This window comes from Periplaneta americana, chromosome 9 (assembly GCF_040183065.1).
Source record: "Periplaneta americana isolate PAMFEO1 chromosome 9, P.americana_PAMFEO1_priV1, whole genome shotgun sequence".
Lineage (NCBI taxonomy): Eukaryota > Metazoa > Arthropoda > Insecta > Blattodea > Blattidae > Periplaneta > Periplaneta americana.
The window spans coordinates 122,398,990-122,471,078 of record NC_091125.1 but is presented as its reverse complement, the minus strand read 5'-3'; the positions used below and the strand labels follow the sequence as shown (position 1 = coordinate 122,471,078).

The window sequence follows — 72,089 nt, the reverse complement described above, 5'->3', positions numbered from 1 at the left end:
AAAGTAGCAGCCAATTGTGTTAGGTGGTCCGAACTTTGTATTGAAAAGTTCACGCCATTCACTATAATTGGCCACAGCTGCGTGACGTAGGGGAGAGTCGGGTAGTATCGGACAGTGCGTTTCTTTCATCTACCACCATATGATAGTACCTGAATGACATGGTTACGTTTCTCTATGCGACACCACAGAAACGTAACCATGTCAATCAGGTACTATCATCGTGTGGTAGATGAAAGAAACTCACTGTCCGATATTACCCGATGTCCGATACTACCCGACTCTCCCCTACACTTAAGGGGTGGTTTTAATGGGTGGTGCTCCCTTTTCAAACTCAAGTTCAATAGATCGGTCTGAACCATTATTTACAAATTAGCAAGCGCGCTTCACTAAATGCATTTTCCTGTCTTTCTTACTCAGCTTTCTTCTGTTAGATTCCAGAATGTTGTGACCAAGGCCTGAAAACGGTTTCACCTTATGTTACATCCACTTAGGTGCAATCGGTGTCAATTTTAACTTCTAGTACGCCTATATAAAAATCCGGTCTCTAATAATAACACGTCTAGCATAAATTCTTCCGGAAAGAAAATTAAGTTGGGAGGCCCGTGATTAGGTATACATTATAACATGCTGTTTTTTTTAATTTAAATATTTTTATATTATGTGTTGATTTAAAATTCCAATAGAGTCAGCAATAATGTTCTCAGCAAATAAAATTTGGTGTTGTTTGTTGAGGCCAAAGTTATTAAATAAATTTACTGTAATGTGATAGATAGTCTCCATCGCACCAAAAAGTAAACCTTGTACAATGTATTTAAAATTAAGCAACTTGTCTCTATACTTCTCCTGAAAGAAAGAAATAGAAAGGCTCATAAATATTTTTATTTTCTTGGTCCACATCTTGTACTTGATCCTGTTCATTCTTCTCATATCCGATAGTCGGATCAATTATGTAAGCTGTTTTCGCTTTTTTTTTATGAAATGCCACAATGTTCACAAAAGTGTGCATGCCATTGGTATCAACTGCATGAACTTATTCATAACATTCGAGTCCTCTTTGTTGCAACAAGTTGGTTGGTGAGTGCATGTTTAATCTTGTGGTGCTTTTCGTTAATTATGAAAGAATTAAATGGACAAGAACCAAGCACATGACTTGGAGTTTCAATCTCTTTCGCACACCTTCTGCAAAGGGAAGTGCCATTTCTTCCTCCATTATTACCTGGAACTACTCCATTCAGGTTAGCATAGTTTACATTCAACTTAAGTAAGAAAAACCACTCTGAAGAAGTTAACGTGATTTTTTCAGACATAAAATTATAAGCCTGCGTAACATCAATGAAAGTTTAATGTCCACTTGTGAGTAATAGTGAATTGATTAACACAAAAAATCTTCATTTTATAGTATATCGACGGTTAATAATTTATTATGAATTATTATTAGATAGATAGACAGACAGACAGACAGACAGACAGAAAGACAGACAGACAGATTTATTCGTTCCATAATATTCTTATATTTGCTTTTTAGCATAGAATAAAGAACATGTCCAATTCTTACGTTTAACATATAAAATGCAAATATGACATATGTACAGAATTAATACCTTAACGAAAATAATATTTTATACAAAGCAATATGTTTACCATTTAATTGTATTAAAATATTTACACAGTACTGCGAAATGTCAAGAATTCATGTACAGAATAGAAAGTGTGAGATATTAAGTCACTTTTTAGTTTTACCTTAAATAATGCAGGGTTTTGGCTATGATTCTTAATGTCTTCAGGAACATTTTTATCGCCATGTAAGGTACTCCCCTTTGATAGCATGATAAATTTGATGATGACGTAAGAAAATAATTTTTCTGTGGGTATTTATACTATGTATGGCTGAATTAGTTGGAAAATGTTCTTTATTACATAAGAGAAAATTTATTAAAGAGTATATGTACTGATTTGTTAAGGTCATAATCTTTAATTTTTTAAAACATAATCTACATGATTCTCTAGCCTTTGCTTCAACTATTATTCTAATGGCTCTTTTTTCTAATAAGAATATATTTTTACTATCTGCAGAATTTCCCCAAAATATTATTCCGTAGGACATAATGGAATGAAAATAGACGAAATACATTGTTTTTAAGATATGTTTGTCTTTATTTTTGCATTGAATAAAACTAAAAATGAATCAATATTTAAAAGTTTGGTATTGGGTTAGTTATGAAAAACGTTTCAAATAGTTAAGATCATTCTTGAAAAATTTCCTTTCACACCTTAGTGGGTTTGACTTCCTTATCAACAAAATGTTTTAATTGGTTAGAAGTTATCATAGAGAATGTAACTTCCTTTTATAATACCGCATTTGCTCACACCCAATTATGGCTGACAAAAACAAAATGGTGGATACAAAGAGTCTACATCAGCCATCGGCAAATTTCTACTTAAGATGACAACACTGGTTGCAAAACCGCAATACATATGACTTAATATCAATCGAGGAGTATAGAGCACTCCGTTCGAATCCCAGTGGCTGACTCTCAACACAAGCACCCGACGTAGACTACACTTTAATAATTGATATATGGACAAATTATATATTCAATTTTGTCTTAATTTTTACTGTGCCACAACAACCTAGGAAAATACGTCACAATTTGCCACTCTTAATGCAACTCGTAAATTTTTATCTGTTAGTCACAGTCTTTATTTTCGTTCAGAAAACAATTGTTCGGAAATATAGGACTACTGAATGTACTGTTCTCCAACCACGAGAAAGTCTCTGCGGAATGAAACGCAGCGGGGTAATGCTGTGAATGAATGTTGATGTCATAAGATGTCATAAGGTCACGCACGTGGGTACTCGTATCTCTATTGGCTATCTCTCACAGCACAAACAATAACACTGGTACACACATTTTTATACTACCCTAGTTACAAAATTAGATCACTGTTAATCTCCTGGTCTTTTAATCCCTCCATACAGGAAATAACATATGCAGCAGAGCGCATGATTTTTAAACTGACGTTATAACGGTAATATTATCTATCTACTTCGCTCCAATAGATGACGGAATAGTAAGCACATTCCTTTCACGGTTGATCTCCTGGTTGGAGAACAGTAGAGCCAAACATAACAGTTATGTAGGGTAACGGGAAACGACCTAAGATTGGCCTATAAATATTTTTGTATGAAGAGCATTTTAAATAAATCTAAATCAGTTTGGTGTGTTATACGATGGAAACATTTTATATCCTCACTTATTTCCAGCTCTTTTAAATAACATGTTAGTTCACGAAGTAGTTAATCATATTTCGAGCACCGCCTGTCACTACAGATACAAGTTGCTTTTTAGATTCTTTTCTTCTATACATTTTCTTCATTCTTGGAATAACTCTTCTCCTGTTATATTTCCTTTAAGTGGAATGACATCGAGCAAATATTCTTATATGGAGAGATCCTTCATAACTCCGCAGATGAAAATTACCAATTCTACTGTATCAATGTCTGTGTTTCACCTAAAGCGAGAGCGTAAACCACAAATTGATACATTTTTTTATTTTATTTCTTGTTCAGCTAATGTTTCAATGTCCATTATATCCTATTTTGTGCTGTCCGTGTGGATTTTATACTATTAAAACATACTAAGATTATTCGGAACAAATAATGTTAGAAACTTCATTCAAACATGTTTTAATGAACTCTCCTCCAGTATTGTACTTAAATGATTTTGCGATTTCCAAAGAAATAGCATAACTGGCATGGAGTTTCCTTTCACTAATATCTTATTTTATCATATTATAGAACCAGAACTATTATAACAAATTAGGTTTTATGAAGGGTGACGTCATGCCCCTATTTTTATCTACTTGTATGCGACGTGTATAAGAACTTTGTCCATGTTAGAGGACTCCAGGAAATTTTTTTCTGCCTTTTTTGTCCCTTCCACGTTTAATTTTTACGATTAATAAATTCTGCAGTTGAAAATGTTAAATAAACTACTAGGCCTACTACTACTACTACTACTACTACTACTACTACTACTACTACTACCACCATCACCATCATCGCCACAACTAAATAGGTAAGACAATCGTGTGGAATAGATCTATTCTTGCAAAATTATCTGTCTCAAATACTTTTCATATACACTTACCTAGCCCATTTTTGGGAAAACCTTTCTCCCCTTGCAATACTTGCCGCCCTCAGTAATGTAGTGGATATATAAGGATCCACAGTATAGGTATTCGAGCTTGGTATCGTTGTGTTGATGCAAAAATACCCAAGTGCGGATTACACCAATGAGGAAGTAAAATTCTTTGGCCATATGTAGGTAGGTTCATTAAGCACAAAAATTAATAATTGTTTTCTTCATAAATAAAGATTAATTCTATCTCTGATCACATACAACAGATTGATCTGCCTAATGAACTTCCAAGACAACCGCTTTCATTAATTTCACTATGCTGCCATCTAGCGACTGCAAAAGAAGTTACGTTATAACCCTTTTGGAATTGCATGGAGCAACTGTACTTTCATCTAGCGATTATTACCAAAAAATGCCTTTTCGACGGTGGAGGCTCTGGTGGTTGTTCCCATTTAATGTTGCCATTTGGTAACAAAAGAATGGTCAATCTGATATATATGTGATCAGAGATTCTATGTGTAGGCATCCATTATTCCGTTCTTAATAACAATTGACAGATGTCACTCCGGTACAAGATCTTTAGATGTCGTTGTCGAACAACTGTTATCGACAGATCTTGACTCCGATAATGATTGGAGAGACCTCTGTTTGAGAGAGGTGGAACGATGTCGATTAATTATTTCCCTGGTCGCAGATACCTCTCTAAAATGATCCCGCCCAGCGCCGTTGTGTAATCTCTATATACTAGCTTTGATGTGCACAAATTGAAATGTGTACAAATTCATTCGAGATCAGGTAGGAAGAGCCATTCAGTTAGTTTTCAATTCTGTGATTTTTGGTGTGAAATATACAATATCCAGCGAGACGACGATACCATCCATTATGACCGTCGCATGCTCTCCATCGGTAATGTGATGGCCGTTATTGATAAATTGGGCTACTCTTTGTGCACCCTGAGTACCAAAAAATGTTGACCGACCAGAATAAAGAGGCAAGAAAAACTATAGCCTCCGATCTGTTGCAGCGCTTCAGTGTGGAGGGGGAGGGGTTCTTGGGGAAAATTGTGGCTGGAAATGAGACTTGGGTTCATTTTTTTGAACCTGAGTCCAAGAGACAGTCGTTGGAATGGCATCACACAACGTCGCGGAAGAAGAAAAAACTAAAACTGAAAACTGTGCGATTGCAGGGAAAGATATTGTCGTTTGAGATGAGGAGGGTGTGATTCTGGTTGATTTTTTGGAGCGGGGTGAGCACAATAAATTCTGCCAAATACGTCAAACCCTCAAGAAGCTTAAAGCACGTCTTCGGCGATATTATTATTTTGCAAGACAATGCAAGAGTACTCACCAGTCAATAAACCACTGACGGAACTACGAAAATTAGCTGCGAAGTCTTGCCTCATCCACCATACAGCCCTGGCCTAGCACCATCTGACTTTCATCTGTTCGGTCCACTAAAAGAAGCTCAATGTGGGCATCAATTTGAAGATGAGGAGACCCTGAAAAATTCAGTGCGCTAATGGCTGAGGAAGGACTGTGATTTTTACCGCACTGGCATACATGATCTTGTTTCATAGTGACAGAACCTGTGGAAAAAGACGGAGATTGTATAGAAAAGTGACAAATAATTAATCGTGAATGTTGTGGCTGTTAGACTATGTAAATTTCATTTAATTTTCTTGTAAATTACCAGAGAAAAACACTAGCAAACATTACATTCTGGCTGTCCCTCGTAATAATTATTTACTCTTTACAGTACTTTTCTCTTGGATACCTCAACATCTTGCAGCGAACGAAGGTCATTTCCCATCCAGCGAAAGCATGTGACTTGCCATCAAGCGAAAGTAGGTCACTGCAAATCGAGCGAAACCAGATCATTTGCCATTCCTCAAAAGTAGGTCACTTGCCATCGAGGGAATGTAGGTCACTACCATACACCGAAAGTAGGTCACTTGCTATCCAACGAAATTAGGTCACTTGCCATCGAAGAAAAGTAGGTCACTTGCCAACCAGCGAAAGTAGGTCACTTGCCATCCAGCGACAGTAGGTCATTTGAAATCCAGCGAAAGTACGTCACTTGCCATCCAACGAAAGTAGGTTACTTGGCATCCAGCGAAATTAGGTCACTGGGCACCCAGCGAAATTAGGTCACTTACCATCCAGCGAAAGTAGGTCACTTGCAATCCAGCGAAAGTAGGTCACTTGCAATCCAGCGAAAGTACGTCACTTGCCATCCAGCGAAAGTAGGTCACATTACATCCTGCGAAAGTGGGGTACTTACCATACAGCGAAAGTAGGTCACTTGCCATCCAACGTAAGTATGTCACATGCCATCGAGGGAAAGTAGGTCACTTGCCAACCAACGAAAGTACCTTGCTTGCCATCCAGCGAAAGTACGTTACTTGGCATCCAGGCATCTAGCGAAAGTAGGTCATTTGGCACGCAACGAAAGTAGATCACTTGCAATCCAGCGAAAGTAAGTCACATGGAATCCACCGAAAGTAGGTCACTTGCCATCCAGCGAAAGTAGATCACTTGCCATCAAGCGGAAGAAGGTCTCTTTCCTTCTAGGGAAAGTAGGTCATTTGCCATTCTGCGATAGTAGTTCACTTGCCATCGAGGGAAAGTAGGTCACTTGCTATCGAGGGAAAGTAGGTCACTTGCCATACAGCGAAAAAAGGCCGCTAGCCTTACAGCGAAAGTAGATCACTTGCCATCCAGCGAAATTAAGTCACTTGCCATCGAGAGAAAGTAGGTCACTTGCCATCCAGTGAAATTAGGGGACTTGCAATCCAGCGAAATTAGGTCACATGCCATCTAGGGAAAGTAGGATACTTGTCATCCAGCGAAAGTAGATCACTTGCCACCCAGCGAAAGGTCACTTGCCATCCAGCAAAAGTAGATCACTTGGCATCCAGCAAAAGTAGGTCACCTGCCATCCAACAAAAGTAGATCACTTGGCATCCAGCGAAAGTAGGTCATTTTCCATTCTGCGAAAGAAGGTCACTTACCATCCAGGGAAAGTAGGCCACTTGTCATCCAGCGAAAGTAGGGTACTTGCCAAACAGCGAAAGTAGGTCACTTGCCATCCTGCGAAATTAGGCGCTTGCCATCCAGAGAAAATAGGTAACTTGCCATCCAGCGAAAATAGGTTACTTGGCACCCAGCGAAATTAGGTCACTTTTCGTCCAGCGAAAGTAGGTCAGTTGAAATCCATCGAAAGTAGGTTATTTGCCATCCAGAGAAAGTAGGTCACTTATACAACGAAATTAGGTCAATTGCCATCGAGGAAAAGTAGTTCACTTGTCATCCAGCAAAAGAATGTTACTTGCCGCCGAGCGAAATTAGGCCACTTGCCTTTGAGGCAAAGTAGGTCAATTGCTATAGCGGGAAAGTAGGTCACTTGCCATTCCGTGAAAGTAGGTCACTTGTTTAAAGCGAAAGTAGGTAACTTGATATCCAGCGAAAATAGGTCACTTGCCTTCGAGAGATAGTAGGTGACTACTTGCCATCCAGCGAAAGTAGGTCACTTGCCATCTGGATAAAGTAGTTTACTTGTCATCCAGCGAAAGTAGGTCAATTACTATCAAGCCAAAGAAGGTCACTTGGCATCCAGCGAAAGTAGATCAATTGGAATCGAGAGAAAGTAGGTCACTTGCCATGCAGCGAAATTAGATCACTTGCCGCCCAGCGAAAGTAGATCACTTTCTATCCTGCGAAAGTAGGGTACCTGCGATACAGCGAAAGTAGTTCACTTGCTGTCAAACGAAATTAGGTCACTTGCCATCCAGGTAAAGTAGGTCACTAGCCAACCAGTGAAAGTAGGTTACTTGCCTTCCAGCGAAAGTAAGTCACTTGCCATCCAGCGAAAGTAGGTCACTTGTCTTACTTGTCTTGTTTGATAGATGTAAGCCCTATAAGAAGGTATGAATATACGTCACATGGCCTGCATCTGAATGGTAGAGGCAAGGAGCACCTTTCGGTTCTTATTGCTAATAGCATCGGAGGCAGCCATGTTAAAAAGCAGAGTTGTAATATTCCTGTGTTAGTTAATGCTAGGGCTTCTCCTTTTTTAGGTTAAACCTCCCACCAGTAAGGTGTTTGAAACAAGTTCAACTAAATTGTAAATGCTCTGATGTTTCTAGTAATGAACACAGTAACTTAACTATTTTTCATCAAAATATTAGGGGATTAAAACAAAAAACTGATGAATTGATCACTTCTTTAGCAACTCAAAAGCATAAACCTCAGATATTATGTATAACTGAACATCATATGAAGCAACAGGAAATACTACAACTGTCTTTACATGGATATGTATTAGGTTCTCATTTCTGTAGAGATGTCTTCCAAAAAGGGGGTGCCTGTATTTTTATCAGAGAGGATCTATTATTTAGTAAAATTGATATATCTGATTTTTGCCTTGAACAAGATATTGAAATCTGTGGAATACAAATTGGTTATGAGATATCAAATTTAATTATCTTATGTGTTTATAGGGCGCCAATGGGAGATTATAAGAAATTTACAACTAACTTAGATTCATTATTGAAAAGACTTTATAAACCACATACCGAATTTGTAATCTGTGGTGACATAAACATAGATTATCTATCAGAAAGCTCACGTAAAAGAAAATTAAACTCACTTCTTGAAACTTATAATCTTAGTCACACAGTAAGTTTTCCAACCAGAACACAAGCTGGAAGTAGTACTGCCATTGATAATATATTTATAGATAAAAGTAGATTGAATTCCTATTCAACAGTACCATTAGTCAATGGCCTGTCTGATCACGATGCACAAATTCTAAGTGTTTTCAATATGAGTGAAAAATTCCAAAGTGTTAATCTAAAAATAAAAAAAAGGATTATAAATGCTGAATCTCTTCATCATTTAAATACATGTCTACAAAATGAATCTTGGGAAAATGTATATAGTACCGATACCATTGATATTAATACTAAATTTAATGCATTTTTCACTACATTTACGAATTATTTCAATGAATGTTTTCCAGTCAAGGTGGTGAAAAAATGTAAAAGTAAAAACATGTGGATAACTCAAGGAATTAAAATATCATGTGCTAGAAAAAGAAATCTACATTTAATGAGTAGGAATAGTGATGATCCTCATGTTCTTAATTACTACAAGAATTACTGTAAAACTTTGACAAAAGTTATAAAAGATGCAAAGAAAATGTATCTGAATGAAAAAATACAAAATTCAGATAATAAGATTAAAACTATTTGGGATATTATTAAAAATGAAACTAATCGATATTCAAAGAGTGAAAATATTACTTGCATTAAAATCAATGATAGTAAAATAGATAATCCAAAATCAATTGCAAATCATTTTAATGACTTCTATATAAATATTATTCAGAACTTAAACATTCAAGATTGTCCAGAAGATGCTGCACTTGGTTGCCTAACTGATGCATTTAACACTGAGTTTTTAGGTCTCAAATTTATTCCCACTACCGCAGCAGAAATCATGCATGTGATAAAACAACTAAAAACAAAATATTCCTCTGGATATGATGAAATTCCAAGTAAAGTTCTGAAAGCTTGTTCTGAAATATTATCCCATCCGTTAAGCTATCTATGCAATTTGTCAATGCAATGTGGTATTTTTCCAGAAAGACTCAAATATTCAATAGTAAAACCAATATACAAAAAGGGAGATAAATGTACTATTGCTAATTACAGACCCATATCATTATTAACAACATTTTCAAAAGTGTTTGAGAAAGTTATGTATAATAGATTATATCATTACCTGGAGTCCAACAATATATTAGTTTTAGAACAGTTTGGATTTAGAAAACAAAAATCGACAGAGAATGCTGCTTTTAGTTTGGTGGATGAAATACTAAATTCATTAAATTCGAAACTACATGTAGGTGGGATTTTTTGTGACTTGGCTAAAGCATTTGATTGTGTAGACCATAGTATATTAGTAAAAAAATTGAAGTTTTATGGTATTAAAGATGAGATGTTGGGTTGGTTTACATCGTACTTATCAAATAGAAAACAAAAAGTAGAAATAAATGTACCAAATAGTCATAAAGTTACTTATTCAGAATTTAGAAATATTAAACATGGTGTTCCACAGGGGTCAATTTTAGGTCCATTGTTGTTTCTAGTTTATATTAATGATTTAGCCTTGACCATAAACAATTCATCCCATGTAATTTTATTTGCAGATGATACAAGTGTAATTATTTCAAGCAAACAATACGATCATTTTATAAACACTTCTAATACAGTGCTGAATCTAATGAATGAATGGTTCCATGCAAATAAACTAGCACTTAATGTTGATAAAACCAGTGCAGTCAAATTTAGTACACACAATAGTGCTCAGGTTTCCTACAGTATTCGATTAAATGGAACTCATCTCAAAGAATCTATAAGCACAAAGTTTCTTGGTTTAGAATTGGATAATCACTTGAACTGGAAAACGCATATAGAATGTATTACTCGTAAATTGAGCTCTGCCTGTTATGCATTAAGATCCTTATCTACTATTGGTGATATAAACTTACTTAAAATGTCATACTTTGCATATTTTCACTCTGTAATGAAATATGGATTAATATTCTGGGGTAACTCGTCTGAAGCTAAACACGTTTTTGTTTTACAAAAGAAAGCTATAAGAATAATGGCCGGTGTGCACAAAAGGACCTCATGTAAAAATATTTTCCGAAACTTAGAAATCTTGACTTTACCTTGTGAATACATTCTTTCCCTAATGATGCTGTATATTAAGAACCAAGATAAATTCAGTACTAATCAAGACATTCATCATTTTAATACAAGACATAAATCAGATCTTCATCTACCCTCTGTTAGTCTAAGCTGTTTTAAAAAAGGAGTTCGCTATTCATGTATAACAGTCTTCAATGCACTGCCTAATAATCTTAAAGATTTGAAGAACAACGAGAAAAGGTTCAGAAAAGAATTAACCAAATTTCTACATACTCATACCTTCTACACAATTGATGAATTGTTTATGCTTGTGAATTGAATTATTCTACTTAAATGACATGTACAATTTTACATAGCTCAACTAAAATATGTTTTTATATTGACTTAATCTGTTTACTATGTATTGTATTTTTTGTTTAGCATAACTGATGAATTGTATGTACTGTATACGTCAACTGATGAATTGTTTAAGCTTATAAATTGAATTAATCTACTTCATATGAATTGTATAGCTTAACGAAAATAAGTTTGTAAATTGAACTAATTTGATTGTATATGTTTGTATAGTTTGGCTGATGAATTGTATATGTTCTTAAAATGATTACTAGTCTGTGTAGCTCTACTGATGAATTGTATATAGACCTACTGTAAATTGAATGGTAATATGTATAGCTCAACTGATGAATTGTTTATGATTATAAATTGAATTAATCTACTTGATATTAATTGCACAAATTTGTATAGCTTAATGAAAGTATGCTACTTTGTATTGTATATATTTGTATAGTTTTGGCCGATGAATTGTATATGCTTTAAATTGAATAGTAATCTATATAGCTCTACTGATAAATTGTTTGTGTTTGTAATTTGAAGTAGTTTGCATGATATGTATTATCAATTTCTGTATATCACAACTGGTTGAATTGTTTATACCTTAAATTTAATTAAATTGTTTTGTATTATAATATAGCTCAACTTATGAATGATCGTTTGCGTTTGTAAATTTAATAATCTGATTGGCTATGTATTGTATACTTTTAGTAGAGCCATCGATGTAGCTCAGTCGGCAGACTCGCTGGGCTGCTGTTCCGGAGCTGCGTTCGGGCTTGGGTTGGATCCCCCTTTGGACTTTGGTTTCTTCCGAGGTTTTCCACAGCCGTGGGACTGAAGCCGGATGGTCTATGGCGAGTCCTTGGCATCAACACCTTTGATTGATTACCCCCTTTGATTTGATTACCTGGTTGGGTTTTTCCGAGGTTTCCCCCACCGAAAAGGCAAATGCCGGGTAATATTTTGGCGAATCCTCGGACCTCATTTCATCTCACTACATCTCGCCAAAAAAAAAAAAAAAAAAAAAAAAAAATTGTACAACATTGTAAAAATTTTAGAAAATTACTAAATTGTAAAACTATAAAACTTTGTAAAAATTGTAATTGTAATATTGTAAAATGTTGACATGTTCCACATCTTAAAGCTTCATTGCTCATGTAAGATCTATGGAATAAAATAAATGAATGAATGAATGAATGAACAGCGAAAGTAGGTCACTTGCCATCCAGCGAAAGTAGGTCACTTTCTATCCTGCGAGAGTAGGGAACTTGCGATACAGCGAAAGTAGGTCACTTTCTATCCAAAGAAATTAGGTTTCTTGCCATCCAGGTAAAGTAGGTCACTTGCCATCCAGCGAAAACAGGTCACTTGCCATCCAGCGAAATTAGGTCACTTGCCATCCAGCGAAAGTAGGTTAATTGAAATACAGCAATTTAGATCACTTGCATTCCTACGAAATAGGACACTTGCCATCGAGGGAAAGGAGGTTACTTGCCATCCAGCGAAAGTAGGTCACTTGCTATCGAGGGAAAGTAGGTCACTTGCCATCCAGCGAAAGTAGGTCACTTGCTTTACAGTGAAAGTAGGTCACTTTCAATCGAGATAAATCAGGTCACTTGCCATCCAGCGTAAGTAGGTCACTTGCCATCTAAGGAAATTAGGTCACTTGCCATCCAGCAAAATTTGGTCATTTGTCATCGAGGGAAGGTAGGTCACTTGCTATCCAGCAAAATTAGGTCACTTGCTTTCGAGTGAAAGTAGGTCACTTGCCATGCAATCTACATCAGTAGATATATTAAAGCAGTTCATATTGTTGTAGAAGGAAACTGAGGAGAATATTCAACACCTTTGTTTTTGTCTCCATTCTTGACTGTGATGTAGGCTGCACTTAAAGCATCAGAAATAATTTTGTTCAGGATCTTTTGATAGAATTATATTCTTAATAGCTACAGTATATTTATTGTAAGAGATCAGAAATTTTATTTGCTCAGTTGTTTTATCTTCACAGCGAAATCTACGTTATAATCGATATCTCGTGACAATATAAATTGGTACTTTAGGCAAGATTATTTCATTAACAACATACAGTAGGTACTCCTAAAGAGGTCTTATCTCAATTATTGCAGTCATAATAATGGATATGTTTAAAATGTATTTGATTATGCGACACTTGTCAAAAACATCCCGTGTCTTATCTTTTGTCTTGTTATCGCATGTCGAAACACTTCTTTTTTAATCTCATTTTATTGTTTGTTTCAATTTAATTGCAATTTAATCCTTAATGAAAATTTTGATCATTTCCATTAAAGAAAGTGTCAGACAATTAAAGTGTTCATTTATTTCGCATATTCTTTGCTTCGAGACAGAATGACAATCAAGGTAAAATCAATACAGACTTCATCCCACAAGTCACGCTTTAAATTTAGATTCCCGAAATTGATTATTACTTGTGACATGCAAAATATAAAATTTCAAATTCTAAACCATTCCTCCCATTGGAATGGCAACAGGATTTTTACAGTTCACGACGTGTCGAATGCAACAAATTGACGCCGAAAATTTCACATTTCATAATGTTGTGTCAAAAGTGTCTTATTTCACAAAAATATTCAATCCTTTTTATATTTTGCACTACTTTTTCTCCTCTGTTAATATTATATAACTGCCATTGTACCGAGTTTCCAGGTATTATAAATAGACAGTAAACGCAAAAGAAGACAACTTTTGACTAAAATGTAACAATGTACGCATTGTACAGAGGAAAGAAAAACAAACGCAAAGAAAAATAGGAGGAAGGGAAACACAGAGGAAATAAAAGAAACACAAGGAAATGTAGAAAGAGAAGAAGTACAGAGGAAAGAAGAAGAAACACACATAGAATGGGAGGAAGAAAATAACAGAAAATAAAGGAACCACAAAGAGAAATAGAAAGAGGAGTAGTACAGAGGAAAGAATAAACGCAAGGAGAATGGGAGGAAGGGTAACACAGAGAAAATAAAAGAAACACAAGGAAATGTAGAAAGAGAAGAAGTACAGAGGAAAGAAGAAGAAACACACATAGAATGGGAGGAAGAAAAGAACAGAAAATAAAGGAACCACAAGGAGAAATAGAAAGAGGAGAAGTACAGAGGAAAGAATAAACGCAAGGAGAATGGGAGAAAGGGAAACATAGAGAAAATAAAACCATAAGGAGAAATAAAAAGAGGAGAAGTACAGAGGAAAGAAGAAGAAACACAAGGAGAATAGGAGGAAGGGAAACACACAGAAAATAAAGGAACCACAAGGAGAAATAGAAAGAGGAGAAGTACAGAGGAAAGAGGAAACGCAAGGAGAATGGGAGGAAGGGAAACACACAGAAAATAAAGGTACCACAAGGAGAAATAGAAAGAGGAGAAGTATAGAGGAAAGAGGAAATGCAAGGAGAATGGGAGGAAGGGAAACACACAGAAAATAAAGGAACCACAAAGAGAAATAGAAAGAGGAGAAGTACAGAGGAAAGAAGAAACGCAAGGAGAATGGGAGGAAGGGAAACACACAGAAAATGAAGGAAACACAAAGAGAAATAGAAAGAGGAGAAGTATAGAGGAAAGAAGAAGAAACACAAGGAGAATAGGAGGAAGGGAAACACACAGAAAATAAAGGAAACACAAAGAGAAATAGAAAGAGGAGAAGTATAGAGGAAAGAAGAAGAAAACAAGGAGAATAGGAGGAAGGGAAACACACAGAAAAGAAAAGAAACGCAAGGAGAAATAGAAAGAGGGGAAGTACAGTGGAAAGAAAAAGAATTCAAGGAGAATAGGAGGAAGGGAAACACACAGAAAATAAAGAAACGCAAGGAGAAATAGAAAGAGAAGAAGTACAGAGGAGAGAAGGAGAAACACGAGGAGAATAGGAGGAAGGGGAACACACAGAAAATAAAGAAACACAAGGAGAAATAGGAAGAGGATAAGTACAGAGGAGAGAAGGAGAAACACGAGGAGAATAGGAGGAAGGGGAACTGACAGAAAATAAAAGAAACATAAGGAGAAATGGAAAGAGGAAAAGTACAGAGGAAAGAAGGAGAAACACGAGGAAAATAGGAGGAAGGAGAACTGACAGAAAATAAAGGAAACACAAAGAGAAATAGAAAGAGAAGTACAGAGGAAAGAAGAAGAAGAAACACAAGGAGAATAGGAGGAAGAGAAACACACAGAAAATAAAAGAAACACAAAGAGAAATAGAAAGAGGAGAAGTACAGAGGAAAGAAGAAGAAACACAAGGAGAATAGGAGGAAGAGAAGCACACAGAAAATAAAAGAAACGCAAGGAGAAATAGAAAGAGGAGAAGTACAGAGGAGAGAAGGAGAAATACGAGGAGAATAGGAGGAAGGGGAACTGAGAGAAAATAAAAGAAATATAAGGAGAAATAGAAAGAGGAGAAGTACAGAGGAAAGAAGGAGAAACACGAGGAGAATAGGAGGAAGGGGAACTGACAGAAAATAAAAGAAACATAAGGAGAAATAGAAAGAGGAGAAGTATAGAGGAAAGGAGAAACACGAGGAGAATAGGAGGAAGGGGAACTGACAGAAAATAAAGGAACACAAAGAGAAATAGAAAGAGGAGAAGTACAGAGGAAAGAAAAAGAAACACAAGGAGAATAGGAGGAAGGGAAACACGCTGAAAGTAAAATAAACATAAGAAGAAATAGAAAGAGAAGAAATACAGAGGAAAGAAGAAGAAACACGAGTAGAGTAGGAGGAAGGGAAACACACAAAGGAAAAGAAACATAAGAAGAAATAGAAAGAGGAGAAGTACAGAGGAAAAAAGAAGAAACACAAGGAGAAATGGGAAGAAGATAAATACACAGAAAAGAAAAGAAGCAAGGAGAAATACGAAGAGGAGAAATATAAAGAAAATAAATTAAATCGAGGAGGATATTGGAAGACGAGAATTACTGTACACTGAGAATATGGGAAGAGGAAGGGGAGGAATATAGCATAATAGACAGAGACTGAGTTAAAATGTTTTTTTATTGTAAACGTTTTCCGTACACTTCTAATTGAGATATTAACCGTATATGCTGTAATTTGACATTACAAGATACGTTCACATAAGTTGTTTGTGTCAAAATGTCTTATCATTGGAATTGCCATCTGCGTAATCGCCTTCGTAAGTGATCTGACATTCATTTAAGTGGTTTGAGTTTTTTTTAAAGATCATTATCTCCAAAATTAGCTCTATATATAGCACGAGTGTCAACGTTTGAATTCACCTGACGATCAAGATGAAGCTTCTTCTTGCAGTTCTGTCCACTCTTCTGCTGAGTTGCCACGGTAAGACATTTAGGAGGATCTTGTTAAAGTCCCACAATTAACACTAACGATGGAAGATAAAAATTCCAAACCAAGAAGAAACTTTTTGCTAATGGATGCGTTGAGATAAGTTCAGTTTGTTGTAATATTTTAGGAAAACTGAGCCCTGCTATTAATATGTACTAAATTTGGTTTCACTGAGTTTTAAATGCTGATTTATTTGCTCTAAATCAACCTTTTTCCTCCGCGTACCCCTAGAGACACATTTCCACTCAAGCTTGTACTGGTTATGTCTCAATTACGGAGAAACGGGGGAAGTCACGTGACAGTTACTTGCTTTACGGAACCCTTTTCTTTAAATTATTTAAATCAGGCTAATACGTAGACTTTCAATTCCGAAAAGCAAATATTTAAAAAAAAAAAAGCCTAACTCGCCAGTCACTAGCCTTTACAGAGAGACCAGCAGAAACGGGTAGGGGAAATCGAGATGCGACATAACCACTCGGTCGGACAGTACCACCCGAAGTTGTTATGGTTAAACCAAATTGTTCATAAATATATCTGAACTAAATTAAACTCAACAACTTATCAATTATTAAATCACCCAGTTTTAAACTTTGAAAAAGAGAATTACACTCTTAAATAAATAACTAAAGCAATAACGTTACAGTTATCGTAGAAAAGAGAAATTATCTGATTATATTAACTTAAGTGGTTATGATCTATTAATGAGATGTCTGAAGTTGTTTTCTGCATGCTAGCTCCTCGATTCTTGACCGAATCTTCATGAGTGCTAGTGTCAGAAGTTGTTCTGGATTCAATCGATTTTTATCTTTCTTTTTGATTGATATGAATGCATGTTTACACATGAGTCCTATAGTTCCAAAACGTGTCTTATCCGAAAAAATTGAAAATTCAGATAAGTACACTGGTGATGTGAAATATAGGATTGCTTGCTTCACAGTGCCTACTAAAAAGGACACTATGGCGTGTATAATTTATTTTGTTGGGATGATGGGAAGAATTAATTAATTCTTCTTTATATTTATACGTTTATTTTTGGGAAGATGATCCATTTTTGTTCATTATAAGATTAAATTATGTTAGGAATTTCAGTGTAATCATGAAGACTATTAATTTGCACTCAAATCGTACTACTAGTTCTAGAATAAGCAGTAGTTGTTATTCAATCTTAGCATGAAGATTGGCTATTTAAGCTTTCATGCCGCAATCACGATGGAGAGACACGATGTATAATGTGTAAAAGAATGCATTATCTGTGAGAAATTTAATTTACAGCGACGTTACTAATGTATATAATAAGAACGTCGCAGAAGATGATAGGATGAAAATAATTGATTATATCACTTCAAATTATATTAGTCCAAAATTTTACTAAATCTAACCAGAATTATATCGCTGTGTTTTTAAGAATTTTAAAACCCTTACTGTGGTTATTGTTTATTTGTTTAAATTTCATTCCGCTCGTTAGTTTGTAGCAGAAGTAATGTCAATATTTGGAAGCACTTATACGTGCGTACAGTTTTTTCACAAATGAATCTCACTAAAACTAGGCGAAGGCCACGTTTGACAGATTCTCATATAGAATCCAGCAAAACTGAGCTAAGAAGAATTATTTTTAGAGAACGTCACAAAAATATAGAAGATTGGAAATTTCACGAATAATGACATACCCAGATGTTTGTATGTGTGTATAAAAAGAAAAGAGATTTGAATTATTTTAGTTTTATTTTGAAAAAAATTCGTCAATATTATGAACATTTTGAAAAAAATGTCAGCATATAGCCTACTTCGCATTTATTCATGGATGGGGTAGTGTCATTCACAATATAGTAATATTTTTTTTATTGTATGTGCTGTACTAATGTGAAGTAATATGTATCAAGAATTATTGTCAAGTATAGCTCCAAAGAAACATTATTTAATATGATTGTCGGAACATAAATTTCCTAAATAAATAATCCTAGTAGGGCTATGTATAGCGTAGTATTAACTTCATACCCCTGACTCTGGACTTCTCTTAATCTTACTCAAACCATATTATTAGCGTCTGAATGAAAGGAAGGTAATAATGCCGGTGAAATGAATAACTTATTCCCTGTACAATATACACCCCTGACTCTGGACTTCTCTTAATCCTACTCAAACCAGATTATTACCGTCTGAATGGAATGAAGATAATAATGCCGGTGAAATGAATAACTTATTCCCTGTACAATATACACCCCTGACTCTGGACTTCTCTTAATCTTACTCAAACCCCAGATCACATATAGATTACTCATCTCTATGTTAAAATCGGTTGCACTTTGAAGAGAACAACCGCCAGGATCGCCAACCGACCGCCGTAAACGAACACGAGATGGCAGTACAGTCGCTAATGCAATTCAAATAGGAGTTATGGCGTGACTTCTTATGTAACAACTAGATGGCAGCATACTAAAACCTGACAAAAGTTGTTACCGTCAAAACCTATAACGTCGAGCAATCTGGGTATATAAATGATCTAGGCTCAAACCAGATTATTAGCGTCTGAATGGAATGAAGATAATAATGCCGGTGAAATGAGTCCGAGGCAGCACCGATAGTTATCCAGCATTTGCTCATATTGGGTTGAGGGAAAACCCTGGATTAAATCTCAACCAGGTAACTTGCCCCGACCGGGATTCGAAATCGGGTCACCTGGTTTTCGTGGTCAGACGCACTAATTGTTACTCTATATGTGTGGGTTATGTAGTACCTATGTAAATGCACACTTAATTGCAAGAAGAGAAGGAAATGGTTTGAAAATAGCTAATAATGCCTTCATTTGTTGTCGTCACGCTATAGATGCGTTAGTTCGAATTACTTATCGGATTTCTTGAATGCCATACAGTACCATTTCGTCCAAGTAACTGAAGTCATTCTACGTAAAGCAATGGTGTCAGTATAATGAGAAAATATGTGGCATTTACTTGTCATCGATGTTTAGGTGAAGTGGATGTAAATAATTATGTAATGAAGAACATAATTATAATAAGGTAGAGAACTAACTTATTTGTACTCTTACAGGGGCAAAAACTAATATTCAAGGAGTACTTGTTGATCTTGCACGAAATGTAAGGATTGTAAATGGTCAGCCTGCTTCTGATGGGGAGTATCCATTCCAGGTGAGTTAATGAAACAACACATGAAACATCAGTCAAATGTGAAACATATCTTGTCTATTAATTCTATCATAAAGATAGATAATACATATATGTATGAATGTATACAGGCTGCAGATTGAAAGGTGCGATAGGGTACACTTAAAGGAATAGAAAACCTATATTATGTTTTGTTATTAAATGCATTGTTAATTATAAAATAAAGTTGGAAGTTTCAGCAGTCTGGCAACAACGCCGCTAACACAGTGCTGTTCTCCAACCAGGAGATTAACCGTGAAAGGAATGTGGTTACTATTGCGTCATCTATTGCAGCGAAGTAAATAGATAATATACCGTTATAATGTCAGTTTAAAAAACATGCGCTCTCCTGCATATGTTATTTCCTGTATTGAGGGATTAAAAGACCAGGAGATTAACCGTGATCTAATTTTGTAACTAGGGTAGTATAAGTATGTGTGTATCAGTGTTATCGTTTGTGCTTTGAGAGTTAGCGAATGGAGATACGTGTACCCACGTGTGTGACCTTATGACATCTTATGACATCAACATTCATTCACAGCATTACCCTACTGCGTCTCATTCCCCTGAGACTTCATCCTGGTTAGAGTACAGTAATCTTTCTTATCGTAATAAAGATGTAAGAGGTCAAAGAACTCAGGTCTGTCTCTGTAAGCCAGGCGTCTCAAGGCCAACGTATAAAAGTTGTCACAGGGAGCAAGTCTAGATAACATAGTCAGCTGAAGAGATAAGTGCAGTACCCGAAGATAGCCGATCGCCGATTAATGTTACACGCATGAGCGAGCTAAGTTGTAACTGTCGCGGGAGAAATGCCACAAAGCTGCACTTTTGAGTTGTACTGTCACTATAGACGGTTGTTTTCGGAAGGAATTTCTTAAGTAGTTTGCAGTAACAATAATAATAATAATAATAATAATAATAATAATAATAATAATACATTTATTTTCTAATTATATACTATCAATGAGTAAAAAGAAGACATCTGAAGCATAAAGAACCATACATGTTACGTAATTATTTAAGCACAAGGAACTGGCCACCTTACTCCATTATCTCCTGGCCTAGTTGACTTATAAGTGGTGCCTTGTTGGTATCACTTGTGAGGTTCAGACCTGTCTTCGGACAGTTGACCAAACAATAACGATATTTCGTTTCTAGTAAAGGTTTTTGGTATCGCTCTTTTTTTAAGTTTATACTATATTTAATAAAATATAAATCAATTAAATAATAATAATAAAATTACAATTAAACTTGTTGGTTGTTTAAGTATTCTTACTTTACGCTAATATTAATATATTAATTACAATAATGGTTAAATAATATATTTCGTAATGTTTTCAATAATTAAAAATAACCTAAACATCTTAGAAATCCACAAGCAATTATTTTAAATTAGAACTATTCAAAACTTAAATCTGGCCTGAAATTCTTTTCTCAAGTCCTTCAGTATTTCATTATATTTGTTACACTGGTCTTGATTCAAATCAGGTAACAATTTTAGATTAATAAAGTGGTAACAGTTACCCACTGAAACTTGCGTCTCCCACAATTTCGCTTTCCCTATGAAAGCTTTTATTTCTTCATACATTTGCGGTTATAAGAACATTCTTTCCTCGGAGATGGACACAATGACTGACTGTTACATCGTAGCGGTTGCAGATGTCTATTCAAACGTCGCGGTCAATGACGTCATCCGGAGATACACGAACTGCTCCTGCATCTTGTTCCACTCTTACATTAAAAAAGAGAAAGAGGAGGAAGTGCTCTGAGAAGGCCCTATTGAGACGTCTGCTGTAAGCTAAACACCCTCTCTCGCTACGACGCGACGTTTCAATCTGTTCGTAACGTTCAGTGACTTGAAATTAATGGTTTTTAAATTAAATTTACACGAAAACCGTCCACGCTATTGAATTACGCCAGAGGGGTAAATGATTCTTTATTAGATTATCTATGGATATGGACAAAAGTCACGATCCTACTCGAAATAGTTACCGAATAAGAGGGTGTTAAACGTTTCTTAGAAAGAAAGTTTTTTTTTTTTTTTTTTTTTCAAAACTATGAACTTCCACCAATATGATATTGCACTTTTTGGTACATACAACATGAGCTATTCGCTCTGAAAATCTGCAGTATTATTTCGCTTCCACCCAAAATCCGCCTTATTTATTTTTGGATGAAATCATGTTATCAGTAGTTTCAGAGTCCACTCCCTTTTTTCTGTCATTCTATTGACACATGATGTTCCAAGCTACGTTTTACCCTTTTTATTTGTAATGTTAAAACTGTACAAGTCCCGTGCCGTGGCGTCGTGGTCTAAGGCATCCTGCGTAAGACTCGCGTTACGGAATGCGCGCTGGTTCGAGTCCTCATGGGGGAAGAAATTTTGGCCAGTGTATGGTACCGGTGCCCACCCAGCATCGTGATGCACTTGGGGAGCTACGATAGGTAGCGAAATCCGGTTACGCAAACCAGCTATAACGGCTGGGGGACTCATCGTGCTAACCACACGATACCTCCATTCTTGTTGGATGATCGTCCACCTCTGCTTTGGCATGTGGCCGTGAGGCCAGCAGCCGGCTGGTCGGTCTTGGCTGTAGCGCCACAGATTATTATTATTAGTATTATTATTATTATTATTATTATTATTATTATTATTATTATTATTATTAAAACTGTACAATGTCCCAAAAGACTTCTCACCCATTAGTGTGTAGAGTCCAAAACCCAACTTATTCACGTTGTTTCCATTAATCACCTCATCCTCATATTGGATTTAGATGATGATGGTTCCATAATGCTCTTTTTCCATTCATATCGTGTTTAAGAGAAGAATTTGATTAATATTTAAAAGTTTATGAACGTAATTCGATATTTAAATAAAACTATATGGAATGTATTTTAATTTATAGCTAGTCAGTTACATCATAGAGCTTGGGTTACTAGTTATACAAGGTTATATCTGTCTGGCTTACTTGCTTGATTGCAGTTGAATAATATGAATTTTGAAAACCAGCACCATCAATGTCCTATTTTCTATTCATATCCTACACCTTACATTCAAGAGACATTCTTTTCGTTTAATTAATTTTTTTTTTTTCATTTTTCATCATCAGACTAATGACTTATGATAGTATATTATATGGTTTATGATTTCGAAATAATGAAGTTACTTTCGGCCCGAGATTGTATAATAACTTCATTAAAAACATTCAAAATTAGCATCTTCCAATAATAAATTATTTAAAAAGCAAGCACTTCAACTGATTTTATATAGGTACTGATTAGTATTCTAGTAATTATATATATATATATATATATATATATATATATATTTGATATTTTTCATTTTTTCTCATTTTTTTATATTTCTCTCTTACATGAAATATTTGAAGAAAAAAAATATATATATAATATTTTATGTTATGAATCTTTCAAAATTCAATAAATCGAGTAGAACTAAAGTATTATCTATGTATATAATATATTACTTCATTATATTACTGCATAGTATTTAATACTTATTATTATTTAATACTTTTTCATTTTATTTATTATTGTTTAAAGAGGCCATCGCCCCTTATACTTTCTAGTTAACCAACTCTTTTGTGTTTTACCTGATAGAATTTAACTGTATTTATTATATTATTATTTCTTGTATTATTATTTTGGTATTCATCACTTTACTTTGCTTACATATATTTGATTACTTAAATTAAACAATTAAATAATTATTTTAGTGTAGTCTTAAACTTTTAATATTACTTTTTAATTATTTAATGTAAACTCCACTCCCGGCCACAAGCTTTTGCTTCATCGGGAGTGCCAATCAAAAGTGTACTTATTGTCTTTCAAATAAAGTAATAGTAATAATAATAATAATAATAATAATACTTTTTTTAGTAATGTAACTAATAATTTTTCGTTTGATATTTTATAAGTTTTAGAAAGAAACGGGCTTGTAAATAACTTCTTTTGTTTTGGTTCCAAGTACCCTCAAATTTCTGAATTGCAGTAAAACCCGTATTAATCGATGTACGGTTCCAATCAACGTCTTATCCGAAATATTATGCCTTGTTTTGTTATCATTCTTAAATTTTGAAAGATGAAATTCTGCAGACTGATTTTATTACTTTTGTTGATTTTTTAACTCGTCAGGTTAAGTGATTATGAAAAAATAACTTACAAAAATGTTTTTGTGGTTTATGGAAAACTGTAGGAACTGGATAAGAAGAATTTTGGAATCTGACATCTCTGTAAAATTCAGTTTACTAATATTAACTCCCTTCTGTTGATTCGTTGTCTGATTATATTATTATGTAATTGATTAGCATCTTAGCAAACGAGATTTAGCAAGAGCATTGCTACAAGCCATCATAAACAACACAAATAAACCCTTCCTTTTGCATGAATGATGTTGTACAGTAGTGGCAAAAAAACCGGACCGACCCTTGTAGCTGATTTTAGAGCCTTGTTCACTCCAGAGCAAGGTGGACTGGTAACTAAGACTTTCGTGGTTCGAATCCTGCCTGGGAAGGAAACTTTTTTTTTTTTCCTTATTCAAATTTATTTCCAATACTTTTCGATTGCTGGTAAAATTCATGTTCTAGGAAAAATAAGTTAATTAAGTAGTAAAATATCGCTGTAATCGAAAAGAATTTGGAATAAATTTGAATAAGGAACAAAAAAAAGTTTCCTTCCCAGACAGGATTCGAACCACGAAAGTCTTAGTTACCTGTCTATCGTGCTCTGGAGTGAACAAGGCTCTGAAATCAGCTACAAGGGTCGGTCCGGTTTTTTTTTTTTGCCACTATTGTACCACATTGTTATCTCTTCCGTGTGATTTTAGGAAACGTTCTACTTTTTTAATTACAGGTGTCGTTGCAAAAGAATGGTCGGCATTATTGTGGAGCCACAGTTCTGAATAACGAGTTCATTCTCACAGCAGCTCACTGCATTTATGGGTAAGTTATGAATTAGGATATAGTGGGGTTAAAATCAGAAACTGTTCCTGTTTTCTTACTTAAGTACTGTCTGAGATTATGCAGTGTATACGGAGAGAGGCAGCGAAAAGTTACCGCACTATGCAGGGAACGTGTTTGTTGAGCGTATGTTATTACATAGTGTTGTAGTATTACACTTGTTATTGAACATTATTTGTGTTATTTGTGACTCCATTTGTCAACTAAACACTCCGTACGCTTTCCGCTGTCCGCGCACTCCGTTCCCATCACTCGGGAATTTTAGGCCTACCGTAACGAAATTGAACGCCCGCCAGCACTGCTACAGCTTACCGGTGAGTCGAGCAACGGATTGCGGGCAATCTGTTAATAATAATAATAATAATAATAATAATAATAATAATAATAATAATAATAATAATAATAATCTATACTAATAATAAATCTGTAGCCAAAATTTTTCTGGTAATTTTCGATTTTCCAAAAATAATTGATGTTAACATGTATAATTAACCATCCTGAAACCGAAACTCGCTTTTTTTAATTTTTGTTTGTATGTCTGTCTGTCTGTCTGGATGTTTGTTACCTTTTCACGCGATAATGGCTGAACCGATTTATATGAAAATTGGAATATAAATTAAGTTCGTTGTAACTTAGATTTTAGGCTATATGACATTCAAAATGCTTTATTTAAAAGGGGGGCTATAAGGGGGCCTGAATTAAATAAATAGAAATATCTCGCTTATTATTGCTTTTAGTGAAAAATATTACATAACAAAAGATTCTTTAAAAATAATTTCCGATAAGTTTTATTCTATACAAAATTTTGATAGGACTGATATTTAATGAGATAAATGAGTTTTAAAATTACAATAACAACGCCATCTAAGGTGCTGTACTGAAATAAAAACAAATTACTTCGTCTATAAGGGGCCTTGGACAATAACAATCGAAAGCTATTAAACATAGCCTAAGAGAATGTTTCTGTGTTTGTGTGAAGTATTATCGGAAGCTAATTAATTGTTTAATTATTATTTCACCATTGGAAAGTGTAGTTTCTCTAGATGGACATAATTCTACAATGTTATTACAGTAACTTCTGAAACATATAGGCCTAGCAAGTAATATAAAATATACACATTAAAACTAAATGATATGTCAATTTTCATTAAACTATGGTTACATGTAATAACAATTATTAAGAAACATGTCAAAGGAATTGTCATTGCACCAAATGGTTGTTCTCTGGACCAAAATGACCGCATTTTAATTATTTAAATATAATTTAAATTAAGTAACATATTAAACGATTTATCCTTCTATCAAACACGAATGTTCCCTGGATCAAAAGTCCTATTTTAATTATGTAATTACTTTATATTTATTTCTAACAGGTGCAGAGGAGCGCACGGGTACGGCTAGTAATAATAATAATAATAATAATAACAACAACAACAACAATAATAATAATAATAATAATAAAGAAGAATCTATTTTACACTCAATAAATTCATTAATACTATAGAAAGGTCTTACAATTAGCCATTCATGTATAACCTGTTTAAAAATTCCGTCTGGCAGATTTCTAACTGTTCCCCGATGTCCCCTGCATTGTGAAGTAATTTTTCGCTGTAGAATGAGACATCTGAAGCAGAGCTTTCATTCTGTATCTACTGTCTGAGGTGGAATAATCCACGCCAATCATTAAAAATACACTAGAAATCTATACATACTCCAAAACTTTAATACCTTTTCACCAAAAATCAAGTATTTTTATTCAGCTGAACGACCTTAAAAAATTAAGCCTCGCCTTGAAAATAGTCATATTTCCCACGGAACCTTTTAACCTTGAAATGCCCTTGACTAATTTTGGCTCCAATTTGAGTTTAACTTTTTTTCCATCAAAATGTCGGCGTTCCGGTAGCAATTTCATTCCGCAATTGTTCCAATTTAAGATATAAGGGATGAAAAGAAATAATGAAGGTGAGGAAATATCAACGCATGGTATTCAATGTCATTAATTATTGGTTTTTAAATATTTAATATTACCTCTTCTGCCTAAGGGTAGGTCTTTCACTGCAAACCCAGCATTCTCCAATCTCTCCTATTTTCTGCCTTCCTCTTAGTCTCCGCATATGATCCATATATCATGACATCGTCTATCATCTGATCTTATGCCCTGAACTCTTCTCCCGTTCACCATTCTTTCCAGTGGATTCTTCAGCATGCAGTTTCTTCTCAGCCAGTGACCTAACAATTCCTTTTTTCTTCTGCCCATTTCACACGCTCCATTATTCTCCATATCCACATTTCAAATGCTTCTAGTCGCTTCTCTTCACTTCGTCGTAATATCCATGTTTCTTCCGCGTATAATGATACACTCCACACAAAATACTTCATTAGTCTCTTCCTCAGTTCTTTTTCCAGAGGTCCGCAGATGATGTTCCTTTTTCTATTAAAAGCGTTCTTTGCCATTGCTATCCTCTTTTAGCTGTTATTGCGTTGACAATTCCATCTTCTAGCGCTTCGTGTGAACGTTCATTTTTGTGTATGCGGAATATAAGAAAATTCCTCCGTAACCGAATGGCATGAGAGTCCTTAAGGCAGCCAAGTAATTAACCAAGAACCTCAACATGGACACCATTTTAGACAATTTTGATTTTCTCCACAATAGACGCATCAATGTACACTTGCATTCTTACTGAGGCATGCAAGTTATAATTTTTTCGTTGCCGATATAAAATTAATAAATATGGTAAATTGTAATCACTTTACATAATATATATTAATTTATAAAAATTATTAAATACCGTACGTATGTAAATGCTTGAACATTATCCAAACAAGAATAGTTGCCTTATTAAAACATTAATACTTCACAATGACATCTTAACGTAGCCCTCCCCACCCAAGCTAATTTCTCGCCTCACCTCTGTCCTCTATTTCTGCAACTGAATAAGTATTATTAATTTCTAACTCATCCCAACTTTTAAGCACTTTTGTTTCATTAATGTTTCAAGTTTTAGTAAAAGTTGTTGCTTGTTACCTGTATTTATATATGTATGTTAATACAGTAGAACTTGGTTATAGCGACCTCGTTTTGTGCGACACCTCGCCTGTAAGTCAAATATTCTGCGGTACCAACTAATTTCCCATAAGACATAAGCTTTTCCACCTTGCTTAATACGGCAAACGTATATGCGTCTACCTCGCATATAACGTCATTTTCAACCTCAGTTTGGAATACGATTTTCTAAGAACCAAAGTATTTTAAGAAATATTTTGTTGAAATCTGGTAACCTGGCAAATTCTTTACTGTCCCCATCTGTCATAGACACCTTAAATGTAGGCAGATTCCCCACCCCATGAATTCATGTGGTATTAACGGTAGCTGCTTGAGATTAATTTCGATAGGAAGTTTTCACTAAATGGGCGCATTTTAACGCAGTATGGCCACTAAAAGAAGAGTTTTAACATTGGAAGAAAAAGTTAACTTCATTCATCAAATTGAGAATGGAATTAAAAAAGCTTACATGTGTCGTGAGTTTGGCCTAGTTAATTTCACAATTCAAACAATCTGGAAGAGCAAGGATAAAATTGTTGCTTTAATTTGAACAGAATGGATCGAAGCTAGAGGAGGGAGCAGTGAAATTGTAACTGAAATTATGAACATACTCGTAGAACGTAATTTAGAAAGTGTGTATACGGCAAGTAGGAATCAACAGAGTAAAAATGCCTGATTACTTGGCTCCTAAGTAAAGAAGTTTAGTGAGTACGGAACAAACTGTTTTACTACAGAATACTGTACCGGTATTTATAATTGTACCTGTATTTTATTATGTTCATGGTAGGCTTAAAAGTGGATACATAAATCTAAAATAAGCCTAATTAAGTTTGTTACAGTATTTTTCATTTCCCACCTCACTAGACTGATAATACTAATTTCGGTAACTACGACACTCGTTTATAACAACATAATTTTTAAGGTCCCTTGGATATCGTTATAACCAAGTTCTACTGTATTATGTTTATCTTGTTTACAAGAGCGAGAAAGTAGCAGGAATCTTAAACGTAATTAAAAAGTAGTAAAAAATTATTTGACAAATTTCATTTCGTACCTATGTAAAGAAGTTTAATTAAAAGTTTAAAAATTGATATTTATATAAAAGATTTCAAGGTCATGTTGAATTTTTTATTATCATTTAGATTTAAGAAAAAAAACTTCTTCTGAAAATGGTGATATTTTGGGGATATTTATGGATTTCTCTTGTATTTTGGTGTGATGGAGAATGTTTCTTTCAACCTCATACGGTAGATATAAAGTGAGAGTTCTGCGCTTGACGTCTTATTTTATAACTACTTTTCAGCCTAAAATAACTTTTGTGCGAGATCGTGCGTATTTGCTTGTTTTACGCACAGAACCAATACGCGGTAAGTGTGAAATACCACATTCAGTATTCCCAACGTAACACACATAATAATTTCCCTCTTCTTACCGCTTAAGCGCGACATTCATTTTACTGCTTTAGGCTTTTAACATATTATTTTTAGAGACGTTTAACATAGTAATAATTATAAATTGGAAACTTACCACTGCAATTTCACCTAAATTGCAATGTTAATTATTGTTTTTAAATATTTGCAAAAATTAAGTAAAGTCTACTACTCCACGGAACTTATTGCATTCCTGATACAAGTAACATTAAGGAAAAAATCAACAAGATTCCAGATGCCGATGTTATTACTGCAATATGTTATATAAATAATATTGTTAAAATATTAAAATGAAAAATAAACCATTACATAACCTTACCGTTTGTTTTAAGTTCGCATTTATAGACTGAGGGAAAAAAAAAAGACAGACGTATATCACGGCCTGCTGGAGTATAGTAAACACAGAAAACATTTTATAGCAACAATGTTGAAGAAAGATATTTTAGTTTTCCGAAGTTGCCGTCATTAAACGGAAACCAATATGGAGATTTCATTGCAACTAATTAGAAATTCGTCTTTCAGGTATGTAATAAACGATCTTCGCACAAAATAATGTACGATACACGAGCGGTATGTTTGTTTTCATGTTCGAGGAAAAGATTGAAAAAGCGAAACGTAGTTGAATCGCTCTTGTAACGCATATTACTATAAAACTGTATATTTTGGATACATCCTTCAAATCGTATGTGTTTACCTGAAATGTTAGTAAGGGTACAATTTATCGAAATACTTGCCTTGTTCCTTTACCTCCGAATTGTAAAATTTAGACACTGATGAGTCCCTATATTTACGAGTACTTAACTGAAAGATATAAGCTGCGTTATTTGGCACACAACAATTTTCAGAAACAATAAAACATAATAATAATAATAATAATAATAATAATAATAATAATAATAATAATAATAATAATAATAATAATAATAAGAGTTTTATTTCTCTTGGCAGAGTTAAGGCCATTAGGCCTTCCCTTCCACTCAACCAGGGTCAGAATTAAGAGATGAAAATTAACGTGACATTTGATAATTGATAATAACTTTATGTTTATTATTTTATTTTAGTGGTGACATCAACGTATATACAGTTCGAGCAGGCAGCAACAATTACAATACAGGAGGTTCTCTACACAATGCTGTGGATTGGGTGTATCACGAAGATTACATAAATTCCGCGTTTTGGAATAATGATGTTGCTGTCGTGAAGGTAATACATCTCCTTTAATATATTTGCCTCGCAAAAATTAATAAGGGTATTATAACATTACAGATAAAAATGAAACATTTTTATGTATCTTCATCCATTTTAAACTAAGCTGTTCTTGATGTTCTTTCCTTCATCGTTTCTGGTTTTATTATGTTTCTTAGTTTTGCCTAGACTGTCAACTTTTCGACTAACATTCCTTTGTCTCTGGACCATTTTAATTCCATTGTATTATTCCCTATATCTGTATTAAATTCAATATGAGTCTATTTGACTTCTGACATATCTATTGAAATATCCATGCTAATGACATCTATTGATATATTTAGCTCTTCTGCTTCTGTTTTTTCAAGTTACATATGCACACATACATACATACATACATACATACATACATACATACATACATACATACATACATACATACATACATACATACATACATAAGTAATATTGGATTGCATCATGAAGGTACATATTATAGAGTTTACATACAAAAATGCATTACAAGCATTGATTCATTCTCTATGTATACAGTAGAGATTTGTTAATTCGATAGTGGATAATTTGAATTATTGGGCAAATCGAAAAAATGTTTATTCCGCTTGAAATTCCCATTCAAATCAATGCCAAAATTCACATATAATTCGAATTTTTTAAGCTTACTTCTGGATAATTCATGTCTTTGTTGCACCACATATTTCCCTTTCGGTCGTTCGTTGGGTGGTATGCTCTGGTTCTGAGTAAAATTACGTTGGTTTCGATTTTACATGGTTCGGATAGAGCTGAGTAGCAAACAAAAGCGTTTCTCCAAAGTGGGTCGAATCTTCAAAAAAGTTTGGGAGTCACAACAATAGATGTTATTTTTTTATTTCATATTGTTGCTAACACATAAAAAATACGATACTGAATTTAAGTAACTACACTTTATAGAACTTGCAGAAATGTGCTGAAAGTGCAAGTGTGTAGAAATTACTTTAAAGCATACAAGGACGTACTTAAAACGCGAAACCATTTAAATATGACGCCATTTCTGACAGTTCGAAGTGTCCTGAAATTTTGGTGGCATGTAGATTAGGGTTTGTAGTTTTATTTTTTGCAGACAAAGTAAGAAGTGATTTTTGATAAAAAAAAATAGCAGAAATTTTACCCATTTCAAAGATTACGCTGAGCTAATGTGCACGGTGTAAACATTCACTGCAAGAAGGACAAGAACAACGCTTTGCTACAAAGAAAGACAAGAACAACGCTTTGCTACAAAGAAAGACAAGAGCAATGCTTTGCTACAAAGAAAGACAAGAACAACACTTTGATACAAAGAAAGACAAGAACAACGCTTTGGTACAAAGAAAGACAAGAACAACACTTTGATACAAAGAAAGACAAGAACACCACTTTGATACAAAGAAAGACAAGAACAACGCTTTGCTACAAAGAAAGACAAGAACAACACTTTGGTACAATGAAAGACAAGAACAACGCTTTGCTACAAAGAAAGACAAGAACACCACTTTGATACAAAGAAAGGCAAGAACAACACTTGGATACAACGAAAGACAAGAACAACACTTTGATACAAAGAAAGACAAGAACAACACTTTGATACAAAGAAAGACAAGAACAACACTTTGATACAAAGAAAGACAAGAACAACACTTTGGTACAAAGAAAGACAAGAACAACACTTTGATACAAGGAAAGACAAGAACAACACTTTGGTACAAAGAAAGACAAGAACAACACTTTGATACAAAGAAAGACAAGAACAACACTTTGCTACAAAGAAAGACAAGAACAACACTTTGCTACAAAGAAAGACAAGAACAACACTTTGCTACAAAGAAAGACAAGAACAACACTTTGATACAAAGAAAGACAAGAACAACATTTTGATACATAGAGAAAGTACTTCTATTATTATGTTCTGTAGGTGGACCCTCCACTCACATACAGCAGTAAAGTCCAACCTACCAAACTTCCTGCAGCGGGCGAAGAACCAGCCGGAGGAGCAGCAAGTGTAGCAATAGGGTGGGGATCAGATTGTGTAAGTATTATTAATACATCAGTGTCCCTTCTTTACCAGATACTATATTTAATAATTATAGAAATATAGGTACGATTTTAACGCAGAATCTTTGTCCGCATCTCAGTATGTGTATGGCGGAGCGATCGGTTGAATGAACTTGAACACTTGGTGAAGACTGTGAGTGAATAGGTTAAAAATAGTACCCTTCTGCATGACTCCAGAAGTCATAACTCGACAGTAGAGAGTGTTAGATCGACCTGACTTGCACCAGACGATTTGTTTCGTGGAGTTCTATAAGATTATCAACCAAAACGTTTTTGGCATTATTTAAAATTAGTGTAAAAGTGGAAAAAACTAATAACTTTATAGTGAAAACTTACGAAGTTCTATCACATGTGTCAAGAATATTAAAATCAGAGGTAAAAACGTATACAGATTGAAAGAGCGTTAGTTAAGAAAGAAAACAAGCAGTCACTCTCGAGAGCAGAGCGAATTAGGCTTTGAGTCAGCATTGCAAAGAAACCGCGAGCGACGTAAATGTGGACTCTATTTAATAATTATACTATTGTTTTCTATCAATATATTCCTAGCTGAAAGTATTGTTTAATGGACTTTGCTTTTGTGTATCGGTGAGGCATTGCAGACATTTCTTCAACGCCTATAGTTCTTTTAAAGATCCCTTAAAAATTGACATAACTCTGTAAAATGTTTTCTGATTCCATAGACAACTATGAATACAAAACTATTAAATTAATACACGTGAATATATATAGCTGCCTTCGACATAGCTTCCCCAATTTCTTTGTATTACTAAATTATGTATTCGTAATATGGTAAACAAAAGTGACAGGGGATTCACTAAATTCCGATGATTGCTTGAACACGTCCTTGTTTCATTTGTTTTGTTATTTTTGTCATTAGGGATATGGTTTTCTATTGTTTAATATGTTTCATTCCATTTTATTTTTGGTTATTAAGAATATCGTTAAGTTTTCTTTTTTAAATCAAATATAAATGATTGAGATGTACGTATTATTTTATTTTACACGACATAACTTCCTTGACAGTACCCAGTTAAACACAGATGACGCTTATCGCTTATGTACTTGAAAGTAGATTATGCAACACTCGACAGGTGGTAGCACGCGTATGCTTTTTGGCCTGTGCAGCAGATAACGGAGACTTCTTAAACTTCGTGTTATGACAAAAAAGTTACATTTTCTCATCAATTGTACGCCAAATGAAGACGTGTGTATGTGAAAAGCTCCAGTTAATCTGGAGAAATAATTTATAAATAACTTATTCCGAACACTGAATATATATAATGTTTTTGTAGGTTATTTTACGACGCTGTATCAACATCTTAGGTAATTTAGCGTCTGAATGAGATGAAGGTGATAATGTCGGTGAAATGAGTCTGGAGTCCAGCACCAATAGTTATCCAGCATTTGCATTTTAGGTTATACTTGTAACAAGAACTGAAGTATTGCATATCTTTAAAGACTTCTTCAGCACTTCAACAAAGAGCTACATAGGCCTAAACTTAAATGTTTTTAAGTAGATTTTATGAACAATATAGCCTACATAAATATATTTAAATGCTAAAAATTCTCTTTTTTGAACAGTATGGATGTTCAGGGATTGCCGATCTTCAAGAAGTGAACCTAAGGATATATTCTTATGAAGATTGCTTAGCACTTTACGGAAGTGGGCCAACAAACGATATGGTCTGTTCAGGCATCCCAGAGGAGGAGAAAGGAATCTGTAGTGTACGTATGATGCATTCTTCCTTTATAATAGGCCTAGTATCTGTATCTGGTAAATATCTATAGACCTACATACTTCAGCATGAAGATTGTGTGTTCAAAAGTTATGAACGTGTCATTTCAAATTTAAGCTACAATAAGACTGGTATAGATAGACCAAGTTTATTGAACTTTAGTAGACGTTACAAGACTTTCTTTCTGTAGTCCTCATTTAGATTTTGTGTCAAGTTAATTTTACACTGCACAGAAATTGACAGGTGAAACTGGCCGAAAACAAAATTTAGTGTCTACTGAATACCAAACTACTCATTTTTCCTATATACTTCCCCACTTAGAGAACTACTTAACAGTCAAGTAACATCAAATACACTTAATGATCTTGACTCATGGATAAACTGTAATTAGGTACTGTCCGCATTTCACGAGAAGATCCGAGCAAGGAATGCGAGTTTTTCCCCCACTCTAATAACCTATCTCTGACAGTCAGCCATTGACTGAGTCTTGTTTGTCCCAGTCGGCCAATGACATCACTCCCATCCACCTGCTTCTTCAAGAACTCCGAGTTACTGGCTTACTCTCTCCTCTTACTCTGCAAGGACCATACTCCCCTCGCAGGGATCCTCTCGTGGAATTTGGACTTTTCGATTGCTGGTAAAATTCATGTTATGGGAATAATAAGTTAATTAAGTAGTAAAATATCGTTGCAATCGAAAAGTATTGGAAATAAATTTGAATAAGGAACAAAAAAAGTTTCCTTCCCAGGCAGAATTATAACCACGAAAGTCTTAATTACCAGTCTATCGTGCTCTGGAGTGGACAAAGCTCTGAAATCAGCTACAAGAGTCGGTCCGGTTTTTTGTCACTACTGTACACTTGATCTCAAACATACGAAAAAAAATCCTAGCCTTTTAATAAGGGCCTAGTAATTAAATAAAGATTGGGAAATGGATTATTATACACTGAAAGGTAGAGAGATGAAGTTTCATACAGGATACTTGATTGTTTATACATATGTAACGGTTGCCAAAACATAAAAGTTCAGCCTGGTATAAACAACTGTGACGATTCAAGGTGCTTGAAGTTCGAGAGTTGACAACTCTCGATACCTTGATCGTTCGTTACAAGCAGTCAACGACGCAGGCAATACTGTCGTGCAGGTTTTCGGCTTTGCGGGCGCTGTTAATCTTGATTTCTCGATTATTGTTCAACTCTAGTAGGCCATAGCTATAGGATCCAGTTACCTTATTATAGATTATTACTTTTTTACCTCATATTGTATATTTTTGCTAGATATACAAAACTAAAGCTAAAAACTACACTGTTTACTGCAATGCTAATTGTTGTATTGTGTCATACTTGGTTTCCAGAAAACATAATATATTGCTTCATCTTCTTCTTCTTCTTCTTCTTCTTCTTCTTCGTTTAATGGTTTAGCCTTGCAGCCTGTACCCAGCTTTCTTCAAGTCTTAGTTGATAGTTAAAAATAATTCGTGCTGTGAACATAATTTCCAGGGTGACTCTGGCGGTGCTCTTCTTGTTGATGGTGTCCAAGTTGGTATAACCTCATGGACAAGAATTCCCTGCGCGTCTTATCCTGCAGTATGGACCAAAATCTCACACTATCGTGACTGGATTAAGCTGCACTCTGGAGTGTAATGTGAGCATTTCCGCCATAGATTGCATCAACATTAATTTATATTCGATATGTTTAAGTTAGTAACAGAAAGAGTCTTTTATTTTGTCTTTTGTTCCATATTTTTAAGATAAGTAACTATCAGAAATAGAGATGGAAAACATATCGTCAGTAAAATATGAAATGAATGAAACATCAGTATGTTAAGGTATTTCAAATAAAATGTCACACCTTGTGAATAAATGTTTGTCACAAGAGTATATTATTTAATGCACTGGAATTAAACAAATAAAATGTAATTACTTCCTAAAGTGTACTTTCTTTTGTTTTTATTAGAGAAAGTGTTACAAATATGGAATTACATTTTTTTTTCGTTTTGAAACCTACATGTTTTGAATACTGAACGCAAAGTATCTTCTGTATATTGCTGACTGTCCCTGGGAATGGTACACCGGACTTAGAAGTTACTAAGATGTTATTTACTTACTAGCTTTTAAGGAACCCGGAGGTTCATTGCCGTCCTCACATAAGCCCGCCATTGGTCCCTATCCTGAGCAAGATTAATCCAGTCTCTACCATCATATCCCACGTCCCTCAAATCCATTTTAATATTATCTTCCCATCTACGTCTCGGCCTCCCCAAAGGTCTTTTTCTCTCCAGCCTCCCAACTAACACTCTATATGCATTTCTGGATTCGCCCATACGTGCTATATGCCCTACCCATCTCAAACGTCTGCATTTTATGTTCCTAATTATGTCAGGTGAAGAATACAATGCGTGCAGTTCTGCATTGTGTAACTTTCTCCATTCTCTTGTAACTTCGTCCCTCTTAGCCCCAAATATTTTCCTAAGCACCTTATTCTCAAACAGCCTTAATCTCTGTTCTTCTCTCAAAGTGAGAGTCCAAGTTTCACACCCATAAAGAACAACCGGTAATACAACTGTTTTATAAATTCTAACTTTCAGATTTTTAGACAGCAGACTGGATGATAAAAGCTTCTCAACCGAATAATAACAGGCATTTCCCATATTTATTTGGTGTTTAATCTCTTCCCGAGTATCATTTATATTTGTTACTGTTGCTCCCAGGCATTTGAATTTTTCCACCTCTTCAAAGAGGTGGATTTCCAATTTTTATATTTCCATTTCGTACAATATTCTGGTCACGAGACATAATCATATACTTTGTCTTTTCGAGATTTACCTATCTCTTTACTTGCTTCAAGTAAAATTCCCGTATTTTCCCTAATCGTTTTATTAAGATGTTATTTATTTATTTTATGCTCGACCATGCCGAAATGTAGTAATTATACACCTGGTAGCAGTCCTTTAATGTATGTCATTAAAGTACACCTACTCATTAAAGTACAGGTGTTCAACCAATATCAAGTCAGCTTACATGGGGTTCAGCAAATGAGAAGTCAGCTTTATACCGTTATAAAACCGCAAATATCGATTATTCTCGCAGATGCAACCGAAAGAGAATTAGCGAAAAGTCACGGAGGCTGGAAATCCAATACTGTTGCAGAAGGTTATGTTCTGTTACTATAATAATTAGCGTTAATTGTAAATAATATTCAAATAAATTCAATTTGTCATCTCGTTTTTCAATGTCTAATTTAATTTCAATAATATTTAGTTTACTCTGTAGGTTCTTATAGGCTATCAAGGTCAATGTGGACATCTGTTCCTCGGAAAAAATCAATACTTTCGCGTCTGCGCACATCTCACAATTTACGAGGTATTGCTCAAGGTCAGTTAGATACAAATAAAATGAATAATTTCAAGTTAGAAATATGGTCGAGCATAAAAAGTCGTATGAAACTCCCCTATAATGGTAATTAAGAAGCTCGTATGAAAATAATGAAACTCGCTTGCGCTCGTTTTATAAACATCCATACTCGCTTCTTAATTACTATCATTATAGGCTCGTTGCATAATGTACTATTATTTTACTTGGTTATTTAACGACGCTGTATCAACTACGAGGTTATTTAGCGTCGATGAAATTGGTGATATCGAGATGATATTTGGCGAGATGAGGTCGAGGATTCACCAGATTACCTGACATTTGCCTTGTGGTTAGGGAAAACCTCGGAGAAATCCCAACCAGATAATCAGCCCAAGCGGGAATCGAAACCCGCGCCCGAACGCAACTCCGGATCGGCAGACAAGCGCCTTAGCCGACTGAGCTACGCCGGTGGCTAGTAAGATGTTATAAAATGTTTGAAAAAATATATAAGTTCCTCAAAATCCAACATTATTTCCTCCATAAAAATGGAAGTACAAAAATATGGAATACTATTAACAAGTTACAACGAAATTGCAAAGTCAAAATTACTTCTACTAAGAAAAGCACAGAACAAGCATTCTGCATTTTGTTAGATGTTTTCCCTCTCAAGAGGGATCCTGTCGGCGAATTGACATGCTTGCCATTCCACCAGGCTCTACATCCGCCTACATTATCGACCCGACAGTCAGGTTCGAGGCACAGGAACAACAGCCCGCTCAAGTCCATGCAGAAAAGTGCCGAATTTATGAGCCCACAGTTCCATTCTATTTGGAAAAATATCACCTCACCTCCATTGAAGTAGTTGGGCTAATGGTTGGCGCTAGGGGCACAATACCTCGCCTCTTTGTCACTTTCTGCAAGAAGTTCCAGCTGAACAACGACTTCATTCGTGATGTTTCCCTTACTGCTATAAGAGGATCACTTGCCATTTTAAAATACCACCTGTACTTTGTTTCCTAAAAGGAAGAACTTTGTCTGAACGCCTAATCTGTTTATTATGTTTAGGCCTGTTAAATGTATGCTATTAAACTTCCTGTACTTAATTTCCCCTTTTTGTTCGTTCCCAACATTTCTCTTTTGTGGTCGATTTTTGTTTTCACTCTGTGTGTTATGGTTTGCCCAAACAGGCAGTCCCATTATTGGGAAAGCTGAAAGTGTGTTTCTTATTATATGGCATGTAGAGAGAATTGTTTAAATCGAAAGCTCTACTCTTATTATTATTATTATTATTATTATTATTATTATTATTATTATTATTATTATTATTATATTCATCATAATCATCATCAGCAGAAGTAGCTGTAGCAGCAGCAGGTGTAGGAGGCTTGTTTTCTTAGCATGGATCTCTATAGTAGTGCATACGCCACTCAGAGGTAAGCAACTAACCGATTCATTAAACTTCAAACGCATTTTACGAGAAAGAGGAGTTTGGTGCAAACGTCATTGCAATTCCAAACAGCTAATAATCATCAAGTGAGATGTACTGACTGATAATAGATGTACATACCAGCCAGAACCTCAATCAGAGGCAAAGAAGTAGATATTTGACATTAATGTTATAAAGCACTTTCATGTATTTAATTCTTTCGAATATTGTTTTAGTGGAATTCTTAGTGCTATCGTAGAAAACAAACATTCTGAAAAATTGAAAGAATGATTGAAGACTGGAAATAAAAAACACTGTAAGTGGAAAAGAGACAAATCATAGAAAACTGAGCTTTCTTGTGCAACTGGTAATGTAACATCATACGTTTGGCACATCTATGGGAGAAGCTAGGGCTTAAATAAAGTTACAATGAAACTTAACAATTTTTCTTCGTGGATTTAGCCAGAGACATAGACTTTTTTTGTAAACATTATTTTCAAAGGTACTAACGGCCCTTTTAGATCCAGTATTTATTTTATTTATTTATTTAAATTGAAATATACAGAATAAAGAATATAATTACAAACAAACAAGAAAAATAGAAATAAAATAATACAAACAATATAAAACAGGAGATACAGTAGTATTAACAAAATTTGAGGCCGAATGAGCAGCGCTCGTGTTCGGTCGCAGTTCAGATATAATATTAATAGGCCTATAAGAGAATATAAAATAAAATAAAATAGGAAATAGAATTAAAATTACAGTTGCAGAAATTATATAATATAATATTAATATAAGAGAAATAAAAAAAAATAAAAAAATAATAATAAAAATAAATAAGTAAAATAAAATAGGAACTAAAATTGCAGCGGCAATGGAATTATATAATATAATATTAACACTAGAGAAGAATAATATTGCACGTGAAAAGTAGGACTATATTATATATATATATAATTTATTTCGAATAAATTTTATTCAGCTTCCTCCAAGTGAAGGCTGCCTAGAAGACAAAGCTTACCATAAAATTGTTGTTATAATGGAAAAAAAAATAAAACAATGGAGAAGAAAAAGAATAAGAAATAGCACAATCAGAAATAATTGGAAAAGACTAAACAAAACAACATTAATTCCAGAAGAAACAAAATTTCCTAGTATCTATTAGCTATTGGATGATCACAGTCGTCTATTTAGCACTGGTGACAAGATCAATTACAACAAGCTCGTAATTCAAATCAATTGACAATATCAATATCTCGATACAGTCTGACAAAGAGTGCATACATTTTTTTTTTTGGCGGACTCTGTATAATTGTATATATCGATGTTATAGAATTCAATTATTCATCCCACTCTACTGATTGTAAAACAACACTAACATTAGCTGGAAACCGCTGATGTTGTCAATTATGAGAATAATTTGTGCTTAATCTACATAATCATTTTCCCTCACACATTTCTAACGGCTCCCAATAATGGTGCCACCTATTGAGAACTAGCGAAACTCTTTCAGATTTTGTCAATTTTTAATATACTTGGTTCCGACTTATCCAGTGGTTCGAAAGTCCGTTTACACGATCATAAAATCGTAGGTCTGATATCTTTGAACGTCAGTGTACACTGGCCTGAGAGGATAAAAAGAAAGGAGGGAGTGTTCCAAGCAACTATTCTTGAAATCGGTGCGACAGATAAGACGTCAAACTATTATACATCTTTTACGCCCCATAATCCACCGCGAAATACTGCCAATTGCCAAATATTAAATTGCTACTTTCGGTTTAGGTCATACGTAAACGTATTAGAATGGATTGTTAAATTGTTATGTTTTATTTAACGACGCTCGCAACTGCAGAGGTTATATCAGCGTCGCCGGATGTGCCGGAATTTTGTCCCGCAGGAGTTCTTTTACATGCCAGTAAATCTACTGACATGAGCCTGTCGCATTTAAGCACACTTAAATGCCACCGACCTGGCCCGGGATCGAACCCGCAACTATTAGAATGGATGTGGCCGGGTTCCGAGTTCGGTCGGGGCAAGTTAACTGGTTGTGGTTTTTTTTCCGGGGTTTTCCCTCAACCCAATACGAGCAAATGCTGTGTAACTTTCGGTGCTGGACCCCGGACTCATTTCACCGGCATTATCACCTCAATTTCATTCAGACGCTAAATAACCTAGATGTTGATACAGCGTTGTAAAATAACCCAATAAAATAAAAAAAATAATTGATGGCCATACTAACAAATACATTATTATAATACAATAATACCGGACAGCTGTAGGCCTATACTAGCGGCATTGACGTAAGTGCTAAATATCGCGGACCTGACATCTAGCGGAACGGTGTGGAATTACGTACACAAATACAAATATTAACATAGCGAGAATCGGACTATTGTTTAAAATGTGAGGTACTTCTTTATATACCTAGTTTTTTTTGGTTTCACAGTTTCAAGCTTATGGCTTGGAGTTGACACTGGCGTTCGAAGATATATGAACCCTGCTAATCGATAGTGATCGATAATGTTCATGTAAGCGTGGCTTTTCAGTTATTACTTTACTTCAGGACTTCGTCCTGCTTACATGAATAGATAGTGACGATAATAGTCAGTGTCGCTAATAGTACATAAATACACTTGCATTGTAGAATTCAAAATTTCATCCCCTTCTGTTGATTGTAAAACGACACTGTGTTTAGCGGGAAACCGCTGATTATGAGAATAATTTATACTTAATCTACGGTACTTCATAATTTTCTCCAACACCTTTTTAACCATCCCAATAAAATTGCCACCTATTGAGAACTAGCGTAACTATTTCAAATTTTGTCGATTTGTTAAATCTACCATTTGCAATCAATAGACTACACAACTTCTTAAATAATTATGAAACATGGACCTACAGATGGAAAATTAAAATCAATCCTCTTAAAAGCTCTGCAATCATTTTTCAAAAACGACAAGCCCAACCCAGGACCCGACTCAAATTATTCAATACATACATCAACTGGACTCCTAAAATCAGATATCTGGGAATAACTATGGATAAAACACTAATTTGGAACCAACATGTCACTCAGTTAACAGGAAAAGCCATGGGTAGATTTATTCAATTATATCCACTATTTAAAACTCCAGCATTAAAACATAAAACTAAATTACATGTCTATAAAGCCTTAATTCGAAGTATGATAACATACGCAGCACCAGCTTGGGCATATGCTAGCAAATCCGTCATGAACAAGATAAAAGTTATCCAAAACAAAATACTGAGAACCATTCACGGCAGTGGATGGGGAACAAGTACACGACAACTTCATGATGACCTCCGAATAGAATATCTCCCCGAATATATACAAAAAATCACAAATAAACTCTATCACAAGGCAGCACTCAACAACAACAAACTAATAAATTCTCTTGGCAGATATGATATAAACAGGAAATACAAACATCGCCGACCCAAACAACTACTCGCATAAACTCAATCCATCGAAATGACATCCACAAGATTTATACTCTACTCATTCAGAGCCACCTACCATAGTTGAAACAAATTTATATTCCGTTGGACGCATTCGTGTCGACGGAATTTAGATACCATGCGGATACCAAAGATTAAAATATGCTACATAATTGAAGAGGAAGGGTTGATATCAACTGAAACTCTAACCAATCAACAAGATAGACGACTTGTGTTAAATCTTTGGTTCTGTCTCATTCCATGGTTAGAAATTTCGCTTACACGATCAGAAAATTCTAGGTCAAATATATTTGAACGCCAGTATACTCTTCCGCAGCATTAACCTATTATTTGACTCCTATTATGAAAAAGACTGTCTACCGCGTACGTTTACAAACTCATGATCCTGCTGCTATCATACATATTTATAATTTTGTATTCCACTTATTCAGATGCACCAACATTATAAAATGTTCCCGATTTGCTTAGTAAACCTGCCGTTAAAAATTAACAGAGGCGGACAAAACGAACAAACCACACTTCTAACTTTTCCTCTAGGTTAATGTTCTGGGTTCGAATTTCATCTACGGCAAGCGTATTTATTTTCTATTTATTGTCTTGCGTTGTCTTACGTGGTGACCAGATAACATGAACCCACTTTATGACGTTCCAATCTATTGTAAAATTGAAATTACCCTAATAAAACAATGTTAATACCTGCACAAGAAAAATTATTTAGATTTGAGAGAGAATTTTAACTTTTCAAAGGTAATGTTGAAGTAAAATTCAGAAGAATAATTTCAATGTTGGCAACACACCATAAAGAGCGATGGCGGTTGAGCTTGTGTTTACAAAGAAGAGACAGTTTTGTGTTCGTGATTTTTCAAATTTATCTGATGCTCATTAAAGGTAATCTTAGTTATATTATGAATTATCTAAATTGTGGCAATTGGAAATACGAAAATTTGTTAATTTATTTGTAATATGTCAATGTGCAATATTCCTATATTTCGTCACTAACAACATTCGCCATCCAAAGAATAAATGTTGCTTGTATAAATGAAAACATTTTGTTATGAAGTTTTCAGAGAAGAAGCTATTCTGCGTTCACGCACGACGATTTTCGTATATAAGTAAGGTACGTATTTGGGTCCGGTTGGGTGAGCTAACAGCTTTATTTATTTATTAGTGGCTGGGACATAAGAAAGATTCACCCCATTTTCCTTTTTCATGTGGGACTTCAGTACCTATAATTTTTAGGGATGAACACACAGGATTAATAATAATTGTGCTTGGACGACAATGCAATGAACGGAGCGTTCCCTTTCCCCTGTTCTTCATTATCCCATTTTTCTTCGAATTCCTTTCTGGAATTGCGAATAGTGATAATTTTCTGATAATTTAAAGCGCTTTTCGAATGCTTCGCGAAATTCCCTGTAGCCTAATTACGTACAATTGAGATCGGCCAGATCGAAAAGAAATTGTAAAAATTCGGCAGCCTAGCAATGCGTATTTTATTCTTATCGGTTAGGTTTCTCATCGTAGTAGTTACTGCAGTAAGTTATAGCCGTACCGTCTATAATACACATTAAATAATTCTTTCATTGGGAGGCTATTTGGGGCATCATTTCGGGTTTTATATAGCACGTGACACTCAAGGTTTTTTTTGACAAAAAAAGTAGAAAAAGGCCTCATTTTCAGAGCGAAGGTAGTTTTGAATGCTAAGAATTCATGTAGAACGTCAGTTGACTTGAAAACATATTAGAAAGAATTGATCTTTGTAGGTAATCTAAACATTATTATTGGTAATTTCCGAGAAGACGTCGGTCTTTTACATATGCTGTTTTTGTTTCGGTAATTGTTAACTTCTCTGTGAGATTGATATAGGAACGGCCAAGTGGTCAAGGTATGTGACAAGATTAGTGGGTTAGTTGAAGAGATAATTATATAAGTGACCTTGTCACATTAGTAGGCTAGTTATGTATATATCCCCTCAATTAATCCACCAATCTTATCACATACCTCGACCATCGGCCACTTGGCCGTTTCTATATCAATTTGGCAGAGAAGTAAACAGTTACCGAATACGGCATAATATGTAAAAGACTGGTGTCTTCTCGGAAATTACCTGATTATTTAACACGTGAAATAAACGGGTAGAATAGCTATTTCAAAATAAACGCGAAACGCAAATTTCACTTCATTTAGTATATATGCAAGGCATACTAAAAGTCTAAACTACCGGTAACATAATCTAATCTAACCTAACCTGTTACAGATTAATATATTATGCAAGGCACACTAAAAGTCTAAACTAACCTAACCTAACCTAACCTATCCTATCGCAGATTCGTATATGCAAGGAATACAGAAAGCCTAAATTAATTTAATCTAAAGGATTAGATTAAATGGAACTCATCTCGAATTTATAAGCACAAAGTTTCTTGGTTTAGAGTTGCATAATCACTTGAACTGAAAAACACACATAGAATGTATTATTCCTAATTTGAGCTCTGCCTGTTATGCAGTAAGGTCCTTATCTTCTATTGGTGATATAAACATACCAATATTTAAAATGTCATATTTTGTATATTTTCATTCTGTAATGAAATATGAATGAATATTTTGGGGTAACTCGTCTGAAGGTAGACATATTTTTGTTTTACAAAATAAAGCTATAAGAATAATGGCTGGTGTGCATAAAAGGACATCATGTCAAAATTTAAAAATCTTGACCTTATCTTGTGAGTACATTCTTTACCTTTTATATTAAAAACCGAGGTCAATGTTACTTATGTCCCGCCCACTATAGAGACATAGGCCAATTTTACACATATTTAGTATAACTTGTTGCTTCTTTGACAGGTTAGGTTTGGTTAGTTTAGGTTTTTGTTATAGCCTACCTTGCATATACGATTATAGCGCAACATTGGCAGTGATAAAAGTGAAATATTCGTTCAGTGGGCGTTGGATACTCTACATTCACCCCCTCTGTTAGTCTAAGCTGTTATAAAAATGGGGTTCACTATTCATGTATTCAATGCGTTGCCTAATTTTCGTAAAGCTTTGAAGGACCATGAGAAAAGATTTAGAACAGAATTAACCAAATTTCTAAATGCTCTTACCTTCTACACAATTGATGAATTGTTTATGCTTGTAAATTGAATTACTGTACTTGATATGAAATGTACAATTATGCATAGCTCAACTAAAGTATGCTTGTAAATTGAACTAATCTGTTTACTACATATTCTATTTTTTTCTATATTTTGGCTGAACTGTATATGCTTTAAATTGAATAGTAATCTGTATAGCTCAACTGATGTATTGTTTATGCTTGGAATTTGAAGTATATACTCAATTTTTGTATTGATTGAATTGTTTATGTTTTTAAATTGAATTAACTTACTTGCTATGTATTATGTTTTGTAGCTCAATTGATGAATAATTGTTTTACTTACAACTTACCTACAAATGGCTTTTAAGGAACCCGAAGGTTCATTGCCGCCCTCACATAAGCCCGCCATCGGTCCCTATCCTGTGCAAGATTAATCCAGTCTCTATCATCATATCCCACCTCCCTCAAATCCATTTTAATATTACCCTCCCATCTACGTCTCGGCCTCCCCAAAGGTTTTTTTTCCCTCCGGTCTCCCAACTAACACTCTATATGCATTTCTGGATTCGCCCATACGTCCTACATGCCCTGCCCATCTCAAACGTCTGGATTTAATGTTCCTAATTAGGCCTATGTCAGGTGAAGAATACAATGCGTGCAGTTCAGCGTTGTGTAACTTTCTCCATTCTCCTGTAACTTCATCCTGCTTAGCCCCAAATATTTTTCTAAGCACCTCATTCTCAAACACCTTTAACCTATGTTCCTCTCTCAGAGTGAGAGTCCAAGTTTCACAACCATACAGAACAACCGGTAATATAACTGTTTTATAAATTCTAACTTTCAGATTTTTTTTACAGCAGACTAGATGATAAAAGCTTCTCAACCGGATAATAATAAGCAATTCCCATATTTATTCTGTGTTTAATTTCCTCCCGAGTGTCATTTATATTTGTTACTGTTGCTCCAAGATATTTGAATTTTTCTACCCCTTCGAAGGATAGATCTCCAATTTTTATATTTCCATTTCGTACAATATTCTGGTCACGAGACATAATCATATACTTTTGTCTTTTCGGGATTTACTTCCAAACCTATCTCTTTACTTGCTTCCAGTAAAATTCCCGTGTTTTCCCTAATCGTTTGTGGATTTTCTCCTAACATATTCACGTCATCCGCATAGACAAGAAGCTGATGTAACCCGTTCAATTCCAAACCCTGCCTGTTATCTTGGACTTTCCTAATGACATATTCTAAAGCGAAGTTAAAAAGTAAAGGTGATAGTGCATCTCCTTGCTTTAGCCCGCAGTGAATTGGAAAAGCATCAGATAGAAACTGACCTATACGGACTCTGCTGTATGTTTCACTGAAACACAGTTTAATTAATCGAACTAGTTTCTTGGGAATACCAAATTCAATAAGAATATCATATAATACATCCCTCTTAACCGAGTCATATGCTTTTTTGAAATCTATGAATAACTGATGTACTGTACCCTTATACTTATAATATAATTGTTTAGGTTTGTAAATTCAAGAATCTGATTGCTAACTTATGTACTGTATATTTTTTGTAGAGCCACCAATATAGTTCAGTCTGCATACTTGCCAGCCTGCTGATCCGGAGCTGCGTTTGGTCTGATTGCCTGGTTGGGTTTTTTTCTGGGTTTTTCCCCGAGCATGGGTGGAATGCCGAGTGGTCTGTTGTGAATCCTCAGCCTCACCTCACTTCATCTCGCCAAAAAAATGGTAAGCTTGTAACATTTTGACTTCTTTCTTATCTTAAAGCTTCAGTGCTAATGCAATATCTATGGAATACAATAAATGAAATCAAGTGACATAACCTAGCGTGTCACAGAGCTTACAAAATGCAACTTGGAAGTTTCAGTACCACGTGCTGTAGAAAAGCCATTTTTTTGCAACGCTCTTGGATAGAGATAATGTAATCCTATTTATATGAAATATGAACAAGAGCTGGCACCTTTTGCACTGAACATACAGTAGATTAGCTCCCATTTATTAGTAAATTTCTAGATGGCTGTACTTCATCCGTGTCAAAAGAAACAATGCGTCAACATTATCTTACAGAAGAAGCCTTTCTAAAGCCGATGGTAAAAATTAAATCGGTGCTACTATTCCGGTCATTGTTACATCTTTCCTCCAAGTTGGGGCCTCAATCAACTCTTCGTATGGGCTATTTCATATGAAATCGATCAGTAAAAAACCTCGCATTTTTTTATACTCTAATTTTTTCCCTACTTATACAAGGTGCTGAGGGGAGTGCATTTTCAAAAATATACTATTGAAAGTCAAACGGTTTTCGTATTATTGAGCGACAAATTTAGCGTATTTTATAAAAACAAGCCTCTTTCAGCGCTCAGAACTCTGGAACCATTTACTGCAGAACATTGAACGAGAGCTTATTTTGAAGCTGACAATTGGTAGGTTATGTTAAGAAGTAATCCTTATTTTTATTTTATACAGAGAGACAGATAATCTGATTTTACTTGCTTCTAGGCGTTTTGGCCATTTGTAAAAATGTAAAAAAATATTGAGAAAAAAACTTGCATTATTAAGAGGGATTCGGCATTGTTTGCTTAGTGGTGCGGCAATAAGTTTCGAGGGTATTAAATAGATTATTTTCACACGCCAAGACTTGAACGGCGCAGTACCGCACGCACTGGCCGAGAGCTGAAGATAAGCGAGCGTTGGGAGTCATTTTACTCCTGTGTTTATGAAAACCTGTGATAAAGCTAGCACAGCCATGACTGCTAGACGACACATCACGTGTTTGTCTTCTGGCCTTGCTTGTCTCGGCTACTTTCCGTCTCACAGTCAGCTGGTTAGTTCACGCGCGTACTATTTATTTTCTTTATTTGATATTTTCAATACTCTCATATCAACATACCATCAGTGAAAAATATGTGTTTATTTGTACTTTCAAAGCGGAATTTAACTATATATTTTTAAAATATTTTTTTTTCGTGGCCAAAGGCGTCTTAATGAGGAAAAATCTTAATTTCTCCATTTCCATAAAAAGTAAGAAAATCTGTTTATATGTCAATATAAACTTTAATTTCTCAGCATCAAAATAAACCACGATTTTGATCATTGGGTGAAAGGGTTTCGGAGCTACAACAGTTTAAATTTGCTAATTTTATGAAAATACGATAAATTTAAATATTTTAAATTTAAACACTATTAAGTTCTGATGCCTCAAACTTTGCACAAAGCATTGTATCACAGTTCTCTACGTACAAAAAAAGTTTCACTGTATTTAGAAATTGTAAGGTCAATTTTCTCTATATTTCGGTCGGTTTGAGATGGAATAGCTCGTATAGACCCAGGAGGGCAGCAAGCTGCTGCCGTAACGGATCTATTTCTGCCATGTTTGATATACTTAATCTCAAGTAAAATTATTATTAGCGGGTAAAAATTGGGTAGCAGGGATACACAAAAACGCATCAATTCAGTAAAAACATAATCACCACAATCAATATACACAAAATAAACGCTTCATTAATACTTGCGTGACATGTTCCTATTCCTGTCTTTAATGGTCGCGGTCACAATCCCGCTTCTGAACACCAGATTTGTTGTGCCCAGTTATACCGGCAACCAGTTGTGTTATGTTTCAGTTCTGTCACCATATTTATTATGCCCAGTTTTATCGAACACCTAACTTGTTGCGGTTCTACTATAAAAGTACACACAATTTAATTAGGGTAATCAGGATGATATAGTCGAGCTATTATATAATCTGTACTGCGTTTACAAGACAGGACCATAGGCTAGGCCAGGCGAGAAGAATATTAACTTAAGTGAATAAAAATTAAACACTTCACTGATTATTCTATACTATATTGTAAAACTTACTTGGTTACACTTAATTCATATTTGAATATATTACGAAATACCTGCTATAGAACAATATTAATAAAATATTTGGAATATTTCGAATATATTTACTAGGTTATATCCAGTTGTATTAACTACATATAAGTTAATAAAATATTATCTAACTTGTACATCTTCAACGGATTTAGTTCAATATACTCAATTACATTAACTAAATAACAATAATAGAGCTTAAGTGCGTTCACTTGATTATGCTCAGCTAAATTACCTAAACAATAATTGAAAGGCTTCAATGAGTTAACTTGATTATACAGTTACATTAATTAAACAATAATTTAAATAATATAAAAGCTTCAGTGCGTTCACTCAGTTATATTAATTAAATAACAATTTAAATATTATAAAAGCATGAGTGCTTTCACTTGATTATGCTTAGTTACATTAATTAAACAAAAATTTAAATAATATAAAAGCTTCAGTGAGTTCACTTGATTATGCTCAATTACATTAATTAAACAATAATTGAAATAATATAAAAGCTTCAGTACGTTAATTTGATTATGCTCAGTTACATTAATTAAACAATAATTTAAATAACATAAAAGCTTCAGTGCGTTCACTCGATTATGCTCAGTTGCATTAATTAAAGAATTGAAATGTTATGAAATATTGAAATCTTATGAAATAAAATTAAAACATTAACAGAATTTAAAAACGAGACAGGGACGAAACAGGACAGAGTGAAGAAAGAAAAGGGAAAGAGGACTGAGAGGACAGTTGGCACAGCGAGTACAGAGAGAACAGAGAATACTGGATGTTCATTTCAAAGTGTGTCATGACGTCAGCGATTTGAAGCGAGTTTCAGCTTTTGTGTCAGAGAAGTTGCCTATTAATCAAGGCGTTCAATCTGAACTTGAGAACGTGTACGGTATAACTTGAACGTCGTAGCAACAGATGGAGGTCTGTACGGTCTGTGTGCTACCATAACCTCTTTCGAACTGTATTTTGCACGGCCAAGTCGTATGCAGGGTATTTGTTATCATCGGTTGCGTACAGGCAACATTCCACAATACAAATCAAATGCTCCGTGTCCATGTTGACCGTCGAAATCAATGTCAACAAATACGTAAGTAATCGTTTTAACCCTCTCCCCATATCCCGACGGTAAGAAAAAACTCACCTCAGTATATGTTTCGAAACATTTCACATTCCTGCCACTACCGGCGTTACCGTACGTATCGGTAAGTACTCTTCTAAATGAACGCCGTACTTGCTACGCAACTTCTCTGGCAGATAAGTAATACGCCTCTGTAGGAAGATTGAATTCTCTAGGCTCATCGACTAGCCACGTGACGGCATACAGCGAGCCATGACACACTTTGAACTGGACACCCAGTATAGAGAGACGACAGTGAGAACAGAGAGGTGGCACCTAGGACAGGAAGGACAAAGAAAGGAGAGACAGAGGGTAGAGAAAGCTCAGAAGATATGCATTACAAAGAGGACAGGCGACAGAGAAGACACTGAGGACGGTGGTGACAGAGAAGGCAGAGACAGGACAGAGAGAGAGAGAGAGAGAGAGAGAAAGAGAGGACAGACACCAGTTCTAGAGAAAAGTGCAATGAATTTCTCGATTTTACTGGCGATTATTAGTGAACATGCGGGGATGCTACAGTTAAAAGGGCGTGCGTCTGAGCCCCATTGTTCTCCTTGTGTAAAGTCTCTTTTGCAAGGTCAAAATTACCTTTTTTTGAGACTTTGTCGGCCTCTATCGTCTATATGCCTGGAGACAGAGGGTTGTCCTTTACACTACATATAGAGTTCGACGAGCTCTATTGACCGGTGGTAGGAGCTTTGTTCTATTTGAGCCCCATCGTTCTTCTTGTGTAGTGTAAAGTCTGTTTTGGAAAGTCAAAATTACCATTTTTGAAAATTTCCCGGTTTCTACCGTCCATATGCCTCGGGGCAGAGGGTTGTCCTTTACACTACAGATAGAGTTCGACGAACTCTATTCACCGGTGCTATCAGCTTTGTTCTCACTGTACATATGACAGAGTTATGGCGGCGAGAATGTTGGCGGAATAGGGGTAGTTTCTTCTGGAAAATCAGCTTGTGTTCAGGATTCCCATTTTGATGCTACTGTATCTGAAGTGACTCAAGGGGGAATACAACACCGCATCCCGTTCCTCGACATCGACATCATTTCCGGAAATTAGAGACTGAAATGTTTTCGGTTTTCAGAAAAAAAAGGCTAGAAAAATGTGCAATCCTACGAAATTGGGAATTAATTAAATTAAAATAAAACAATTTAATATAAAATATATTATATTAAAATAAAATCAATAGAGTTGAATCAAATTAAAATTAATTAATATGAGTTAAAATAAATGAAATAAAATTAAATTAAATTTGAATAAAATAAAGTGAATTAATATAAGATAAATTTAATTTAATAGAATTAATTTAAAACAAATTAAGTTAAATCAAATTAAAACGAATAAAAATAAATAAAAATAAAATAAATAAAATCAAATAAGTTCAAATAAAGTAAATGAAATAAAATGAAAAAAAAAAAATGAAAAAAATTAAATTATATTAAATTGAAAAAAAAATAAAATGAAATGTATCTAAATTAAAACGAAATAAAGTAAATTAACTTCAATTAAATTAAATTAAAATAAAATAAGTTAAAATAAATAAAATGAAATAAAATAAAAATAAAATAAAATAAATGAAATAAATTAAAACAAATTAAGTTAAAATAAAGTAGATATAATGAAATAAAAAAATATAAGTCAAATAATATAGAAATAAATTTAATTTTATTAAAATAAATTTAATTAGAAGAATAAAAAACTAAAAATGAAAGAAAAAAATATAATGCAATATTAAAAAATATAAAAATCTAATGATTTAAAAAAATGTCGAATAGAAAATTCCAATAAAGAGTAAAATGAAAATAAAATAAATTAAATTGCAATAAGAAAAATTATTAGAATAAAATATAAACTACATTTGAAATAAGTTAAAAGGAAATAATTAAATAGACTTAAAATGAGTTATATTAAAATAAAAGAATTTAAAATAAATCAAGATATAGTAAGTAAATATAAATGAAATTAAAATAAAATATATTAAACAAAATTCAAATTAAAATAATGAAAGGAAAATAAATTAAATTAGAATGAAATAAAGTTGAACAAATTAAAGTAAAATAAAGTAAGTAAAATAAAATAAAAAATTAAAATAAATTAATATAAATTAAATTTAAATTAAAATAAAGGGAATTAATTTAAGGCAAATGAAATTAAAATAGAATAATTTAAGTAAATCAGATTAAAATAAATTAAAACTAAGTAAAACGAATTAAAATAAATTATATTAAAATGAAATAAACTGAAATAAATTAAATTAAAATGAATTAAATAAAATGTATTAATATAAAATAAATTCAATTGAGGTAAATTAAATTAAAATAAAATAAGTTAACAGAAATTAATAAAAATAAAATAAATTGAATTAAAATGAAATAAATTGAAACAAATTAAATTGAAATAAAGTAAATGAAATACAATAAAAATACAGTTTAATATAATAAATGATAATAAATTGAATTATAGTAAATTGAAATAAATTAAATCCAATTAAAAGAAAACAAAACCTAATTAAAAAATTTAAGATATAAAAAAATTAATTTCAAAAATAATTTCAAAAGCAATTTATTAAAAGAAAATAATTTTCAAAAAAGAAATAATGATTTTCAAATAAATTTTTCAAAAATAATTTCAAAAAGAAGTTTGTTGGGTTCCTTTTGTTTTAATTGTATTTTTTTTTTCAATTTTTTTTTAAATTCTTTTTGAAATTTTTTTCAAAAATAATTCTTTTTAATTTAAAAAAAAAATATATATATATTTTTGAAATTTTATTTTTTTCAGTTTTCTCTTTTTTAATTTATTTATATAGTTTATCTATTTTTAAATTTTACATTCGTTATTGTCCATTGTTACATTCATAGCCCATTTGTACACTTTAGCATTAGTACATTTGTACACTTGTATACTAGTACATTCGAACACTTTTGAATTAGTACATTTGTAAACTTGTGCACTACACTACACATTCGTGCACTTGTGCATTCGTACATTCGTACGTTTGTCATTCGTACTCTTGCATAATTTTATATTGATACATTCGCACACTTTTTCTTTCCTACATTTGCAATCTTGTCCAATCGTACACTATTGCATTCGTGCATTTGTGCCTTTGTACATTCGTATACAGGTAGAATTGACCATTCGGATAATTTTCCATTCGCACATTTGTACACATTTCCATTTGCACATTCGTACGACTCCACATTCATAGGAAAGTACTCTATTCCTTCGTACATTCGTATTCTGTCAATTCGTACACTCAAAATCTTGTCAATTCGTAGACTCGTACTTCCATTCGTACGTTCGTAAACATGCCAATCGCACATTCATTATTGTTAATGCTTACGTTTGTACGCTTGACATTCGTATATTTGTACATTAGTACATTCGTACACTTGTGAATTCGTATATTTTGGCACTTTGGCATTCGTACATTCATACTTTTCCATTCATACATTTGTACATTAATATATTCCTACAATTGTCCATTCCTACATTTTACATTAGTATATTCGAATACTTGTGCGTTCCTACATTCGTAGGCTTGTCTGTCGTGCGACGTATTTGCTGGATTTTTGCGGTGATTACTAGGGAAGATGCTGGGATGCTACAGTTAAAAGGGCGAGCCTCTGAGTCGCTTCGTTCTCCTTGTGTAGAATAAAGTCTGTATTTGGAAGGTCAAAATGACCATTTTTTGAAAATTTGTCTGCCTCTCCCGTCCAAACGCGCCGCGATAGACAGTTGTCCTTTAAACCGAATATAGAGTTCGACGAGTTGTATTAAACGCACTCTTCGGCTTTTTTCTAATTATACGTTCTGCGGATGTATGGCGGCTAGAATGTCCGCTGAATAGGTGTTCAAACCCCTCGCCTTTTTTTTCTCGAAAATCAGAAAGTGTTCTAGATTGCCAATTTGATGCTATCCTGTAAGACGTAAATCAAGAGGTAATACAGGGCCGCACCCCGTTCCTCCGTATGGCCATTATTTTGGGAATTGGAGACTCAAATACTTTAGGTACCCAAAAATTGGGGCTAGAAAAAAGTGCGACGTATTTGCTGGATTTTTGCGGTGATTACTAGGGAAGATGCTGGGATGCTACAATTAAAAGGGCGAGCCTCTGAGTCGCTTCGTTCTCTTTGTGTAGAAAAAAGTCTGTTTTGGATGGTCAAAATGACTATTTTTGGAAAATTTGGCGGCCTCTCCCGTCCAAACGCGCCGCGATAGAGTTGTACTTTATACCGAAAATAGAGTTCGACGAGCTGTATTAAACGCACTCTTCGGCTTTTTTTATATCTATACCTACTGCGGATTTATGGCGGCTAGAATGTCGGCTGAATAGGGGTTCAAACCCGTCCCCTTTTTTTGTCGAAAATCAGAAAGTGTTCTAGATTGCCAATTTGATGCTATCCTGTAAGAAGTAAGTCAAGAGGTAATACAGCGCCACACCCTGTTCCTCGGTATGGCCATTATTTAGGGAATTGGAGACTCAAATACATTAGGTACCCAAAAATTGGGGCTAGAAAAAAGTGCGACGGATTTGCTGGATATTTTCGGTGATTACTAGGGAAGATGCTGGGATGCTACAGTTAAAAGGGCGAGCCTCTGGGTCGCTTCGTTCTCTTTGTGTAGAAAAAAGTCTATTTTGGAAGGTCAAAATGACAATATTTCGAAAATTAGTCTGCCTCTCCCGTCCAAAGGCGCCGCGATAGGGAGTTGTCCTTTATACCGAAAATAGAGTTCGACGAGCTTCGGCTTTTTTCAAATTATACGTACTGCGGAATTATGGCGGCTAGAATGTCCGGTGAATAGGGGTTCAAACCCGTCCCCTTTTTTTCTCGAAAATCAGAAAGTGTTCTAGATAGCCAATTTGACGCTATCCTGTAAGAAGTAAGTCAGGAGGTAATACAGGGCCACACGCCCTTCCTCGGTATGGCCATTATTTAGGGGATTGGAGACTCAAATACTTTAGGTACCCAAAAATTTGGGCTAGAAAAAAGTGCGACGGATTTGCTGGATTTTTGCGGTGATTACTAGAGAAGATGCTGGGATGCTACAGTTAAAAGGGCGAGACTCTTAGTCGCTTCGTTCTCTTTGTGTAGAAAAAGTTTGTTTTGGATGGTCAATATCACAATTTTTTTAAAATTTGTCGGCCTCTCCCGTCAAAACGCACGGGGATGGAGAGTTCTCCTTTATACTGAAGTTAGAGTGAAACGATTTCTATTCAACGCAATTTTCGTCTTTCCTCTACCTGTACGTACTGCGGAGTTATGGCGGCTAGAATGTCGGCGGAATAGGGGTTCAACCCCACCCCTTTTTTTCTCGAAATTCAGAAAGTGTTCGCGATAGTCATCTTAATGCTATCGTGTAAGAAGTAAGACAAGAGGGAATACAGGGCCCCACACCGTTCTTCGTTATGGCCATTATTTCCGGAATTAGAGACTCAAATATTTTAGGTACCCAAAAATTGGGGCTAGAAAAAATGCAAGGGATTTGCTGGATTTTTGCGGTGATTACTAGGGAAGATGCTGGGATACTACAGTTAAAAGGGCGCGCCGCTTCGTTCTCCTTGTGTAGAAATAAGTCTGTTTTGGAAGGTCAAAATGACCATTTTTTGAAAATTTGTCTGCCTCTCCCGTCCAAACGCACCGCGATAGAGAGTTGTCCTTTGTACCGAAAATAGAATTCGACGAGCTGTAATAAACGCACTCTTCGGCTTTTTTAAATCTATACCTACTGCGGAGTTATGGCGGCTAGAATGTCGGCTGAATAGGGGTTCAAACCAGTCCCGTTTTTTTCTCGAAAATCAGAAAGTGTTCTAGATTGCCAATTTGACGCTATCCTGTAAGAGGTAAGTCAAGAGGTAATACAGGGCCACACCCCGTTCTTCGGTATGGCCATTATTTAGGGAATTGAAGACTCAAATACTTTAGGTACCCAAAAATTGGGGCTAGAAAACAGTGCGACGGATTTGCTGGATTTTTGCAGTGATTACTAGGGAAGATGCTGGGATGCTACAGTTAAAAGGGCGAGCCTCTGAGTCGCTTCGTTTTCTGTGTGTAGAAAAAATTCTGTTTTGGATGGTCAAAATCACAACTTTTTAAAATTTGTCGGCCTCTCCCGTCAAAACGCACGGGGATAGAATTCTCCTTTATACTGAAGATAGAGTGAAATGATCTCTATTCAACGCAATTATCGGCTTTGTTCTATCTGTACGTACTGCGGGGTTATGGCGGCTAGAATGTCGGCGGAATAGGAGTTCAAACCCCTCCCCTTTTATTCTCGAAATTCAGAAAGTATTCTCGATAGTCATCTTAATGCTATCGTGTAAGAAGTAAGTCAAGAGGGAATACAGGGCCGCACCCCGTTCTTCGGTATGGCCATTATTTCCGGAATTAGAGACTGAAATATTTTAGGTACCCAAAAATTGGGGCTGGAAAAAAGTGCAACGGATTTTCTGGATTTTTGTGGTGATTACTAGGGAAGATGCTGGGATACTACAGTTAAAACGGCGGGCCTCTGAGCCGCTTCGTTCTCCTTGTGTAGAAAAAAATCTGTTTTGGAAGGTCAAAATGACCATTTTTTGAAAATTTGTCTGCCTCTCCCGTCCAAACGCGCCGCGATAGAGAGTTGTCCTTTATATCGAAAATAGAGTTCGACGAGCTGTATTAAACGCACTCTTCGGCTTTTTTTTATATCTATACCTACTGCGGAGTTATGGCGGATAGAATGTCGGCTGAATAGGGACTCTCGAAAATCAGAAAGTGTTCTAGATTGCCAATTTGACGCTATCCTGTAAGAAGTAAGTCAAGAGGTAATACAGGGCCACATCCCGTTCCTCGTGATGGCCATTATTTTGGGAATTGGAGACTCAAATACTTTAGGTACCCAAAAATGGGGGCTAGAAAAAAGTGCGACGTATTTGCTGGATTTTTGCGGTGATTACTAGGGAAGATGCTGGGATGCCACAGTTAAAAGGGCGAGCCTCTGAGTCGCTTCGTTCTCTTTGTGTAGCAAAAAGTCTGTTTTAGATGATCAAAACTGACTATTTTTGGAAAAATTGGCGGCCTCTCCCGTCCAAACGCGCCGCGATAGAGAGTTGTCCTTTATAGGGAAAATAGAGTTCGACGAACTGTATTAAACGCACTCTTCGCCTTTTTTATATCTGTAACTACTTCGGAGTTATGGCGGCTAGAATGTCGGCTGAATAGGGGTTCAAACCCGTCCCCTTTTTTTCTCGAAAATCAGAAAGTGTTCTAGATTGCTAATTTGACGCTATCCTGTAAGAAGTAAGTCAAGAGGTAATACAGGGCCACACGCCCTTCCTCGGTATGGCCATTATTTAGGGAATTGGAGACTCAAATAATTTAGGTACCCAAAAATTTGGGCTAGAACAAAGTGCGACGGATTTACTGGATTTTTGCGGCGATTACTAGGGAAGACGCTGGGATGCTACAGTTAAAACGGCGAGCGTCTGAGTCTCTTCGTTCTCTTTGTGTAGAAAAACAGTCTGATTTGGATGGTCAAAATCACAGTTTTTTTTAAATTTGTCGGCCTCTCCCGTCAAAACGCACGGGGATAGAGAGTTCTCCTTTATATTGAAGTTAGAGTGAAACGATTTCTATGCAATGCAATTTTCGACTTTCTTCTATCTGTACATACTGCGGAGATATGTCGGCTAGAATGTCGGCGGAATAGGGGTTCAAACCCCTCCCCTTTTTTTCTTTAAATTCAGAAAGTGTTCGCGATAATCATCTTAATGCTATCGTGTAAGAAGTAAGTCAAGAGGGAATACAGGGCCGCACCCCGTTCTTCGGTATGGCCATTATTTCCGGAATTAGAGACTCAAATATTTTAGGTACCCAAAAATTGGGGCTAGAAAAAAGTGCAACGGATTTGCTGGATTTTTGTGGTGATTACTAGGGAAGATGCTGGGATACTACAGTTAAAACGGCTCGCCTCTGAGCCGCTTTGTTCTCCTTGTGTAGAAAAAAGTCTGTTTTGGAAGGTCAAAATGACCACTTTTTGAAAATTTGTCTGCCTCTCCCGCCCAAACGCGCCGCGATAGAGAGTTGTCCTTTATACCGAAAATAGTGTTCGACGAGCTGTATTAAACGCACTCTTCGGATTTTTTATATCTATACCTACTGCGGAGTTATGGCGGCTAGAATGTCGGCTGAATAGGGGTTCAAACCCTCCCCTTTTTTCGCGAAAATCAGAAAGTATTCTAGATTGCCAATTTGACGCTATCCTGTAAGAAGTAAGTCAAGAGGTAATACAGGGCCACACCCCGTTCCTCGGTATGGCCATTATTTAGGGAATTGGAGACTCAAATAATTTAGGTACCTAAAAATTGGGGTTAGAAAACAGTGCGACGGATTTGCTGGATTTTTGCGGTGATTACCAGGGAAGATGCTGGGATGCTACAGTTAAAAGGGCGAGCCTCTGAGTCGCTTCGTTCTGTTTGTGTAGAAAAAATTCTGTTTTTGATGGTCAAAATCACAACTTTTTAAAATTTGTCGGCCTCTCCCGTCAAAACGCACGGGGATAGAGAGTTCTCCTTTATACTGAAGATAGAGTGAAACGATCTCTAGTCAACGCAATTACCGGCTTTGTTCTAACTGTACGTACTGCGGAGTTATGGCGGCTAGAATGTCGGCGGAATAGGGGTTCAAACCCCTCCCCTTTTTTTCTCGAAATTCAGAAAGTGTTGGCGATAGTCATCTTAATGCTATCGTGTAAGAAGCAAGTCAAGAGGGAATACAGGGCCGCACCCCGTTCTTCGGTATGGCCATTATTTCCGGAATTGAATGAATGAATGAATGAATGAATAAATGAATGAATGAATGAATGAATGAATGAATGAATGAAATGAAATAGCCTTTGGTTTTCCCGTGAAGGGCTATATCCTCCTAAAAGGGGAGCTCTTTAGAGATCATGCGGTGAGCTAATCCGCATGACGGTAGATTCTGTTCTATATAAGTTTTGTTCATCGTTTGTGTGTGTACACTTGCACTCTCACTCGATACTGGCAAACTGTAGCGATCTCCATTCTTCTCGGTTCTTGGCTGTTCTGGACCACAGGGGTCCAGCTAGGCTCTTGAAGTCCGCCCATCTGGTCCCAGGTCTTCCTCGGTTTCGCCTCCCGATGCGTGGATCCCACGTGGTGGAAATATGCGCCCATCTGCAGCCTTGGAGTCTCGACACGTGGCCTCCCCATTTCCATTTCAGGCGTTCCCCTTGGTGTGCCATGTCTCTGGTGTTTGTCATCTGCTTGAGTCTGGTGTTGGAAATCTTGTCTCTGAGGGAGAGTCCTAGGATTTTCCTCTCCATTTTGCGCTGGCAGATCTGAATCTGCGTCTTCTGGTTCACGGTCAGTTTCCAGGTCTGACAGCCGTACAGTAAGGTTGGGAAGATACAGGATTGCAGCACCTCCAGCTTTAGTTTGCGGTTCAGTTTCTTGTCAAGGAGTATGAATTGCAGTGACCAGAAAGCTCTCCATGCTGATGCAATTCTTCTTTTTAGTTCTCTCGTCATGCAGCTTTTGAATCCGACCAATTGGCCCAGATAGATGTATTCCTCCACGTACTGTAATCTGGTTGCGTTGACTTGGATTGGTTGTGGTTGGCTGTTCGTCATGACTTGGGATTTTTCCATGTTCATGCTTAGGCCTGCGTGTGCGCTGCAATCGCTTAGTTCCTGTATCATCTCTTGTAGGTCGGTGGCGTTTTTAGCGAAAAGTACGATGTCGTCCGCGAATTTTAGGTTCGTCAGTCGATATCCGTTTATATTGATTCCATGTCTTTTCTTCCACTTTAGCTTACGGAATATGTCTTCCAGGAGGCTAGTAAATAGCTTTGGTGAGATCGGATCCCCTTGTCGGACTCCTCTTCCTATTCTGAATATTTGTCCTTCTCGTTCTGTCATCACGATGGCGTGCGAGTCTCCGTAGAGCTTAGTTAGGATATTGATATATTTGTGCTCGACTCCCTGGTTACTCAGCGCCTGTAATACACAGGAGTGTTCTACCGAGTCAAATGCTTTCTTGAAATCTATAAATGCGAGATAGAGGGGAATATTGAATTCGTCCGTTTTTTCTATGACCTGGTTGATTGTCTGTAGATGATCCACCGTGCTGTAACCTGAGCGAAATCCTGCCTGGTCTGGAGCTTGGTTGTCATCCAGTACTTTCGTGAGTCTCCTTGTGATTATCTTAGAGAACAGCTTGTAGACATTTGACATCAGGCTGACTGGACGGTAGTTGTTCAGGTCGTCCTTGGCACCTTTTTTGTGGAGTAGAATAATTTTGCTTGTCTTCCATTGGTGGGGTACTGTCTCCGATTTGAGTATTTCGTTGAAGACTGCGGTGAGCGGTGTTAGCAAGGAGTCGTGACCGAGTTTCAGGTGTTCGTTGTGGATGTTGTCTTCTCCGGGCGCTTTTCCGGATTTGAGTTCCCCTATCGCTGTCCTGACCTCGCTTTGAAGTATTGGTGGGACCTCGATGTCGTCTACGTTGTTCATCTGAATACTGTCGCTTGGATTCGCTTCCTGTTTGGAGCTGGTGTATAGTGATCTGTAGTAGTTTGTGGCTGCCGTCACAATGTCTTCTCTTTCTGTTAGACGGTTGCCTCTGGGTCCCCGTGCTCCCAAGAGCCATTGCTTCCCACTTCCTCTCTGTTTTCTTGCTTGTCTTGTTGATTTGGATGATTCCAGTATTGTTCTTACTGCCTCTGTGTTGTGTTCACGTACAGTTTCCCTGAAAAGGAATGAGACGATTGAATATTCCTAAGTCTCAGATGTAAAACACTGCGCATGATCAGAGACCAGAGCACTGATACACAAGATAACGAATATTGAGTTACTTAGATTCAAGCTATTTGGTTTGTTACTAGCATCGTTCCGTAATTCACTTCAAAAACTGCAAAAAATATGATAATATTACGTAAATAAGAGATAAATATATACGTAAATCGTGTATTTAAATCGACAATGGACCTTCATGACTAGATCGACACTCCGCACAGAAAGTAAAGCTTTCGTGTCGTTGCAATAGCTCAGATGCTAAGATCTCTACATGTTGTGTAGAAGAGAGCGAGTTCGATTCTTAGTCTATATCAACGATTTTTTTTTCTAAATAACGTTGAAATAGAGTTTTACATAGTCCTCAGATTAAGTGTTAATGATCACAGAAATTACAAAATTACAAGTTATAATATTATAAACGTTAATCTAATGAATGCATTTATATACATACACATACAATGTAAATGCATTATATATATATATATATATATTAAAAACTAATCATTAAAATTAAATTAAAAATATATTCCTAAGCCACACGGACAAACGATTACAAAGGTTTAGAGTCCTTAGGCCATGTCATTTGTTGAGTAATTATTACAATATTTTATTAGTAGCTTTCCCATATGTGTAATAAATGTACTCGCACAAAACAATTTTTGTTAAAAGCGTGGCTTTGGATTATTTCATTCTCACCCCTTCAGTTGATTTTAACTATTTTATCTACGTGTTTAATTTAATGTGCATTCAATTTAATTCATGTTATGATTGAATGTATAAGCACTGTTGCAGTTATTGATTAATTACATATATTAATACTAACAATTAAATGCATGTGTTAAGTAACTAATTGCAGTATCTTTTGCAAAATCTTGAATGTTTAAGTTGTCAATAATATTTCTGTACTATGTACTATAAGACGTTAAAAGAATTTGCAATAGATTTGGGATCCTCTACTTTATAATCACTAATTTTAATGAAAACATATTTTCTTTCTTAGGATATCTACAAGTTTAACTTTAATAATATTCCGAATAGCTTTAATTGCATTATCTGGATTTTGTGCTTTTCTATTCAAGTGTGTTCTATTTCCCTCTTTCATAAATTTTGATAAATTACACTGTACTTCTTGTAGTATTTAAGAATATGAGGATAGTTACATTGCAGCTCATTACATATAGATTCTTCTTTTTAATACATGAGATTTGTAAGCCCTGCATTATCTACATGATTTTACTTTTCAATTTTTTCACAACATTGAGTGGAGAACATCCACTGAAGTGATTCTGAAATGAAGTGAAAAATACAATACATTTACTCTTAATATCAGTAGTACCAGTAACATAAACGTTTTTCCAAGATTCATTTTGTAGACATAAATGTAAATAATCACTAGATACAGCATTTACGACCCTTTTTTAGTTTTTAAATTAATATTTTGAAGTTGTTCAGTAACATTGGAAACAGGATTTGTTTATCATGTTCATACAAGCCATTGATTATAGGTGCTGCCGAATAGGAATTCAGTCACCTGATTTGAATGTCATCAAAAATTTATGGGCGGAATTGAAAAAGAGAAGCATAGCCACCTATGCCCACCGACGCCCTCGAAATCGAGACGAATTGTGGGATCAAGTTCTTGAAACCTGGGAAGATCTCGCCGGGGATTAGAATTTATTCCACAATCTCGTGACATCCATGCCGCACCGACTTAGAGCTGTAATAGAAGCTGATGGCATGTGGACAAGATTTTAAGTTGACAGGTCTCTTTTTGTTTCTTGTGATTTTTGTTTGAGGAAAAATACTCTTAACTTTCAAGTAAGATTTATTTTTTTGACGAGATTCAGCCCACTTGTAAGACCCAGAAATTGGGCATAAATTATTCATATTTTTCGACAAATTATATAGTCTAGGAACTCTGAAGAAATTAATTACATCTCAATAAAAAAAGTTTCACCTGGGATCGAACACGAGATGTTTCGGTTAAGCAATGGAACCGACACGCTACTATATGAGCTACCGAGACAAGACAGTGACAACAACAGTCTAGAATGTAGATCCCATAGCAGGCATTTGCCATTCGGTACAGAGAAGCAATGATATTTTGTGACTCGAGCAATGTTGTGAAATCGTGGCCTTAAATGGCTGTCTTCTTCGTGATTCTTATTTTGGTCCTTGTCCTTGTTGTGGTCCTCGTAACAATTCTTGCTGTATTTCTCATGTTATGTATCGTTACGTCGATATCGAGTGAACCCCGCTGTAGAACTTTTAACTTCCAACGACCAAGAGTCGTCTCATTCCTTTTAAGGGTAACTGTACGTCCCTTCTGATCGCCCTTTTTGTTTGCTTATCAATCTCTGCGTACTAGTTTTTATTGTCCTCGTTTTCATCCCTGCTTGGATATAATCTCTTCCTTTGTTCAATTAATGCAATTATTAACGGGCTGAGCTTGGAACTGTTTTCTCTAGTTCCATTTGTTCTCCTGGCTGTGATTGATGCTTGGGTAAGGGCCTCTTCGATGGAGTTGTATAGATCCTGTGGGTCGCGCTGGGAGGATAGGTCCATTTATTGTAGTCGTTCCTGTAGTGCAAGGCCGAAAGTGTGCCTATCTAAGCTGTCAATTGTGCTCGCTATTGTATTCCCAAAATGTCTTCTGTTTCTCTTTATATTCACTGTGGCACGCACCATTCTGTGATCCGTCGAGAATTTCAGGTTTGGTACGACTTGCATGTCCCTCGCACCTGCTAGGCTGTCGGTTAGTATGTAGTCAAGTTCGTTTTTTTTTAGAGACTCAAATATATTAGGTACCCAAAAATTGGGGCTAGAAAAAAGTGCAACGGATTTGCTGGATTTTTGTGGTGATTACTAGGGAAGATGCTGGGATAATACAGTTAAAACGGTGCGCCTCTGAGCCCCTTCGTTCTCCTTGTGTAGAAAAAAGTCTGTTTTGGAAGGTAAAAATGACCATTTTTTGAAAATTTGTCTGCCTCTCCCGTTCAAACGCGCCGCGATAGAGAGTTGTCCTTTATATCGAAAATAGAGTTCGACGAGCTGTATTAAACGCACTCTTCGGCTTTTTTATATCTATACCTACTGCGGAGTTATGGCGGCTAGAATGTCGGCTGAATAGGGGTTCAAACCCCTCCCTTTTCTTCTCGAAAATCAGAAAGTGTTCTAGATTGCCAATTTGACGCTATCCTGTAAGAAGTAAGTCAAGAGGTAATACAGGGCCACAACCCGTTCCTCGGTATGGCCATTATTTAGGGAATTGGAGACTCAAATACTTTAGGTACCCAAAAATTGGGGCTAGAAAACAGTGCGACGGATTTGCTGGATTTTTGCGGTGATTACTAGGGAAGATGCTGGGATGCTACAGTTAAAAGGGCGAGCCTCTGAGTCGCTTCGTTTTCTGTGTGTAGAAAAAATTCTGTTTTGGATGGTCAAAATCACAACTTTTTAAAAATTTGTCGGCCTCTCCCGTCAAAACGCACGGGGATAAAGAGTTCTCCTTTATACTGAAGATAGAGTGAAATGATCTCTATTCAACGCAATTATCGGCATTGTTCTATCTGTACGTATTGCGGAGTTATGGCGGCTAGAATGTCGGCGGGATAGGGGTTCAATCCCCTCCCCTTTTTTTCTCGAAATTCAGAAAGTGTTCGCGATAGTCATCTTAATGCTATCGTGTAAGAAGTAAGTCAAGAGGGAATACAGGGCAGCACCCCGTTCTTCGGTATGGCCATTATTTCCGGAATTAGAGACTCAAATATTTGAGGTACCCAAAAATTGGGGCTAGAAAAAAGTGCAACGGATTTGCTGGATTTTTGTGGTGATTACTAGGGAAGATGCTGGGATACTACAGTTAAAACGGCGCGCCTCTGAGCCGCTTCGTTCTCCTTGCGTAGAAAAAAGTCAGTTTTGGAAGGTCAGAATGACGATTTTTTGAAAATTTGTCTGCCTCTCCCGTCCAAACGCGCCGCGATAGAGAGTTGTCCTTTATACAGCAAATAGAGTTCGACGAGCTGAATTAAAAGCACTCTTCGGGTTTTTTTAAATCTATACCTACTGCGGAGTTATGGCGGCTAGAATGTCGGCTGAATAGGGGTTCAAACCAGTCCCCTTTTTTTCTCGAAAATCAGAAAGTGTTCTAGATTGCCAATTTGACGCTATCCTGTAAGAAGTAAGTCAAGAGGTAATAGAGGGCCACACCCCGTTCCTCGGTATGGCCATTATTTAGGGAATTGGAGACTCAAATAATTTAGGGACCCAAAAATTGGGGCTAGAAAACAGTGGGACAGATTTGCTGGATTTTTGCGGTGATTACTAGGGAAGATGCTGGGATGCTACAGTTAAAAGGGCGAGCCTCTGAGTCGCTTCGTTCTGTTTGTGTAGAAAATATTCTGTTTTGGATGGTCAAAATCACAACTTTTTTAAAATTTGTCGGCTTCTCCCGTCAAAACGCACGGGGATAGAGAGTTCTCCTTTATACTGAAGATAGAGTGAAACGATCTCTATTCAACGCAATTATCGGCTTTGTTCTAACTGTACGTACTGCGGCTAGAATGTCGGCGGAATAGGGGTTCAAACCCCACCCTTTTTTTCTCGAAATTCAGAAAGTGTTCGCGATAGTCATCTTAATGCTATCGTGTAAGAAGCAAGTCAAGAGGGAATACAGGGCCGCACCCCGTTCTTCGGTATGGCCATTATTTCCGGAATTAGAGACTCAAATATTTTAGGTACCCAAAAATTGGGGCTAGAAAAAAGTGCAACGGATATGCTGGATTTTTGTGGTGATTACTAGGGAAGATGCTGGGATACTACAGTTAAAACGTCGCGCCTCGGAGCCGCTTCGTTTTCCTTGTGTAGAAAAAAGTCTGTTTTGGAAGGTCAAAATGACCATATTTTGAAAATTTGTCTGCCTCTCCCGTCCAAACGCGCCGCGACAGAGAGTTGTCCTTTATATCGAAAATAGAGTTCGACGTGCTGTATTAAACGCACTCTTCGGCTTTTTTATATCTATACCTACTGCGCAGTTATGGCGGCTAGAATGTCGGCTGAATAGGGGTTCAAACCCCTCCCTTTTTTTCTCGAAAATCAGAAAGTGTTCTAGATTGCCAATTTGACGCTATCCTGTAAGAAGTAAGTCAAGAGGTAATACAGGGCCACAACCCGTTCCTCGGTATGGCCATTATTTAGGGAATTGGAGACTCAAATACTTTAGGTACCCAAAAATTGGGGACAGAAAAAAGTGCGACGGATTTGCTGGATTTTGCGGTGATTACTAGGGAAGATGCTGGGATGCTACAGTTAAAAGGGCGAGCCTCTGAGTCGCTTCGTTTTCCTTGCGTAGAAAAAGTCAGTTTTGGAAGGTCAAAATGACCATTTTTTGAAAATTTCTCTGCCTCTCCGTTCCAAACGCGCCGCGATAGAGAATTGTCCTTTATACCGAAAATAGAGTTCGACGAGCTGAATTAAAAGCACTCTTCGGGTTTTCTAAATCTATACCTACTGCGTAGTTATGGCGGCTAGAATGTCGTCTGAATAGGGGTTCAAACCAGTCCCCTTTTTTTCTCGAAAATCAGAAAGTGTTCTAGATTGCCAATTTGACGCTATCCTGTAAGAAGTAAGTCAAGAGGTAATAGAGGGCCACACCCCGTTCCTCGGTATAGCCATTATTTAGGGAATTGGAGACTCAAATAATTTAGGTACCCAAAAATTGGGGCTAGAAAACAGTGGGACAGATTTGCTGGATTTTTGCGGTGATTACTAGGGAAGATGCTGGGATGCTACAGTTAAAAGGGCGAGCCTCTGAGTCGCTTCGTTCTGTTTGTGTAGAAAAAATTCTGTTTTGGATGGTCAAAATCACAACTTTTTTAAAGTTTGTCGGCTTCTCCCGTCAAAACGCACGGGGATAGAGAGTTCTCCTTTATACTGAAGATAGAGTGAAACGATCTCTATTCAACGCATTTATCGGCTTTGTTCTAACTGTACGTACTGCGGCTAGAATGTCGGCGGAATAGGGGTTCAAACCCCTCCCCTTTTTTTCTCGAAATTCAGAAAGTGTTCGCGATAGTCATCTTAATGCTATCGTGTAAGAAGCAAGTCAAGAGGGAATACAGGGCCGCACCCCGTTGTTCGGTATGGCCATTATTTCCGGAATTAGAGACTCAAATATTTTAGGTACCCAAAAATTGGGGCTAGAAAAAAGTGCAACGGATATGCTGGATTTTTGTGGTGATTACTAGGGAAGATGCTGGGATACTACAGTTAAAACGTCGCGCCTCGGAGCCGCTTCGTTTTCCTTGTGTAGAAAAAAGTCTGTTTTGGAAGGTCAAAATGACCATTTTTTGAAAATTTGTCTGCCTCTCCCGTCCAAACGCGCTGCGATAGAGAGTTGTCCTTTATATCGAAAATAGAGTTCGACGAGCTGTATTAAACGCACTCTTCGGAATTTTTATATATATACCTACTGCGGAGTTATGGCGGCTAGAATGTCGGCTGAATGTCCCTTTTTTTCTCGAAAATCAGAAAGTGTTCTAGATTGCCAATTTGACGCTATCCTGTAAGAAGTAAGTCAAGAGGTATTACAGGGCCATTACCCGTTCCTCGGTATGGCCATTATTTAGGGAATTGGAGACTCAAATAATTTAGGTACCCACAAATTGGGGATAGAAAAAAGTGCGACGGATTTGCTGGATTTTTGCGGTGATTACTAGGGAAGATGCTGGGATGCTACAGTTAAAAGGGCCAGCCTCTGAGTCGCTTCGTTCTCTTTGTGTAGAAAAAATTCTGCTTTGGATGGTCAAAATCACAACATTTTAAAAATTTGTCGGCCTCTCCCGTCAAAACGCGCCGGGATAGAGAGTTCTCCTTTATATTGAGGATAGAGTGAAACGATCTCTATTCAACGCAATTTTCGGCTTTGTTCTATCTGTACGTACTGCGGAGTTATGGCGGCTAGAATGTCGGCGGAATAGGGATTCAAACCCCTCCCCTTTTTTTTCTCGAAATTCAGAAAGTGTTCGAGATAGTCATCTTAATGCTATCGTGTAAGAAGTAAGTCAAGAGGGAATACAGGGCCGCACCCCCTTCTTCGGTATGGCCATTATTTCCGGAATTAGAGACTCAAATATTTTAGGTACCCAAAAATTGGGGCTAGAAAAAAGTGCAACGGATTTGCTGGATTTTTGTGGTGATTACTAGGGAAGATGCTGGGATACTACAGTTAAAAGGCCGCGCCGCTTCGTTCTCGTTGTGTAGAAAAAAGTCTGTTTTGGAAGGTCAAAATGACCATTTTTTGAAAATTTGTCTGCCTCTCCCGTCCAAACGCACCGCGGTAGAGAGTTGTGCTTTATACCGAAAATAGAGTTCGACGAGCTGTATTAAACGCACTCTTCGGCTTTTTTCAAATTATACCTACTGCGGAGTTATGGCGGCTAGAATGTCGGCTGAATAGGGTTTCAAACGCGTCCCCTTTTTTTCTCGAAAATCAGAAAGTGTTCTAGATTGCCAATTTGACGCTATCCTGTATGAAGTAAGTCAAGAAGTGATGCAGGGCCACACCCCGTTCTTCGGTATGGCCATTATTTAGGGAATTGGAGACTCAAATACTTTAGGTACCCAAAAATTGGGGCTAGAAAACAGTGCGACGGATTTGCTGGATTTTTGCGGTGATTACTAGGGAAGATGCTGGGATGCTACAGTTAAAAGGGCGAGCCTCTGAGTCGCTTCGTTTTCTGTGTGTAGAAAAAATTCTGTTTTGGATGGTCAAAATCAGAACTTTTTAAAAATTTGTCGGCCTCTCCCGTCGAAACGCACGGAGATAAAGAGTTCTCCTTTATACTGAAGATAGAGTGAAATGATCTCTATTGAACGCAATTATCGGCATTGTTCTATCTGTACGTACTGCGGAGTTATGGCGGCTAGAATGTCGGCGGAATAGGGGTTCAAACCCTTTCCCATTTTTTCTCGAAATTCAGAAAGTGTTCGCGATAGTCATCTTAATGCTATCGTGTAAGAAGTAAGTCAAGAGGGAATACAGGGCCGAACCCCGTTCTTCGGTATGGCCATTATTTCCGGAATTAGAGACTCAAATATTTTAGGTACCCAAAAATTGGGACTAGAAAAAAGTGCAACGGATTTGCTGGATTATTGTGGTGATTACTAGGGAAGATGCTGGGATACTACAGTTAAAACGTCGCGCGTCTGAGCCGCTTCGTTCTCCTTGCGTAGAAGAAAGTCAGTTTTGGACGGTCAAAATGACCATTTATTGAAAATTTGTCTGCCTCTCCGTTCCAAACGCGCCGCGATAGAGAGTTCTCCTTTATACCGAAAATAGAGTTCGACGAGCTGAATTAAAAGCACTCTTCGGGTTTTTTAAAGCTATACATACTGCGTAGTTATGGCGGCTAGAATGTCGTCTGAATAGGGGTTCAAACCAGTCCCCTTTTTTTCTCGAAAATCAGAAAGTGTTCTAGATTGCCAATTTGACGCTATCCTGTAAGAAGTAAGTCAAGAGGTAATAGAGGGCCACACCCCGTTCCTCGGTATGGCCATTATTTAGGGAATTGGAGACTCAAATAATTTAGGTACCCAAAAATTGGGGCTAGAAAACAGTGCGACAGATTTGCTGGATTTTTGCGGTGATTACTAGGGAAGATGCTGGGATGCTACAGTTAAAAGGGCGAGCCTCTGAGTCGCTTCGTTCTGTTTGTGTAGAAAAAATTCTGTTTTGGATGGTCAAAATCACAACTTTTTTAAAATTTGTCGGCTTCTCCCGTCAAAACGCACGGGGATAGAGAGTTCTCCTTTATACTGAAGATAGAGTGAAACGATCTCTATTCAACGCAATTATCGGCATTGTTCTAACTGTACGTACTGCGGCTAGAATGTCGGCGGAATAGGGGTTCAAACCCCTCCCCTTTTTTTCTCGAAATTCAGAAAGTGTTCGCGATAGTCATCTTAATGCTATCGTGTAAGAAGCAAGTCAAGAGGGAATACAGGGCCGCACCACATTGTTCGGTATGGCCATTATTTCCGGAATTAGAGACTCAAATATTTTATTTACCCAAAAATTGGGGCTAGAAAAAAGTGCAACGGATATGCTGGATTTTTGTGGTGATTACTAGGGAAGATGCTGGGATACTACAGTTAAAACGTCGCGCCTCGGAGCCGCTTCGTTTTCCTTGTGTAGAAAAAAGTCTGTTTTGGAAGGTCAAAATGACCATTTTTTGAAAATTTGTCTGCCTCTCCCGTCCAAACGCGCCGCGATAGAGAGTTGTCCTTTATATCGAAAATAGAGTTCGACGAGCTGTATTAAACGCACTCTTCGGCTTTTTTATATCTATACCAACTGCGGAGTAATGGCGGCTAGAATGTCGGCTGAATGTCCGTTTTTTTCTCGAAAATCAGAAAGTGTTCTAGATTGCCAATTTGACGCTATCCTGTAAGAAGTAAGTCAAGAGGTAATAGAGGGCCACAACCCGTTCCTCGGTATGGCCATTATTTAGGGAATTGGAGACTCAAATAATTTAGGTACCCACAAATTGGGGATAGAAAAAAGTGCGACGGATTTGTTGGATTTTTGCGGTGATTAGTAGGGAAGATGCTGGGATGCTACAGTTAAAAGGGCCAGCCTCTGAGTCGCTTCGTTCTCTTTGAGTAGAAAAAATTCTGCTTTGGATGGTCAAAATCACAACATTTTAAAAATTTGTCGGCATCTCCCGTCAAACCGCGCGGGGATAGAGAGTTCTCCTTTATATTGAGGATAGAGTGAAACGATCTCTATTCAACGCAATTTTCGGCTTTGTTCTATCTGTACGTACTGCGGAGTTATGGCGGCTAGAATGTCGGCGGAATAGGGGTTCAAACCCCTCCCCTTTTTTTTCTCGAAATTCAGAAAGTGTTCGCGATAGTCATCTTAATGCTATCGTGTAAGAAGTAAGTCAAGAGGGAATACAGGGCCGCACCCCCTTCTCCGGTATGGCCATTATTTCCGGAATTAGAGACTCAAATATTTTAGGTACCCAAAAATTGGGGCTAGAAAAAAGTGCAACGGATTTGCTGGATTTTTGTGGTGATTACTAGGGAAGATGCTGGGATAATACAGTTAAAAGGGCGAGCCTCTGAGTCGCTTCGTTCTGTTTGTGTAGAAAGAATTCTGTTTTGGATGGTCAAAATCACAACTTTTTTAAAGTTTGTCGGCTTCTCCCGTCAAAACGCACGGGGATAGAGAGTTCTCCTTTATACTGAAGATAGAGTGAAACGATCTCTATTCAACGCATTTATCGGCTTTGTTCTAACTGTACGTACTGCGGCTAGAATGTCGGCGGAATAGGGGTTCAAACCCCTCCCCTTTTTTTCTCGAAATTCAGAAAGTGTTCGCGATAGTCATCTTAATGCTATCGTGTAAGAAGCAAGTCAAGAGGGAATACAGGGCCGCACCACATTGTTCGGTATGGCCATTATTTCCGGAATTAGAGACTCAAATATTTTAGGTACCCAAAAATTGGGGCTAGAAAAAAGTGCAACGGATATGCTGGATTTTTGTGGTGATTACTAGGGAAGATGCTGGGATACTACAGTTAAAACGTCGCACCTCGGAGCCGCTTCGTTTTCCTTGTGTAGAAAAAAGTCTGTTTTGGAAGGTCAAAATGACCATTTTTTGAAAATTTGTCTGCCTCTCCCGTCCAAACGCGCCGCGATAGAGAGTTGTCCTTTATATCGAAAATAGAGTTCGACGAGCTGTATTAAACGCACTCTTCTGTTTTTTTATGTCTATACCTACTGCGGAGTAATGGCGG

General features: G+C 36.1%; 1 protein-coding gene across 1 annotated transcript; it reads left to right on the top strand.

Annotated features, from left to right (window-relative positions):
* The first annotated feature begins 16,403 nt into the window (after positions 1-16,403).
* LOC138706444 (trypsin delta-like) lies at positions 16,404-36,055 on the top strand. Its single transcript, XM_069835753.1, has 7 exons — positions 16,404-16,498; positions 19,550-19,647; positions 24,535-24,623; positions 30,176-30,317; positions 32,245-32,358; positions 33,966-34,109; positions 35,619-36,055. Exons 1-7 carry the CDS (start codon positions 16,450-16,452, stop codon positions 35,760-35,762), a joined length of 780 nt encoding a protein of 259 aa, XP_069691854.1. The 5' UTR covers positions 16,404-16,449; the 3' UTR covers positions 35,763-36,055.
* Positions 36,056-72,089: the final 36,034 nt, after the last annotated feature.

What these genes read in the sequence shown, in the direction of transcription:
- LOC138706444 (XM_069835753.1), top strand. Translation starts at nt 16,450, where the DNA reads ATGAAGCTTCTTCTTGCAGTTCTGTCCACTCTTCTGCTGAGTTGCCAC. An exon ending in ATGATGTTGCTGTCGTGAAG is followed by an intron (nt 30,318 to 32,244) that starts GTAATACATCTC and finishes TATGTTCTGTAG; the next exon opens with GTGGACCCTCCACTCACATA. An exon ending in TAGGGTGGGGATCAGATTGT is followed by an intron (nt 32,359 to 33,965) that starts GTAAGTATTATT and finishes TTTTTTGAACAG; the next exon opens with TATGGATGTTCAGGGATTGC.